This window comes from Apus apus, chromosome 3 (assembly GCF_020740795.1).
Source record: "Apus apus isolate bApuApu2 chromosome 3, bApuApu2.pri.cur, whole genome shotgun sequence".
Classification (NCBI taxonomy): domain Eukaryota; kingdom Metazoa; phylum Chordata; class Aves; order Apodiformes; family Apodidae; genus Apus; species Apus apus.
Genome location: NC_067284.1, coordinates 54107970 through 54176972, shown reverse-complemented (window position 1 = coordinate 54176972; position 69003 = coordinate 54107970). Strand labels below are relative to the sequence as shown.

General features: G+C 42.7%; 1 protein-coding gene across 4 annotated transcripts; it reads right to left on the bottom strand.

Moving 5' to 3' along the window:
- Positions 1-17694: 17694 nt before the first annotated feature.
- PELI1 (pellino E3 ubiquitin protein ligase 1) lies at positions 17695-64350 on the bottom strand. Of its 4 annotated transcripts, XM_051615121.1 has the most exons (8): positions 64109-64187; positions 50342-50506; positions 26517-26661; positions 25243-25372; positions 23549-23650; positions 21342-21539; positions 21023-21211; positions 17695-20151 (listed from the first exon to the last, which is right to left on the bottom strand). In XM_051615121.1, the coding sequence occupies exons 2-8, from the start codon at positions 50394-50396 to the stop codon at positions 19585-19587; spliced, it is 1386 nt and encodes a 461-aa protein (XP_051471081.1). In that variant the 5' UTR covers positions 50397-50506; positions 64109-64187; the 3' UTR covers positions 17695-19584. The 4 variants fall into 4 exon arrangements, with proteins under 4 accessions (XP_051471081.1, XP_051471083.1, XP_051471082.1 ...); XM_051615123.1 differs by lacking the exon at positions 50342-50506 and having other exon boundaries at positions 64109-64350; XM_051615122.1 differs by lacking the exons at positions 50342-50506; positions 64109-64187 and adding an exon at positions 62623-62646.
- Between the last annotated feature and the right edge of the window lie 4653 nt (positions 64351-69003).

The window sequence follows — 69003 nt, the reverse complement described above, 5'->3', positions numbered from 1 at the left end:
GTGAGCGCCCACCGCCGCGGCGCTCCCTCCCATCGCAGAGAGCCCCCCGGTACCCCGTGTCTGGGCCGTGCCATTTGAGAATCCCCGCCAGCGGCTCCTGGCCAAACCGCTGCCGTCTGAGAGACCCCACGGGTACCACGGGGCCAAGGCATCCCCGCTTGAGAATCCTCACGACCACCCCCTGGCTGAACTACTACCCTTTGAGAATCTCCTCGAGCGTCCCACAGCTACGGGCATCCCTCTGCCAGGCGTCAGAGCCCCCTGAAACCGAGGCACCGCCATCCTGGAGTGCAAGGGTCCCACAAACGTACCCCAGCACATGGAGCAGGGTCTTCTCGGAGCCGCGGCAGCCTCGTGGCTTCCTGCCGTGCCGCCAGTGAGCAGGAGGGGAGCAGAGCCGCGGCAGCCGGGCTCTGTGCTGGGGCTGCTCCTGCTCAGGCTTCAGCCACAGCTGCCGCGCTGCACAGCAGCAGCAGCAGCAGGGAAATCATGCCAGGTTGGCCACAGTCACGCTCAGAGACTTTAATCAGGTGTCGTACCTAGCAATCCCTTGGCTGTTAACTTCTTATTCACACGTTCCAGGCTGTAATTCTTCACCAGGCCACAAATGATGCTGAAATACAAGGGTCCCAGTTCAGCAATAACAGCCTCATGTCTGATTGTGCCTTAAACACACCGTAGTCCTGTGGCAGTCAACGAAAGGTATCAAAACACAGGGAGCTCTGATTAATTAACAGCAGTGATTCCATTTGTGTTAATGAGCAGAGGCATGTGAGCACGTGGCTATAAGCCACATAAATGCACAGATGTGGAAATCCATGGGTTCGCACCCTGGCTTGCAGCTTGCTAACGTTTCTGTGTCTGCTCCTGTGCTGACACCAGACAGACTAGTGTCAGCACAGCTGAGCTGAAGATGCTTCCTTGCTCCTCAGTAGTCAGTGTTGACAGACATTTGTTGGGTACAATTTGTTTGGCAGACTCTGGACCAATAAATCCCACATGGCCGGTCACAGGGATCAGGTGCCTGTGAGCCACAGGGACTCTTCAATGGCTTCCTTGAGAGATGTGTCTGACCTAACCGATGTAACCATTTGGCGTGGGACGCTTTGTCAAGTAGCAGGCTCTTCTCTTTAGTTTTTCTAGTCAGAAAACTGCTGACACCTGTAATGACTCCGTGCTGCCAGTTGCTGGTGCAGCAGGCTGGGCTTTTTGCAAGAGGGAATGAGTTGTAGATGCAGAAGAGAGATACACACAAACACACACAAAAGATAAATAAATAGCAGGAAGAAAACTGCGGAGACACTTCATTCCCCAGACAACCCTCCATTAAGGACATTAATTGCTCTGTTCTGGACACTGGCTGTGCACCATTTAATTCCTTCCACCAGCTAGCAACATGGCGAAAGGTTGCACCAGGCTAAAGACAAGCACTAGCACTGCTACCACAGGCTATGAAAGTCTTATCCCAAAGCGTAACTAGATTTGGCACATTTGAAGCACAAACGCACCAGCAAGCAAGTCATTGTGTATCCCACAGCAAGGGCTGTGGTTCCAGGTGTGTGGGTGCTGTGCTCACAGGGCGAATGGCGTGTCTCTGCATCACTGCAAGGCTGTGTTTTGCTAGTGCTTTGTCTCCAGCAGCAGGGCTGACACAGGTAGTCATACCTCAGTATTGCTGCTGGTATCACACATCACTGTTATTTCCAGTGGGACTGCTCTTTTGCCTTGCATTTGCATAGACTTGAGGTCTAAACTGAGTCATGGCTTTTGGATCCAGACGTGGATCCTCCTGGATCACAATTACGTGAGGGATCAGCTGTCCCACCCAGCACACAGCTGTCTTCCTGGGGGGGCTGTGGAGTTCAAGTTGGCTGTTGGCTCTGCAGACCTCAGAACACCTCAGAAAGGAACATCTGAGAGAAGTAGGTGGGAGGATTTCATTAGCATTCACCCTCAGAGGTTAATTTAAATTTATGGCTGCAGTTTTCCTGCTTTCACTGCTTAGTTTAACTTTCTCAGGCCACTGCACATCTGGATGCACATGTGGGTTTTCAGGTTTCCAGGTTTCCAATTGTGAAGTACTGAACAATGCCTCAAGCAAAAAATGAGGATCTTAAGATGCCTACCTTGCAACTGTTTCCCTCTCACTTCCTTCCCTGCATGGCCCCAGCTGCCCTGATGCTACAAAGCCAAGCAAAGTCATCCACAGTCCCCACGAAAGTGCATGAATGTGATGGGGATCAGTCCAGGAGCCTTTCCTGAGATAATCACAGCCCTAGCCTGCACATGTGGCAGCCCTAGTTATGCAACATCACAGTTTATTGAGGGCACGTGGAACACCTTTGACTCTCTCATTTTTGAGAGAGTCGTGTACTCACGTTTGAGTACAGTTTTCCAATAAGCAAAACATTCCAGCTCGGTTTGGAAGTGGTCATTTCATGCCCAGATGGAGGTTTGGGTGTTACTGTTGCTGTTGTTGATTCATGTTAACACCCTAAAGCCAACAACGACTGGAGAGTGAAACCTCGATGCTGTGGATCTCAAGCTTTTTATACCAGAATATTCCTGGCAGTTTTTAAGCTGTCTTCGTGGCTCACAACTCACACAAAACAGAAGTTTTCATTGCAAAGCTTGTTGAAACCACAGCTTAACGTGCTCATGTGGACTGATGTGCTGGCTACTCAGCTTGGCCCTCTGCTGCTCATGTATGCATGACAGCCTGGAAGACACTGGCACAGGCTGAAAATAGCACCGTTTGCTGCTTTGCATTTGAAGGTGCAATGAAATCTGATCTCGTCTTACTCTGCAAGAGGTAGCTGACTGGTTTATACGATGCATTTAAAAAGCAAAAAAAATGTGGCACTACCAGAAAGAAATGCCAGTTTAATATTACTAATACTTTATAACTGTTGGTTTCAGTGTTTGATGTCACAACCACCACTGGTGCACTGTCTTTACATCTGTTATGCTCTTCCTAGACATGCTTTAGAAAACAAAGAAGTACCTTTTAATGCTTAAAAATACCATCCTTGGCTTTTTGAGGTACTGGAATTAATATCAACTCAGTACAGCTCAAACAGGATTTATTGGAAAGTGCAACAGCAAAAGCAGTAAAAAAACTGTGTTAAATATTAAATGCTTGTTAGGAAGCCAATGGGAACTTCCCTCCAGCAAACTGTAAATGTCACTCACAATATTTTCATAGCATCTTTTCCACTATGTAGCAGAAATCTCTTTGTCCCTAACAGCCTCAGCTGTGTTCAGACTGCAGGCACGTTTGACACACTCCTTGTGGGTAAAATGTGGGAGTTTTGTTTTGGTGTTGTTTTTGGTGTTTTTTTTTCTTGGTTGGGGATCACACTGGTTGGAGTCTATCTGTCTTTTAATCCCCAAAATACGACACGGTTGCAATGAAGCGAAAGATCATGAGTATAACATAATATTGATCACTGTGTATAGATCCAAATGACAGAAAGACTGAGTTTGCAGAATTCATTCATGTGGATGAAGTAAATTAAATCAGAGAGGCTTTGGGAGGGACAGATGCCATATTAGCCCTGTCCTCTGTTGTGGTTCTGCCTTGTGTTACTTACTGTTGCCTCAGACTGACATCCTCAGCCCTGTGGGTTGACGACATTCCTGCCTCTCTGCCTCATCATTGCTCCTGGGTGGCTGGGGGTGTCCCCATTGCTTCTGCAAGCACTTGCAAGTGAGATAGAAAGTTTGGGTTTGCCCAGGTGTTGTCCATTGTTTGCTTTCAGTAGTCTGTCTTTCTAGAAAGGGACTGAGAGAGTATCTACATAACCACTTTGTACTGGCAAGGAGACAGATGGGAGGGGAGGGGAAGGGAAGGAGAAGGCAAAAAGAGGGAATCCCCAGCAGAGGAGCAGCTGTGGGTGATTATTAACTACAGGCTCTGCCTGTGAGGGGAAAACCCTTCCCACAGCCTCAGGGGTAAACCAAGTTTCCCCTCTCCAGCCTGAGGTTGAAGGCGAGTGCTACAGCGTGGATACCATTTTCTACACTTCCCTTGGATGCGTCATGGACTGAGACACTGGCTGCAATGTGTCCAGTCCTGGTCTGCATAGTGAGCTGGAGCCAAGTCCAGCTGGGCAGGACCCACCTCAGTGCTCAGCTGCTGAGCTTCAGATCGGGAAGCATCTTCACCCAAGTCAGAGAGACATCCTGCGAGGTGAATCTCAGGAAATCCAGAGCAGCTTTAAAAGGAAATTTTGTATCACTCGCTTAACGTGAAGTGACCTTTCTGTAGAGCTGGATTTACTCCAGTTGACATTTGCCCAGGAGGTACTGAAAACCTCAGGTCTGTGTTTCTCTTTCACCAAAGAGCTACATTCAAATCTACAACGGTTGTGTCAGAGACACAGGGGAAAACCGTACCCTCAAAGTGACCTTTTAGCCATGTGTCCTCCCATGACCTTTAATATTTTCCAGTTGCAGTGAAGAGAGTCTGGTTATCTCCTCACACAGGGAAAGCAGCAAATCGTTTGATTTTCTACCTTAATTGTTTGATTTTCTGCCTTAAGCTCTATTGACATTATCTCCAAATTAAATGTTGTCACTGTTTTGCTGCATTTCTGTTAACAGTAAAGCCCTCTGTTCCTCTTGGGAAGAATAAACTAACACTACATAAGATTTGTGGAGCAGAAGAAAAGGGTGACAGACCTGCAGTTACCTCCTGCTGCTTGCTTTTCTGACTGTCATCTTTTGGCTAAACAGTGGCAGTAACAACACCAGTCCAGCCTGAGATATCTCTCCCCCTGGACTGTAGGAGACTCAGTGAGTGGTTTCTAGTGACTTTGAGAAGAAAGGCTGGTTTAACCCATAACAAACTTCCCCATGGCACACAGCCTGCCTGGTCTCCTGAACTCTTGCATTTGCAGCCTGAACATGCTGACTGTTCTGCAGATAGAAATGGCCATTTCTTTACCAGCAGAGTTTGGTGAGGAAATTGTGAGACCGTTCACTTGATGTGTTGTCTGTCTGTCTATCTCCTGGAGAAAAATTTATGTCCATAAAGTATGCTTTTACAGTAAGTCTTCTGATGGTAAGATTTCAGTTATCTCTGCTTCCTACTGATTGCCAAGGGCCACGTCAGCTTTGCAGGAGAACGTGACTCATTGTTGCCAGTGTATTACAGTGACCTGGTGATATAAAACAACAAGCACCCTTATTTCTGTGCATGTGGGGCATAGTCCTGCAAAGAGTCCCTAGGTAAACAAGCCCAGTCCCCAGTAGTCTTAGCCAGGGACATTTTTCTACCACTGTTTTTTCAGATACATGAATTAAATTGGCATTCTTAAAAAAAACCCAACAGAAATATGACAGGATTTTTTTCTACACTCACTCCAATTCAGGAGTCTTCTGCAGAGTCATCAGGGAAAAGAAACAGGGGAAGAGGTGTGTTTTGTGGTGTAGAAAATAAGCAGTAAAAAAAACAAAGTAGCTCAATGTTTTCCCAGATATGAGAGAGTGCAAGAGACAATAATAGGTAAGGAAATACATATTACTGCTATGAGAGCTCAGGATCAGACCCATGTAGACAAAAGAGACAACTGGCCCACTGCTGTGCTGATGGGCCACCACCTAACATGCTGTATCCTTGTTAGAGGCAAGACACAGGGCAGGATGGGTGCCTGGTCTGACCCTGGGGACAATACCCACATTTTCTTTCAGAGATGAGAATGAGTCAGGAGATTAATACATGTCAGAGCACACAAAGTGTGAGAAGAAGGGACCTGCAGGAAGGAAAAGTGTCTGAATCAGGGTAGTGGAGGTGAATGAATCTGTCTAGGACCATTTCTTAATAGGCTCCATCAAGACACTGTTACAAAATTAGGACAGCCTGTAAAAGTGGGATGACAAATCTCTGCCATTCCTCCTAAATGATACAGTATTTATTCTTCCATGTCTGCAATGGTAACAGAGCTCCTTCTGCCTTTAAGTCATTCCTCTGCACATGCTGCAGATATATCTGCATTTAACCCAGTTTCTTCTTGGTACTGTCAGCCTCCAGTAAAGAGGCTGCATAAAATTAAAAGCTCTTGCTTCTGTATCAGGAGTGAGCACATTTTATCAGATAGCAGCTTATTCTGATGAAGTGGAGTACATTAATACCTGAGTCATCAGGGGCTCTGAGTTTTTTTATGTCAGCTTTCTAGGCTAGCTTTGTTATGTGCAGCACTCCCTTTGAATTCGGCCACTGCCACCCCAACATTACAAAAGGAGGGATTCTAATGGGATGCTTTCAGGGAAGTGTAATGGGAAACAGCCTGGTCCGAGCAGCAACTCCGATATCATCAACCATTGGCTCCAACAGGGCTTTGCTTTTAAATTACATAGTGACATGGGAAATGACTGAAAAACACAACAGAAGATTCTCCTCTTTGGCAACAAGGAATATTTGTGTAAAGACCAGGCATTCCTGATGTATATGGAATTAACCTATAGCATTTACTTACATAATCCACAGGGATTAAGGTGCTTTATCAAGCCCTCCAGCTTTGCTAGGTGTAAGTCTTCTGCTTTTGCAGCCTGTAGACTCTTTGTCTAATCCTGCTGCTCTTTGGGATACTTCTAAGGAATTTCCTCTCTCTCTCTCACTTCTTTTTTCTGTCTGCATCTTACCCTGATCTTTTCACCAGTCTGACCCCATGCCTTTGTACTGCTGCCAAATATTTACTTCTCCTTTGTTGGCATCTCTGTCTCTCTCCACTTCCACTGTTTAGGCTTAAGTACCTACCATCTCTTCAGATTATTTATGTTTGACTTCCTGAACACTGTAACAAAACACAGCCGAAAATCTATTCTCTTCCTTTCCAGACCTCACTGCTTCCAACCATTCTGGTATTCCAGGAGCAGGGAAACATCTTGATGTTTCCAGATTTTAGTGTATTGTGCACAGTCTGGCAGAGGAACAGATGTGCGCCTACATGCAGGCAGACTATACACAACGTGAGAGGAGGTGTTTGACTCTTAGAGGACTCCAGTAACATGCCCACTGGAGTTGCCACTCCACAGCCATGCAGTAAATATCTTTTCACAAAACAAGCAGGGCAATAAGAGCTCTGGTCCTTTATTTCCACCTGTTCCCATGCTAACTCTATTTGGCACAATTATTTCTGAGCTCTCAGCCTGTATTTACTCAGGCAAACTAGAAGCTCTTGTTTCTGAGACTGCTTGTAAGTGTAAACATAAAGTTTCAAAGCAAGTGATGATGTGGAATGAGGAAAAATAAAAAGGTACAGAAAAAGTAGACCAAGTTGGTGACGTCTGAAGAAGGGACCAAGCAAGCAGAGCTTGGATCTTAGGGACATCTAGAGATATGAATTCTAGTGTTACCACAGAGCCCAGTACAGATTTTATTCATAAAATATATATATATAAAATGTATAAAGATCAGAGATAAAGGCCCTGAATTATACACTTTTTTTTTAAGACTTTGCTTTGCTCTAGGTTGCAATGTCCATCAGAAAAGGGTACAGCCACAGGAATCCCAACCAAGTAATGCAGAAGTGGCCAAGCTGACTTGTTGCTCTATTAGGTATCACACACACCCCACTGAGAGGAAAATCACACCTTCATGCATTTTAAAATTCTACAGCTGAGAGGCTGTGTAAGTATCATGAGCACCTAGATTAAATCAAGGAAGCAACACACCGTCCCCTCTCACAGCAGGCTCCCCCAGCCTGAATGGTGCTACAGGCATCGCTGCTTTGGTTCTTCTCTGCCCATCTCTGACCTTGACTGGAAACATCAGGGAGTAAAGCAGATGGGGGGCAGCAAGGATGGTTCTTTTCCTCTAAGAGTATTATTTGGAGGGTTAGATAGCTGTTATTAGGAAAGTGATCTGGGTGGAAAGAATCAACATGCCTTTTAGGCGCATAGTTCGTCTTTGCTTGTCTTACGTTGTTTCTGTCCTAAGCTCATCACAGCTTCAATGTGATTATTATGATTTAATTTAGATCAGATTTATTTCCAGCAACTGCTTTATATTACAGGAGATGGCAGCATTTCCCCAAATTTCCAGAAAGGAAGCGTACCTAGATTTCAGACAATACGTGTCTTTTCTTGTCTCCTGGTGTCTGCATGCCAGAACTGAACAATTGGATTGAAGAAGCTAGAGACAGAAACAGGACCAAAATCACCTCCTTGTGTTTGCTGGGCTTGGCACCTCACTAGAGGGCTGATCAGCTGTTGAGCCACCTCTTCATGAGTCTAGGACCATGTTTCCCTTCCAAATTATATCAGAGTTCAAGATCAAACGAATTGAAACTCCACAATAATTCATTTTTTCACCCTGACAACAACGCTTAACAGAAAATACATCATACTTTGTGGGTAGTGTGTCAGAATCAAAGGGACATTTTTCAGTGCTCGATTTAAGAAATTGTCTGAGCTCCATTAAAAAGCACCTCTGTTAAAAGACCTACAGCATCTGGCTGAATAAACTGTGGTGTGGGCGAGGCCTCAAGTTACTTCATCTGCTGGTGACTGTTCAAAAGAGCCTCAGATATGCTCAGTGGATTCATCCAGCCCTGAAAAGCAAGGAGGAAAGCAATCAGCACATCTCTGTCCTGTCCCTTATTATTCCCTGCTGTGGGAGCCAGAACAGGAATACTTACTGGGGCAGGGGTTTTTGTGATGACCACAGACACACCAAGCTCTTTTTAATACCCTCTTTACATCCTGTGGAAGTATTTCTTATTACCACAAGGCAACTCCCTTGTCTCTACTATGTTTTCATACCTACCTGACTGGTATTAATCAGTCCTAGTGGTCTGTTTCACTAGCACAAGAGAGGTACAAAGATTTCCTCCGCTGGGAGGCTGCTCCTGATGCAAACACAAAAGAACATAGATTTACTCCTACAAAGACTCTGCCTTCAATATCTACGTTTTATCCCGCTTCTGTTCTCACAAAATATGTTAATGGCATCCAGATGCTTATTAACACATTTCATATTAACAACCAGAGACAGGAAATACAGGCCAGATGAGGAAAAGAACAGCTTAAACAATAGTTAAGAGTCATGAGAGGAATTCAGAGCAAGCAGGGCAGAGTAAAATTTACTCTGGAGCCTTCAAGAAACTAATCAGTTGTCAGTGAATAACTTAATAAACTCTGGGTGACAGCAGAGGTCCCACAGAACCAGGGAACCTATTACTTTTATCTAGGGGGACATACAAATGCAGCATTAATTAATCTTAAAGATCCATATGATCCTAAAGCAACAACTACAGGCTTACAGAAACAAGCTGTGTCCAACAAACTCCATTTCTCTCTTTGATAAGGCAGCTGACTTGGCAGCTAGGAAAGGGAAGTCACAGATGTGCCGCATCTTCACTTGAATAGTCCTGGCTCATGTGGCCACCAAAGGAAACAGTCTAGACAATGTTACTATGAGGAGAACAAGACAGTGGGTTGTTTATTCTTAAGGTGTAACATTCATCATGTCCCTTGGTGTGTCCCCGACAGCCACCACCATGGGAACATCTGGCCGAAGAGGCAGGAGGCTGTATTTCTGTGTGTGTACAAAGAAGACCAGGAGATGTGGGGAGAAAGAGTTAATTTCACACAGGAAATCACCATCAGCAAGGAACTGAACCCAATTCCCTATGTTATACTCAAGGTCTTGGTATTCATGATCATTTTTTCCCTACCAGACATGAGCACTACCCACCCCCATGTTCAGCTTTTAATGAAAGGAACACTTAAAATGCTCTTCCACCGACCAACCTACCCAGCCCATGGAGGCTGTTGCAGACTGCTGCTTACATCTGTCCTTCAGAGGAGCCGTTTCATCCTTTTAAAAGCTGCCCTCTTCTTTCCCAGCTCTGGAGAGAAATTTGGCTAACTAGAAATCTTGAGGCCATTACGCTGCAATTCTCCCATCTTCCTGGCTGCATTCTTTATTAATAGCTCCTCATTAAATTTTAATAAGTTGAATATCAGAGGTTTAAGGCTTGTTAGGCACCTTCCTCCCTTTATATTCTTCTAGGTCCTTTTGTTGGACAAGTTCCTTCAGTGTCATGCAGGGGAAGCTGTTGATCAATAACAAATACACCTTTTGCAGAAAGTTGTAACATTTTCATTTCCAGACTCAAGAGCTTAGAATACAAAATCTTTTTCTTTGGGTTATTTTTTTTTGTTAAGCAAACAAAACAAAAAAATCTTTGGTCCCAAGTTGCTCTTCAGTTTATTTGCTTAGAGTGGGAGCTGAGGAGTTCCAGCTTCGTTCGTCAATGACTTTGTTTCACAGGGAATCATAGAATCCTAGAGGTTGGAAGGGACCTCGAAAGATCATCTAGTCCAAGGGAAGAAGGGAGTGATTTGGCTGTGCAAGGCTGTTGGTCTGCGTAGGAGAGATCCTAATGCAGGATCTACCTCCCTGCAGTGAGTGGTGATTTGGGCATGCTCCAGGGGAAGCACAGAAGCCCGTGGCAGGGAGGGAGCCTCTCTGTTATGTTTTTCAGGGTGGAAGTTGCTCTACTCTCATCATAGAGTTGCACAGTCCCTCTCTGGGTGCGGCAGAGACACTGCCAGCAGCACTGACATTTGCTTGCATAGAGTTGTTTTTAGTGTGGAGAATCTCCCCCACTTTGTGGTTAAAACATGAAAGAAGGACCCTGTCGAAGACTGAAATTGCTCTGTGTTCAGGGCACAGGCAACCAAATGCTTCTTGATGGGCAGAAATGTACTGAAACAAGAAGCCATTGGGATATTTTTCCTCACAGGAGAAGGTGGGCAAGAGTCTTTGGAGGGACACAGAGCATGCAGAACATGGGCAGAGACCTTTTCACTTCAATCAGTGAGTTAAGGGCCTTGGGGAGGACATGGCGAAGTTGAAGTTCAGGAAACAGAAGCAAAAACCTCGGCAGTCTGGCAAGTACCACCTATGAAGAAAGCTCTAAAGGCTGCTTGAGCATAGACAAGAAAAGGCTGAGAAGAGACATGCTCACAGCCTCCAACTATGTAAAAGGCTGTTAGAAGAAGAGAGAACAGTATTGTTCTAAAGTTTTCTTTCTAGAAAGCTTCAAGCTCAAGATGAAGAGCTATTTCTCACTATGAGGATAGTTGAACAGAGGAACAGGCTGCCTGGAAAGCTTGTGGTCTCCATTACTGCACATTTTGAAAGGGTGAGATGAATGTTCACAAGCAGAATTTGAGTACAGCTGAATCTGTCGTGGGGGAAAATAAGGTTGGAGAGGCCCTCGCTGGATCCCTGATTACATTATGAAGAGTAAAATTTTGAATGGTGCAAAGAAGTTTACATCTAAAACTCACAAAAACAGAGTTTGATGTGATCTGGGAACCCTTACCAATTTTCTTTTTCCGTGAGAAATTCCAGAGACATTAAGATCTGGTGCTCAAGAGAGCCAGAAATACAGTTTTCGACTAGTTCATCTAACATCTGTACTGAGAAAAATGAAGAGAAAGCTGATCAGAGCTGATCAGGACACTATCATAACGCCAATCAACATGGGTTTTGGGAAGAATATCTCACATCTGGCAAACCTGTTTTCCTCCTCTGAGGTAACAATCTCAGCAGATAAAAGGCAGTTGTAATGGAGTTTTGCAAGACATTTGACTCAGTACGCAGCCACATTGTGGTTAAAAGATTAGCACTCTCCACTACCAGAAAAGCCCACATTAAACGTATTAGCTGACAGCTCCCCGGGGGAGGCTTTCCCATGGGCAGGACCTGGCACTGCTTTGCATTGCCACTCAGGATTTGGAAGCAGACATGAGGTGATTGCTGACAGTATGGACAGAGGATATAAGGACCAGCCAAGTGGCAAACTGGGCTGAAGAACGTAATTTGGAAGCTGCTGCTACTATGCAGAATACCTTGGGTGCAATGCTGTGCTTTTGAGTACCAAGAGCAAAGGTGGATTAAATACCCCCACCCTGGGGACTCCCACAGCTGCTCTTCTCTTCCCCTGCAGTGTCCTGGGGAAGCCAACCTCTGACATCCCACCTTCATACTTTGGTAGTGTGAATTACCCCCCAAACTACAGCCCGAAAGATTGTTTGGGGCCACTAGAGCCCAAGCCTCTTGGGTGATACTATCCAACACAAACTTTTTTTTGCTGCAGAAACAAATTCAGCCTGGCTTTATTAGGTTATATAGATAAAAATACAACAAAAGACGTGCAAAAATGGTCTATAAATATATTAATTGTGGCTTCCACAACATCAAAAATGCTCCACTGTATAAATACTGTGCATTTTGCAATACTGTTTCAAGACAGGGAGGCCAAGGTGTTTTTTTCCTGTAGGGCTATCACGGTCTCTAGCCAAGCCTCTTTTGCAAAGGCACTTGTCCCGGCTCCAGGGATGGCTTTCCCTGGCAGGCAGTTGCCAGGAGCTGCCAAGGAGTGGGACATGAGCACTGATTCATTGATGCCTGAAGGCTCTTGTGCACACCTTCTGCTTCTCCTGCTGAAGAACAGGCAGAGTGAGATTTCTAGATGATAAAGGGTGACGCTGGCAGAAACGCTGAGTAACACTGAAAACACCCAGAGTGACGGTGGAGCTGAGGTCTTCAGCGTCGCTTACCCTGCCTCTCAGGAAAGCTGCTCCGAATCCACCTTTAACACAAGAAAGTGAAAAAGCATTAAATATCCATGCTCCACGCTGTTACACAGCATTTAAAAGACCTTCTGATTGATTTAGCTCCCTCTTTGAAGTGAATTAAGCTAATTAAATGAATGGAGGCCCTGGCAGCTTTGCTCTGCAGAGCCTGGAACTGGCTTATGAGCTGGGCACTGTGACCACAGCCTGTGGGGAAGGGGCAGCAGATGGGAGAGGTGCCTGCATCCCTGAAACCCATCTTGGACCATGTTTATCCTCCAGCAATAGTGGAGGGTGGCACCACAGGTTCATCTTGTGGTGAGACCCATGGACACGTCCCCATTACACAGGGCAACAATCCAAAAGCCAGGTAAGTGAGACCATGACCTCTCAATCCCCTGCAATTTGGAGCCTCTCATTCCCTTTAAAGCCCTGGTTTAGGTGATTGTCCAAGGAAAACTAAAATGGGTAGGCCTGCATCTCAGTGTCATGGAGACTTCTGAAAATGTCAGCCAATGTGCCGACTAGAAACACAGGCCAGAGAGAAAAAAAGAGGCAAGTTAAAAAGCCAGGTTGCCTCAGTGTTCCTCAGGGTGAACAGAACAGATGATGGCATTGCTGGAAGCTGCATTTGCTTTTAATTGTCCTCGTTCCACTGAATAACTAATTCTCTCCTCCTCCCACACTACAGAGAAAAAAAAAAAAGCACCATGGGTTTTTTGGAAAGGATGAGTTGACTCAATTCCTTTCCTACAGCGCATGACAGCAAGCTGCAGTTTTTAGCTTTGCATCCAGGCAAGTTCAGAATATCACTGTATGCATTTGTTTTGTTTCAGATCTTCTGGGATTAGCTAAAAAATATTATTTGGAGTGAAGAGGATATGGAAGCACTAAAGGCTCAGTGTTCATTCAGCTCCTGAATTGCAGCCAACCAAAGGGACTAGCATGGGTAAATCCCATTTGTAAGGTGCTAATGTTTAGAAGTTATTTTAGAGGTATTGGACATCGGAGGTGCTGAGAGTCTGTGAGATTTGAGCATCATCATCAAGGAAAATAAGTCGATTTCCTCAGCCCAGAGATAAAATGCTCATCCTTCATGTGGCTGTTTCCCAGGACCCCATGGAAGCCATCGTTCTTCCCTTATTCTTTACCAGATCACATTTCCAGCATTTTCCAGGACAGACTGAAGGGAAACTATCTAGTCTGAAGAACAGATGACCAAAAAAAAAACACCACCCCAAAACTCATCTTGCAGAGCCTGAGTGCAGCAAACAAGGTTCAGTGCATTTAAAAATATCATATATTTCACTTAAAAAGTGTAACCAGAGAAAACATGACTGAGAAACCATCAGATAAAACAGCTGCAGAGGAAAAGTGAACCTAATTATTGTTTTTTTTAAGCAGAAGCAAATACATGGACAATGAGATATAAATAAGACAACATGGTGAGTTATCAATAAGAATACATATAAGGGAGCTCCCTCCACCACCACTGAGTGATTTAACTGTGTACTGCACTTTCATCTACTGCCTGAAAATGTGAATTATCATTTCCTACGTACCCTCTCTGTGCCATTCATGCTCTGAGCAGGGAATCCCAAGGAGTACGTCATGTCCTGTGCAAGTGCTGTGGATGGGAAACTTTTCAATGAAACCTTTCCACTAGGAAGAGAAAAAAATAGATGATCCTGGTGTGAGTTGTAATTCCAAAGGATTCTATCCTCATTGTACTGCTGAAACAGAGCAGATCTCCTGTAGTGATCTCAGTACAGAGCTGTTATTACCTACATAGACAGGGTAGAGGAAGGAAGTCAGAGTAGATTAATAATTTACTCCTGCCTCAGAGCCATTTAGTGACACTAAATGAGCAAAAATATTCAAAATAAAAACATCACAATCCTGCAGGCATTGCCATATTACAAAGGAGTTGCCTGTGCCAGCAGGAAAGTGTTTCTCTAGTTGATCCATAAGGTCATTTGTGCCCATGCAGAAGATGAGATGTCTCAATCCCCTGCACAGTAGCAGTGGGCCCGCAGCAGGGATGGCAGAACCAAGTTATTTGCTGGTGCCTTTGCTGCTGCCACAAATGCATCCTTGACAGCAGAGCCAGGCAAACACCACAGGCCAGAAAATAGGGCAACACTGGTGCTGGTTCCCATTCCCTCCTTCCAGCCCTGCAAGACAGGCAGTCAGACAGGGACAGAGAACTGGGCACTTGAGCAGCAAAATAAAGAGTGGCAGGGAGTGGGCAGAGCTCCTGACTGACAAAGCTGGCAACTTTGCCCCTAGTTACTCATTTTCCCTCAAGCTCAGTCTCAGGGGACACAGCCCCAGCCAATGCCTTAACTTAATCCCACAGGAGCTCACGCTGGGCAAGGTGAATGGGGTCTGCTTCTGTTAGGTCTCCTGCTTGCTATGGCTGCAGAGAGGATGTTATCTGCCAAGGCTGGAGGGAGGAGGAGGATAGGCAGCAGCTCACAGTGGGAACAAGGCAGAACATAAAGATTCAGGCATTGGGGCTTATGGCTAATGCTGCTCAGGCATGTCCAAAGCCACTGGTCCTGCTGCAGACCTTACAGTCTCCAGAGGCTTCGCTTGGGCTAGCAGCTCTCACAGGGACAACTTAGCTCTGAGGGAATAAAACCACTTTTTATTTTCTGCTCTGTAAATCTGCCACACTTTTGCTTTCAGAAGGGAGACAGGACCAGATGAAGAACCAGTCACACCCAGCCCAGGTGGAGCAGCCAGCTGTGTACTGTACAATAACACCCATCAGTGCTTCCCTGGCTCAGCTCGTGTCGCTGGGTACATTACCATGGGATACCACATCCAAACAGCACAATGTCACACAGTGCTGCTCTCTGCTAAAAAAAAAACCAAAAAAAACCCAACACAACAACCAACCCAGGTCCTGAACTCTTCGCTGCCGTCCTAGAAGCAGCACCTGGGAAGGGGCAGGCTTGCTGCTGCCTGTGCAGAAGCCACACTTGCCACACAGCCCTTGGCACAAGCCACAGGAACCATAGCAGCTCCCACAGAGATACCTTCCCAGATCTTTTTCACAGGATGCATGATAGCCTGTGTACAAGTCATCTCCTACAGCCACAAAAGAGCCTTAGAAGCTGCAGATCTGGGATGGGAACAGCCCTTACATTAAAGCTGAGTACTACAATTAAAAATAGATGAGCTCTGCCAGTGTTTTTACAGAAAAGGAAGCAGGGAGTGCATGAGCCAGGACCAGGACATTTGGTCCAACTCAACAGTAAGCAGGCCTAATTCAGGCTGAAAGATAGCGAGCAGGTAGGTAGCTGTATTCATCACATTAGCTTTACATTGCCAAACTAGAGATGTATTTCTAGAGTCGGGCCTGGAAAGTGTCTCTTCAGGAGGAGATCAAGCATACCACAGCAGAGTTACTATGGGATTTGCAGAGCACTTTTCAGATACAGGACTGCTGGGGTGACTTCATCATGTCTTTAAACCTTTCCAGGTATCAGCCTCATTCTTGCAGGTGTAACAAGCCTGGCACAGATGGGCTTAGAAAACCTCATCCCCAGCCTCCACCACGCACCTCTGAGCCACACGACACACTCATGGTACTGCTTGAACTCAATGGCTGAGTCAGCGAAGGCAACAGAACACTCCATCTGTGCTGGGCTACCCACCACCTTCCCAGGGAAAGCCCCTAGCAACCTCCCCTGTGAACATGCTCCTGCCCACCCTGCTGTGAAACAACACACCAAGGTGCCCCACTTCTGCTTTCGGGAGGAAAAAAAAAGCAGCTTCATTAGCCAGCTGCTGTACCTGTCAAGCTGCTGCCTTCTACCAGTGTTAAACCCACACAGTTCCCTACAGCTGAAAAGCAAATTAGCTCATTAACTCACCTGCATTACACATCACACAAAGAACTGCACAGAACAGAGCAGCCACGCACAAACCAACTTCAGAAAGTTAGCTGCCGATTTCTCTGCACTTCTGCAGATCTTCACAAAACGTTAAGGCTATAAAAGGGCCTACACTTACCTCATTTCCACACGCATTCCTCCATCAGTTCCACATACCTGTGGTGACCTCCCAGGGAATAGTCCTGTCCCACCTGGTTGCATTATCAATGCCTCCTTCCATTTGAAAAAACCTTTGAAAGCAGGTTAAGGCCACAGACCTCTTCTGGGGCGGTTTTGCAGGTACAAAGGGCTGATTTAAGCTGCACACAAATGGAGCCGTAATTGTCTCAAAAGCCCACACAACTTTTGCACTTCTCCAGGTTCCCAAATTTGTTAAGAAGCAAAGGCCCTAAAGTTCAGAGTGCTTCAGGTCAGCTGGTTGAGTCAAAGGGATCATTTTAATCTGACATTAATTTTACAGTTAACTGAGTACAAGATCTTCTATTGAAATTGTTTATTAAAGAGCAGAAGCCCAGGGGGAACTTAAATAGGGAACAGCAGTCAATACTGCTTTGTTAGCTTCCACGTTGTGTGGAAACTGTTCCTCAAACTACTCAACCGCTGCTATCCTACTTTTGACAGTGGGATTTCTGTCTCTCAGGCATTTGAATGCCCATGTTCTGCCCTTTTAAAAATGGAATTAACAAGACCAGCTTGGGTCAAGAAGTGTGCAACAGGCAGAGAGTGTGGGGTAGACTTTGAAGCTTCTTAGAATAAGTCTAACCAGAGGAACAGCTGGGTCTGCTAATACTATACCATCTTGTGTGGTGTTTCTTTTTTAGGGGGGAAGGGTAGAGGGGCAGAAATGTTCAAGAAGTATAATGAAAGCATAATGGATCACCTTAATGGGGTAGAGGCTTAATGATGGTTGTGTGTTGGGCATGACCCTTTGTGACTTACTCAGGAAGAGATCATTTAACTGTGTCTTCCTTGCCTTTGTTAATGTAGGATTAAATATAAAACACAGTCAAAGGTCATATCTGAAAGAAGCCATTCAAATCCATGACCAGGATAACATGCGAAGTCTTTACAGTTGCTTCTTTTTATCTTAACCCACATGTACAGAACAGACACCTTATGTGACATCAGAAGGGTCACCTCCAGCCACCTTTCCGATTGGAAAGGGTTGGAAACAAAGCAACAGACAATCCCAGAATTTCTATTTTTGAGAAGTGTTTACTCACGTAGTTCGAATAAATTAATTTGCAAATAAAAATTAAACTACAGTATAATATAGTTTGAATAAAATGATTAGAACAACTACAATACAGGGGTTTCTTGCTGCATAAGTTTCATTACTTAATGCATATAATCTGGAAAATGTCAAAATCAGTTATATTTTTATGGAAAGGGAGTAACAGCAGTTACTTGTACATGATAGCTAACTGAACTTATAATACAGGTTTCCTGACACATGCATTTCCTGAGTGAACCAAACAATATACATATTTTCTTTTTAAAAATGGAGAAACAATTGACAAAGTAAATAATTAATGACATCTGAGCAACATAGGTCTCTTTTTAAATGAAGATAATTTTAGAACAGCTTCAAAAGAAAAATTAAAGCTATGCTATAAACTACAGAAATTTGCTACTGTCAATTATACAGTACATATTTTGAAAAACAAACAAACAAAAAAGTATGAAGCTGGCCAAAAAAGCTCAACTCAATCCTAAAAAGGTCAGGTTGGGTATCTGCCATGAAGCACGGTGGGTTAGCAGCAAAGCTGGATGTAGTGCACTGGCCTTTTCTGGTGGATACAGAAGGGGAAGGGTAGGGAGGGGAGAGCAGCAAGAGAGACACCAAGAACTAGAGCCCACTGCAGGGTAAGCAGACATCTCACACCAAGGCCTACAAGTCCAGTCCCAGCTCAATCTCTCCCCTAACAGCCTGACAATTGTGTCTCATTGCAAAAGGATGCCAGGACACAGGCACGCATCCCCTGGGCTCCAGGCTTCAACTTTGTTCTGTGTGTGGCCTAGACGAGTATTTGCACCTCACAGCAGGGTCAAAGCAAACACCTGAAGCCAGTGGCTCCCACACACCAGAAGAAAGGTGGGACATGTGACTGACAAGCTGGGCACAAGCTGGGATTGTGGCTGATTCCCACATTGCTCCCCCCACACACATGGGCAAGTCACCCCTCACCCCCTGCCCCAAACAGCAAGGAACAAAATGAGCCTCATCTTTCAGTTTTGTTAATGTTTAACACTGGAAAAACCCTCACAAATGTCACTAATGCTAAATAAAGAGAAGTGTTAGCATGAAGGGAGAAAAAAATCCTTAATCTAGACTAAGTTGCATATTCAAAGTCTGGTAAATATTCTCCTCATAACCAGATCTTAAGTAAAGTCCTAGCAAAGAAACATTTTAAGAAATCCTCCTTAGCTACCTTTCAACATGGTTAAAGCACACCTTTATGCCATCATAATTTGCATTACCTTTGTTTAAAAAGCATTTTAACTATTCTAAGAACTCAGTATTTTAGATTAAAAAAGATTTTTCTACCATTTCCATCTCACATCCTTCTCCATCCAGAACTATCCTACACACCCAATTGCTGGATGTAACACACTATGACCATGCTACTCTCTACACATTCTACGTATTTTTCAATAATAAAGATAAATAGAAAAGCGTTAATATACACGTTATATTTTACAACATTTGCATCCAAGCTGTAAACTAATGTTCTTTGAACTATTTACCCTCCATATACAAAAAGAACGAAACAACTTCCAAACACTGCGGGCATGTGATTCAAAACCATTAAACGGAAGGCATTGAAGTTCATTCTACAACACTTTGTTCACCTCTTCAGAAGTGGTTGTTAACTTAAAAAAAAAAAAAAGCCGGAGTTCTTCCCCTTCTCCCCGTTTCTTCCATTTCCAGACTTTTCTCAATAGAGAGGGATTTAGCTGTTTTAACAAAAATTCTTCATCTTAATGCAAACCAGCAAAGCCCAGAGAATACGAAAAACAGTTGGTTTAAAAAATCAGAATAGCTTAGCTTATCAGTTTATTTCAGTCCTCAGTAACACGTGTGTTAGTCAAGAGGTCCTTGGAAAATGAGTCTGATGTAACCTTGCTCACCAGCCAGCTGATGTGCACAGAACGGACAGGCTGCGTGAAAAGTGTGAGTACCATGAGGAAGAGGAATTTGGGACCAATATGCAGTTGTCTTTTCTGAGCAGACATGTCCACAGGGGCTGAAGGCATGAGTTGGAGGTCCCGCATCCACATAAAATCCTGCTTCACACCCAAGCCAGAGAGGCACGTAGGGGCCGACAGAGCGGCACATGGGACACTCGCGATCCTTGCCGTCTCTCTCCTCTTTGTTTCCCCAGTTGTGGTAGCCGTGGACATGGCCGCAGTTCAGGTACACCCAGGGCTGCTTCTCATCCACCACATCTTTCCTCTTCATGCTGGGAAACGCCAAGGTGTTAAACCCCACGGGACACTGGGGCCTTGCCGCGTTTATTTCCTGCCTTAGCGCCTCCAGGTGCTTGACCGTAGGAGTGCGGGAAAGCCCTTCCGCCGTGCGCCACAGCAGCGTTGCTCCACACAGGTCTATCAGAGAGCCATCCTGGAGCTGGTTCGTTTCGTTCTCGACCTTGTGAGGGGACAAAAAGAGAGGAGTCACCCAGGCCCACCTTGAAGAGTAACATAATGCACTTTCGTAACACAAATCTGCCTGGAAAATCCAGACAAAAAGTTTCAAGCAGGGCCTGACTGTCCTGTACAAGGTACCCATAGAGAGTCCAGTGTCAGCTTCTCTCTTGCCTTTTCTTAAAAAGAAAAAAAACAACCAGACCCAACTTCTTGACAAGTCTTGTTTAGTCCTCCATCACTTTTTCTACTGTTCTCCTCAAACACACCTTTATACATGGCTTTCCTTTCATCCACATATGTCAGCTGTCAGCATTCCTAGCTAAGTGCAGAATCTAAATAAGCGTTCACTTAACATTTGTTTGTGCTAAGAGATCTCAAGTCATACCAACACAAATCATCTCCTGGAAATGCCACCAATGCTTTGGAAAAAAAAAAAAGGAAAATTCAGAATGCCATGGAGGGAACAGATAGCCAGGTATCCAGGCATGTGTCATTACATTTCAGCATTCTATAAAAAAGGAAAAGTGGAAAACCTTAAAAGCATAAACTCAAGAAGGAGAATCAGAAAAGCACTCTTGAAAATGCCTGCATGACTGTGACACTTGCAGAAGAGCATAATAGACTGGCAACTCAATTTAGGAAAGCAGTCTAGATCTCCATCTGAATCCTAGTTTGGAGATAAACTTTATCAGTTATTCAGGTTAAGCAAGACACCTTAATGTATGAACATAGACACATCAGAAGTCAGTGTAGCTAATTACAGAGGTGACATCTACACTGACTGAGGCAGATTCCAGTCTCTATTCATGCCCAAGCTGTACCACCTATGGCTGCACCCATTTTAAACAGGCTGCATTGGTCACCACTCTTACCATTTTTCCCCTCTGCTGAGCAGATCTGGTTTCACGGAGGCTGAACACATTCCCACACACAGATATCTCTCTCCACACCCCTGGCTTGGAGTCTTCTGTAAATCCATTACGGGGATGCATAACAAGAACTCCATTTGTGGTTAGTCCATCCATTTGCCCGTCTGATGTCTTCCACTTTGCAGCTTTCTCCTAAGAGAAATTTAAAGGACATCAATGAAAACTTGTAATTTGGCTGAAGTAGAGCTACGAATTTAAGTAGTTTATGAGTTTAAGAATAATCCTGTGCTGAACTCTGAGAAAAAAGCAAGAGTTCCCTTACCCCAAGGAAGATGTTTTTTGAGGAGTCAAAACCTGCAGCATATATTCTTGCTGTAAAAGGAGGGTTACGTTCACATATGATTCTGCAGGCAAACCTTGATATAGTGCTCTGCACAGACTGTGTATCTGAATTACTCTGACTTCCAGGAACTGTGTCTGTCACAACAAAGTCAATAGGACTCTCCGTTGACCGACCAATCTGGAAAGGGATTAAAAAAAAAAACCACAACAAACACAACAAACCTGTTTAGAAGTTTGCCTTTGGGTCTATGAATATTCAAACTCAAAACATTTGAAAGTGATCAGGAAAAGATCATGACATTCCAGCCTGAAGCATTCCTCTCCACCAATCTAAATTTAGGTTTCTAAAGCATAATCTGAATTGATAAGTTATTCCACCTCCTTGTGATCTTAGTTATTCTGAAGACTGAGTACAGCCAACTAAAGGAAAGGGAAATAAAATGATGTAATCAAGTCAATTCTGAGATGATTTCCCATTGAAGGCCTTCTCATCAGAAAGGTTACACTCAAATCAACTGGACCAGCTACAGCAGTGCCAAAACAGCCAGGAAACAGCAGTTAGCTGGAAGAAAAGTGACATTCTGTCACTTTGCATGCCCAGAATATTCTGAACAATGCCAGCCTAGGTGGAGGTGTAGATGTAGGAAAATTAGATTATGTGAGCTGACTCTCCAGCTTCAGTAGGGCACTGAGAAACAGCAAATCTATTGGGAAAGGCCAGGTAGAAGAAGTCTGTGGCAGGGAGGGTTTACATTAACATGCATAGAACACAACAGGAATGCAATGTCTCACTACAACCAGATTTTTCTAGTAGCTGTGCCTTCTATTCTGATTGCATGAAATAATGGGTTTTGCAGTCCCACAGACCTCTACTGGGTTTGACAGAATTGCATGGGTTTCACTGCTTTTCCAGTCAACTAATCTTGTCCTCTTCCTTTTAAAGCACGAAGAGAAGCTATATTCCTCTCACAAACATCCACGTAGCCAGGTTTAAAGCTCACTTACACACTACTACCCTTCACTAACTTCCAGGGCTCTCAACAGCCTCTTATAAAATAAAATAGCTGGTTATATTAAGACTAATGGCTGGGCAGGATACCCAGAACCCTGGGGTGCATTTTGGTGAAGGCTGGATGAAGAGTTTGCATGAGACTGAAACTGCTTTGTCAGAATGTATTGCTTCTTATGCAGGATAACCCATCAGTACACAGGGATTGCCACTGGCAATTCTAGAGCAGCATACATGCCACAGCTTGCCTGAAGAGAGAACACTTGCACAAACAATAGCTTCTGCTGCAGTCAGTTTGTTACAGCCCTTTTGCTCTATTGCAGGTATTTGCAAGTTGCACAGCAGCTTTCTCCACCACTTAACAACACCCCCCACCTCCTTAGATGCTGCAGTGGTGTCACAGCTAAATGCTGTGACAGCAAAACTCCTTGCCATAAATTAGCAACAACAATAACAAAATCAGTGCAGGAATTAAAAGCACACACAAAAAAACCCCCAAAACAACCCCTTTTTTTTTTTAGAAAAACAGGAAACAATTGTAAGATATGAGTGCACATCACAGCTGCAAATGTGTTTGTGGTTCCTTCTCATACATACAGGAGCAGCAGCAAAGTTGCTCTGAACTGCCAGCACATCTCTCCACATTTTTCATTGCTTTAGACTCATTTCTGGATCTGCTTGAAGCAGTTATGAGTATTTTTCATATTAGTTGTGTCAAAAGCTTTCCTGTATTTTCACATTGTATTTCTTCTACCCTGTCTCCAACTGGCTGATCCCAAATCCCTTTGTAAATGCTAGAAGTAAAGTTCCAAGTGCTTAAAGGGAACAGTGCACTTTATTCTCCTTTTTGCAAAGAGGGACTAGAAGACAGGTTACGTGACCTGCAGGCTGGCAATCCAAGGGCAGAACCATAATCATGTGCATTAGTCACCAAAAAAACCCTTTCACCTCTGACCAAGCCTAAAAGAGATGCACAGATATACAGCCTTCTTCATGTGATGGCCTTGGGAATCAACAGAATCAAAGGTCTCTGAACAGTAAAGTGCAGAAAGGGACATATAAACATTTGGGTCTGAGGGAAAAAGCCTGTTTGAGGTGGTGTCTTGTTAGCAACTACCAAAACAAAAATACATGTGTATATATATAATGTATCTATATATAATATTTACTTCACATACCTGGAACATATCTGTGTTGCTGTCATGTGTATATTCAACTACTACAGTCTGGGCCCGAGACAAAGTGTAAGATATGCTGTGTTGGTCCTTGTTACTTATTGCCTGTGGAAAAAATGCCAAATGTTATTTAACCAGTGAACAATAACTACTGAATACAGCAGCAAAGCAGACAATATATATAACCATGCTCTTGTTCTGCTCAATTAATGCACTAAGGCAGATGGTTGCTAGAGACACAGCTGTAGTTAAACTACAAAAAAACCCAGTCCTGGTCATTAAAAAAGCTGCAGGATTGATTCAGCAACAGACCAGACTGGTCTCTTTACCGCACACTACAACAAAACACATGTCACCAAGAAATATTATTAGTCATGCTTCATGTTAAAGCAACGCTGGCCTTGACACATAAGAACAAAGAAACTGAATGCAAAGGCTAAAACTGAACGTAACACCCCCATGGTGTTCAGCCTGAACAGCAAAGTGATGACAAAAAACTTTGGGACTTCATCCTAAAAACAGGATGCAAGTTCATAATAAAGATCAGTGATGATTAATAAGATACACAGACAAAAACCATAAAAAGCAGTGGTGGTAAACAGGGTAAAATGAAGAAACTAAGCACAGGTTGCAGAAGTTATAGCAAAGTAATCTAGGTTTCTGCTCATTAGACTAGATTTTCATTCTGCATCTATGCAGTAGGAACTGAACAAACGCTCTTCTAAAAGTGCTTCTAAATAGCACTTACTTGAAGACCATAAAGAATTAGTAAAAATGAATGTTCTTTTCACAGATCTCCTACAAATACAGTTTTATTACACTATCTTTGGTTAGCAGAATGCTTTTCATTTCAGAATACCTTATGCCATTCCCTGAATTTAGGAATCAATATTCTTAAGTGTCAAGGTATTTAGGGAGTCAAACACATACTATTGTAGTTGTTCCAGGACCTGATCTCAACACTGGAGATCACTCAAACACCACTAAGCATTCTCATATTCCATTGGTTTTAGTAGAAATGCTTAATTTCTAATTAAACATAATTGTGCATTTACTTGAATTGCCACCATACAGAAGTATTTAGTGGTTATACATTAGCTATAATGCATTAGTTTTGACATGAAATACAATTCCACTCCAGTGCCTAAGCCCTTCCTTTACTGCATCTTAATGGGAACTCCTAACTTGATCACCAGCAGCATAAAATGTGCCCTGCAAAACCCACCTGTCCTTGTCCCTAGGGAACTCCTACCCATTGGAGAGAGTAACAAGTGCACACAGAGCTTTGGCAAAGGATCATTGAAAAGCCAGCTTCACATGAAGCAAAGCTAGCCCTAAAGCATGAATGTGAGCAAAACCAGGAAGGTTAGAACAGATGTCTGTAATGAGCTTGGAAAGAAAACAAACTACAAAGTGTTTTACATGACTAGCCTGTACCCTGAACATTCATGTTACAAAAATAAATGTTTTTCTTTTTGGACAGGGCAAGGATGGGGCACCAGATCTGTTTTGCTGAACGGTTTCTTGCTAACCCTAACAAGCAGCAAAAAACCCTGGATAAACACTAACCACTCTTTTTGCAGCCAGAGCTTCATGCTTTTTACATCATTTCATCTCAATGTAACAGCACTGACTTCACTGAACTCTTTAGACAGCACCAAGAGAAAATAAGACTCAACTAAACAAATTGAGCTTACCTTTGCTGCTTGAGGGGTACAGGCAATATGCACAGTGCTAGGTTTCACCCCATTTGCCTTGGGCCTTTTAAATAAAGCAAACCTACTTTTTCTTCTTCCTCTATCTCCATTTGGGAGAGACCCATTGTACCTATTAAAACGCACAGAAAAAGAACAAAGTCCATCTTCCTGTATTACTTATGTTCTGATGAGATACAGAGCTACAAGAACTTCAATTCTTAATTAGTATGATATTAATAATTACAGATTTCCAATTAATCACATCTATTCAAATCTGAGAATTGATAAACATGATAATGAAACATGCCCACAAAATTACAGCATATACACCTAAAGATTGTAGGGCAAGGAATGCTAGCCAGATTAACTTCAAAGCTACTATCCACGAGCTAAAGACTTGGGTTGCAAACATGAAAACAAGGAAGCTTATATGCCCATCTGTTGCTTTATTTTTAAATTTGGTATTCACACTGTAAATTAAAGATTGTAGATACTCACTGACCCTGGTGGAGAGGGTTTAGAGTCTATTGTTTAGACTTATGTGAGGAAGAAAAGAACAGTTTCCCACACTAGTATTTTAGAGAATTTTTGTTGAAATAAAATAAACTCATAAGAAATAGATACATCATCCTCCAAGACTTCAATTTAATCCATTAGAAAACCCTCAGATCCTCCCTTTGAACGTGTCAAAATAAACAGGCCAGCCAGCAAACTTGCTTTATTAAAACCTTCTGTTTGCACTTTGATATTAGAGTCAGTGATCACGTTCTTGTAAAACTCCTTTCATTTTACTTGAAGTCTTAGGGAACCCCACATTATCACATTAGTCATCTGTCTAGGTACAACCTGGAATCAATTTGGAAAGCCTTGACAAATTGGCTGCCTTTGTCCTGAAATGCTTACCTGGGATGAAAACAAGAGTCAAAAATAAACTTACACCTAACTCAGCTGTTTAGAGCCATACCTCCATGCTCACACAAAAAGTATGCACACTGCAGTGCAGTTTTCCAACACATCACATTAGGTTTAACACCTGGCTGCTGCTGCAAGAGGCAGCTCTCCCTCCACTCTCTCCCTTACATGAGATCAGCTGATCCCAAAGAAAAGCTGATCAACTGATTATTCAGTTGCACACTCCCCAGATGCACTGCAAAAGAGGGAGTTCAAGTGAGAGGTCATGAGATCATCTCTCACAGCAACCTACATTTTATCTGCTTTAAAAGCACACCTTGAAATTCTACAGTTTCACTTCCAACCAAGATGCAAACACTTACCCTAATACAATCAATTCACCATATTTAACTGGTGCTTTTGATGGATGATTTTCTTGATCAGGAGAAAACATGAGCTTAGCTAATGACTTCTTCTCAAATTTCAGGTCTCTGATCAAGAGTTGTGGCACACTTTTTTCATTATTTCCTGTAACAACAAAGATGAAATTAAGTGTTAGAGAAGACTCAAATCCATCACCTACACAAACCTTCACACCTATCCAATAACAGCAGGTACAATATTTCGTGATGTCCATTATTTTGGTTTTGCCTGAAATAATTTTAAAAACATACACATAAAACCACATCAATTAAGGTTGAATGGCCTGACCAGATCACAAAACCACACAGTATGGATAAAGCATCCATAGTTTCTCTTCATGCTAGTTTTTAGTATCCACTTAGCTTCATTTAGTATGTTTGCTTCAACTATAAAGAAGTAGAGCCAGTCAGGGACTAAATGAAAAGAAACCCCCCCCAAAAAAAAAAAACAAACACAAAACAACAAACAACAAAAAAATATATCAAAACAAAGCAAGATCAGTTCATTACTTAGAGAAGCAGAAGTTCTCATGGAAAAGTGTCTGATTCAGAACTTCCCAAGACATTTCTGGATTTGCAAACGAAAATTGGATGACAATTGGATACTGAGCCTATCATACAGATTTGGGGCATGCAGTGTGATCTCTCATGTTTAGAAAGAGACAGAAGTCATACAAACAGCTGTTCAAAGGAAATTTCCTGAGGGAATTCTACATAATTCTTCATGAGAACAGCCTCCTGGAGTGCAATTTTCCTCTGAGGAACACTTCACACTAGCATTTTTACAGCTTCTCATTAGTAATATTTCCAGACAGCTCTGAACTACACAACCCATCCCTGACCTTCCCACAGAGAAAGCCTGCCCAAAAGAGCACTTGCTTGATACAGAATAAAGCTGATGCTAGAGCCTATTTGAGGCTTTCTTAACAGAAACAAGAACATTCTCTTGGTTCATCCAAGTGAGTTTTCACACCAACTAAAAAAAGCTCTCGTTTTTTTAGTACTGCTGGTTAGCATTCTTTCTTCTCTTAAAATACACATTTTGGCCCACAAAATATTGCTTGTATCCTGTCATCAACTTTGATGACAACTACAACGCTGTATCTTCATTTTCTTCTATCTCAACTAGACCATAGATATTAGCACAAAAAAACTGAGTTGTGCATATTTAATCTACCCTCATCTTATGCCCTAATTACAGATAAAAGGATGTGGTGGTGCTTGACACCCTGCTCACATTTGTTCAGCTGATGATGCAAAGATCCCTTTACTGACCTGAACTTTACCCTCTCCCAATCCTCTTTGCTCCTTCACAGAGAAGCTTGACCTCCAGCCCCTCTTCTCAATCTACCAACTTCTTGATCCCCACCTGCAGTCAGCTCACAGTGCTATCTGAAAACTCCGTATGCTCCTTCACCGACTTCTTATGCAGTACCCCATGCATCTGGGAGGGCTTCACACAAACAAAGACATCATACTGCCCTACAATCTTTTGCTGTGATGATTGCAGAACACAACCAAGATGCTAAATAATTTATTTTTTTCCCTTTTAGTTTCTCCTTATTTTCCAAATCTCTCCTCCTTTGCTTTCAAGTCTGGGTACCGTGGATTTCACAGTGCCTGGAATGGTACGTTAGGGCACATCATGTTATCACAACAGCATCCTGACCCTGCTAGATCACAGAATGATAGAATGGTTTGGATTGGAAAGGACCTCAAAGATCATCTAGCTCCAAACCCCCAGCATGGGCAGGGACACCTCCAACTAAACCAGGTTTCTCCAAGCCCCATCCAACCTGGCCTTGAACACTTCCAGGGAGAGGGCATCCACGACTTCCCTGAGCAACCTGTTCCAGCGTCTCACCACCCTCATAGTGAAGAATTTCCTCATAATGTCTAACCTAAATCTCCCCTCTTCCAGTGTAAAGCCATTATGCCTTGTCCTGTTGCTACAAGCCCTTGTAAAAAGTACGTCCCCACTGGGAGCACATTGTAATAAACCTGATCTGCACAACACTACTGGGAAGTCTCTACATCCTGTCTACGTAACAGTCACATCAATATATTTTTGCTGCATAGGAAGCACGTGCACGTTAACTGGGATGGTGAGGGTACTTCCTGTTGTAGGTTTTGCCTTTAAAAAAAAAACAACTTAAAACTGCCCAGGTTTTGCCTTTAAAATTCTAAAAGGAAGATTTTGAAGCAAACTTGTCAAAGAAAATGTGACCTTAAGCTCATATAATGCAAGTAGCCATAACTCAAAGTGGACATTGCCCCATTTGATAAACAGAGCTCCACAACATTGTGTTCACCATTTTCATGTTTGCTATGGCCATATGGGGTCTTCCTTGCCTCCTCCTGGCATCACAACCCTCCTTGGACCATCACACGTGTAATCCTCTAAAGCTACATGCCTTTGAAGACACCACAGGGTGGTGAACTGTCATTAGTACTATCTAGTCCTTTGTGCCAACAGTGGTTCTCCAGCCACATCTCCCTTATGAAGTGTTTTTACTTAAGTGTGCATAAATCTTAAGTCTTTATCTGTATATAGATATAAGGATATAAATATATTCACTATGAAGTATTCCTAACAACTTTAGCATTTCTTCTGTTAATTAAAAATATTCTTGCACTATAACTGTTTATATATTGTCTTCTAAAAACAGCTCCTAATGTTTTAATCTCCTCCCCAAATGTTTAACCTATTTTCTACCCAAGAATTGACCTCCTCAGCAGTCTCTCCCCTGCACTTCAGTCTTCTCCACATACAACTCAATTTGTCTTGGCCACTGCATTTCACATGCAATGTTTCACATTTCTTTGCTGGAATACACAACAGTTTTTCTTTGAATTGGCATTTAACTCTTGAAGAAATACTGCTATGAAATCTATAGCATCGCCCATTCGGAAATAGCACAGGACTAGTAAACACCATGGCAGGGTAAAAGAAAACCAAACCAGATTCGAATAGCATTCACTCAACACTACGGTGTTGGAAAAAAGAGCTAAGCTATTCACTTAGGGAAAGTGGGGATGCAAACATTAAAAATAACTAACTTTTGTCATTAGGGTAAGAGAAGGTTTGGCATGACTTCTCTTTTCTCTCAAGTGAACAATTTCATGGAAAGCTAAAAAAAAATCACATCTCCCAGTCCAAGAGTCAGCTTCTAAGTCTCATTAAAAATAATTACACGTTAACAGTTAAAAGAGACTCTAAAGTGTTGCCTAACAGGAGGCCAGCAACTTCTTATGAGATAACTGAGTAGAAATCATAAAAGGGGCCAATCGTTCCAAGTGACAGACTTCAGGAATTCAAGAGGTTAACTAGAACATCCTAATACAAGGAAAAGTGTCCAACATCTAATGCTCAGCTCCCTCTTTAATACGTTTTTCATTTCACATTTGAGAAAATCCAGCCGAGTTTCTTTTGGGAACTGCACATGATGAAAATCCACTTCTTATTTGACTTAAGGTTCAAGAGTTAGCAATCTATAGCTACCATTAGTAAAACAGCTTTTCCCTACATTTTCAAAGGCATGGCTTGAATGTCTGAACTTATTTTTTTACAGTATGTCTCAGAACCTTTATGAACTGCTCACACCACTTTCACAGCTACTAATACCCAGTAACTTCAACTCAAGCACACACAAAATTCAGAGGCACTAAAGAAACCCACCAATGCTACATAGATGCTGCCTCTCACCCTGTATGATCTGCCTGATGCACTGTACCCAAAAGGAAGGCTCAGATTCATGATATGTTCCCAGATTCATGGTATTCTTCCAGTGAAGTCCCAAAGACTAGTCAAAGTGAAATTTGATGTCTGCCAAGTAAAACTCCAATGTTCTCCCACTAGAGAGCCATCTGATAGGCCATGGGATAACATCCTCACTCCTGAAACAGCAGGCTTACAGATAATTTAAAGCTGCATAAAGCATTAAAAAAAACTTACAGGACGGACTTCTTCAGAGTGGAGGGGAAAGATTCACTGATTTCTATAATGAGCCTTCTCTTGTAGAATAACCTGTGTGATTTTTATTCCTAGAAAAAGACTTCTTAAAAGTGTTGAAAAGGCTAATTATACATGTTAAAAAGGCAACTTGGCCCTATATTGCCAGTATACAACTAAGCACCTGCCTGCTTGATCACAACACATGCAAGTTCGCTCTTTGCGATGATCATTAATTCTGCAGGAGCATCTTCAGCCAGTGATGAAGCATCACACTGAAGCAGGCTCTGAACAACTGACTGCTCCAAAACTACTCCAAGACGCTTCCACACTGATGAGGAATAATGCGTTAGCTGTAAGATCTCACTCCATCCTGCATTCTTTCAAAGTCATAAAACTGGCAGGGCAGTAGCAAATTGTTTCCTCAAGATCTCTACGTCTGCTACAGTGAAGAGACCAAAACCTGGAAACTCCTACCTGAGCATAGTCCTGTATTATATAACATAGTAGATTGTTTAAGTAAAGCAACTTGCACACACTGAAAGAGTTTCAGAAAGCATTACTTGATTGTCTAAGAGGTGAGGAGAACTATTTGTATCTATCACAAAAACATGACGGGTATCAACCAGTTAAAGGCTTTTGGTCTCAAAAATAGGAAACCGGAACAGGAAAAACTCATGAACAAGTAATATATTTTTATTCTTAACACTGGTTCTCCTGAAGCCAGGAGAAAGCTCATGGAGGGCAACATGCACAATACTGTCAAGTGCAACTGTTTTGAGGGTCTGGAAAGAGATGACATCTAAACCAAAAAAGTATTTTAAATTTGTTTTAGGAATGGAAATCCAGTTTCTTACAAGCCTTCTTGTTTAATGTTCACTTGAATTGCAGAAGGCAAAGATTGCTATGGCAGAAAGCAAGCCACAGATTTCTGATTATATTCAATGAGAAGGAAAAGCTGCATTATTTTACCCTCTCCTGCCACATTCAATACTAGTCCCTGAATCTGGAGGCAGACTATTTTTGGGAAAGACCTAGAAAACCATGCTTCAGAGTAAATGAAGGGTTTGAGAGTCTGCCCACTTTTGCTGAACATGTTGGTTTTGAACGATCAGCTTTAGCTCACCAGTCATCCTCAACCATCCAGCTGCCTTTTCTGACCATGAGACTCATATACAACTAGTCTTTGGTGGCTTCTACAGAAAGTCTACAGATCTTTTCTGCACTGAGTCACAGAACCTTGTGAATGAGTTTGCTGTTTAGTACACCAAGTACAGCTTTTGGAATTGCAGCACGAATAGCAGCGTCTTAATGGTTAAAATGGAGCAGGGGGAAGGGAGAACATAAATTCAATGAGCCCAAGCAGAGATTCATTAAACACTCGGCTGCAAGCTAAAAATACTAGAATAAAAGTCTCTTTGTAATAAATTACCATCATTTTCTAAACACAGAGCCAGCATTATAGGCTGCTAGCAACTGTAGTGAGTGCCAGACTAGCCCTTTTTCTAAAATACTGCATAAAAACCCACTTTCACAGTATAAAAAGTCCACTGTCAATGACTATATTAAAATCAAAATATGCTGATTCAGATGCAAAAAAATTATTTTCCTCCATTTTTATAATATTACCTTCTTTATATTCTGTACCTACACATTCTAAGGTTTGGAAAATTTTTGGCTTTTAGAAATAAAGCTTTTAGAAAGAGGAAGCTCATCTACTGGTGTTTTTATTTTTACACAATTGGCTATCTGTAGCCAATTTACTCCATTTACTTTCCTAGTAATTCTTATATTCAGCTTTTCCCTCAGCAATTCTGTTTTAAATGGGGGGGGGGGGGGCGGGGCAGGGGTCAGAGGATATGGACAAAATATAATCCAGCCCTTTTGACATGTACGCAGAGGAAATAAACAAGATGCAACAAAAACCTGATCAGCTTTTAGGGTAAAACAACAACCCAGAGAGGCTGAGGGATCTCCATCCTTTGAGATATTTGAACCTTAGATGCACATGACCCTGAACAACCTCATCTAAGGCAGTCTAGTTTCGCTTTGAGCAGGGGGACTGCACAAGTCATTTTCTTAACCTGAATTATTCTAGGAATACAGTTAATTTTAGGAAGCCCAACATGATTTTATCAATCAACTGAAACACACACCTTTGATCAGTTAGATATAAATTGTGAGCAACTCCATTACCAAACGAAACAGAATCTTATCCTCCTGACATTTACATATTACTGCCTACAGCTTTATTTGGATTTAAAACCCCATACCACTCTTCAAGAAAAGAATCCACATTGGACAACAGTGCAATTACCCAACAAAACACAAGCAGGACCCAAGTCTGCCAACATCCATTTACCCATTTAAGCTCTTTAGCACTCCAGTTTCCACTAGACAATTGTGTAGCTGCAAAATGAGAAAACAAACTTCTACATATGTACAATAATTCAGTGCTGCATTTCCTCTTCTACAGTTATGTCTCGTCCTTTCAAAGGCAAAATCTTTACTTCCAGATGTAAAGGACCAGAATATGAAAATTAAAGTCACTGTGAGACACAAAGGAATAGTAGTCTCTTAAAATGAAGATATTTGCAAGCACGGAAGAAGGAAGAGGCATTAAGTAATGAGAGGAACAAAAAACCAAAAAGTATTCTCAGCAGACTGCCTTCTTGAGTGTAAGTCCCCATCAAGTCCAGGTTGCCAGACTTCACAATTACTGCTGATCTACACTGATATGAGCAACAAGGAATCAGCTCCTTGCATCACTATGTTTCTGAAAGCTGAGACAAAGACTGAGAAATCACTTTCTTCTACATGAGGGTTAAATCACCACTGGGAAGTTATTCTCATTTAACTGTTTTCCTAACAACCTTTTTGGAAGCTTTATTAAAATATTTTTTATCAAAGCAATCACCTGTGTATGAGTATGCAGAAGAGTATGGGTTTATCAGCCATAGTTTTCACACTTCTCCCAGTTTCCAGTTTAGAAACAAGTTCACATTTCCTTCGCACAGACACCTGGAAGTTCACTGGGTTTTCTATTCCACTTTCAAGATTAACCAGATTCTGTCTACAGTTTGCATCCTTCACTACAGATGCACAGGAAGGGTACAGCAATGCAGCTGTTACGCAGTAGCCCTACTTAACCTTTCTAAGGAAGGACAATTAATTTTCTCCTTTCTAGAAAGTTTTTCAGCACCACAAAAGAAAAAAAAGAAAAATCAGTCCAGCCTTTGCTTTTGTATGTCTTACCCTTTCCATCTCCTGCTGTGCCTCAAGAACACCTCTAAAATCTCAGTAGAGGGGTTTTTCATTCTCAAACAGAATGAAAGCCTCTTTTTACCATGGACATCTACCATTAGTAGGCTGGTCATCCTGGAAAGAAGTTATGCAAGAGTCACAGCACACACACAAATCCCACCTTGCCTGTAGAAACTTTCAAAGGAGCACTAACTTGACACACAAGAGGAAACCTACTGCTTTGGACCAAGGCAACAGCTAACTTTTTCCAGTTTAAGAAACAGCAGTTTTAGTCAGGTTGGCATCCACTGTTCCACTTCAAGTTCTGTTTCAGTTTCAGAAGCAAGTCTGAGCAGTTCCCAGCAATTTTAGTAAAGTCAGGAACAGTGCTGTGAGGACAAGCATCTTAGAATCAGAACCATAAAATGGTTAAGATTGGAAGGGAACTTAAAGATCATCAGGTTCCAACCTCCCTGACATGAGCTATGACACTTCACACTAAGCCAGGCTGCATAAGGCCTCAAGCCAACCTGGCCTTAAACACCTTCTGGTACAGGGTAAAGAACAAGGCAAATGTTTAGAACAAGACTTCTATTACAGGCACCTATATGAAAATCTGTACTTTATAATAATACACAAAAGTAGCATTCCTGTTCTGAGATGGAAAAACCCATCTAAAAATAGGGGTCTGATTTCAGTCAGACCTTTGCTAATGTCAATCCTTTTTTCTTTGAACTGCCATCGATGGGACGAGAACATGGCAGGGTGTATTAAACCTGGAAGATTTATGTAACCACTAACGATCCCCTCCAACAGATTGACAAGAGTCAATTCTGAAAATATTCCCATGGAAAAAAAAAAGAACCAGCATTTTTTTCAGTCACAAAAAGTAACAGCTGATCCTCCCCTGAGGAAACCACGATAGCCTCCTACAGGTTATAAATGATGTAATTCAGTCTGCATGTGGGAAGCTGAAAACATTTTGTCTTTTAGTACAAGGTGTCTATTTAAAGCTGTCATTGCAATTTTATCTATAACGTTAATTAGCTGAGAAGAAGCTCTTCACCAATTAAACTGCTACATGTACATGCTCACTACACCCCCCTTACCACCCATGTCAGCTTTTGGATTTAACAGTGGTGAAGCACACAACCTCACATGAGGCAAAGTTTCTCTACTGGTCGCCTCTGCAGCGTGAGAGCCAAATGCTACAGGTTGTACTTTCTCAATCAGCTGAGCTACCTGTGAAAGCTATTCACACAAGCTACTGAAGATTAATTTCCAGCTTTTTTGGCTGTACTTGCACTTTGTTACTCCAAGCTCAGTATGTTTTCTTAAAGAAGGATAGTTTTAATTTCAGATTATCAGATTTTTTATATAAACTGTAATGTATGAAGCCATAAATCAATACAGCAGATAGGACAATGTCATGTTTACTAGCCACAGGTCTATGTATTTGTATCCTACCTGAGTGCCTTGCCAAAGTAGAAGCAGGAAAATAAACTTTGTAGAATACTAGTAAAATGTGGCAAAACTACAGGGAACTTCACAGTCAGGATCCTTTGACATTTATCCTCTTTACTGCCTTCAGACAAATTACACAGTGTTACCTTAAAAAAAAAAAGCAGTCCCAACTTCCATGGCAAGTTGGTGACAGAAGCACAATTTCCATATATAGATTAAGGGTTTATACCAAAACAGAGACATTTTATTTTTAAAAGGGCTGTTAGGCAACTAGATAGAGCTTCTTATGCCCTGATGACCAAGCCCAGGGAGATCTACTGTCTGATGCACCTGAACTAGGATACACGGCCGAGGACTCTGTGCTTGCAGAAAACCACAATGTCTTCTTGTTTTACAAATCTGAATGTTACCATTTTGCTTTTAACGAGCCTCTGACTTCCTGATGAGGCAGTTTATGTACCAAAGTATGAGCTAAATAGGTGTTTGTATTACACTCAAGGCTTTTCACATAGCATAGTATATCTTGCAAAAATAGGAATTACAATTACATTTAAAACCTTGTTTTGCTGTTAGCATAAATATTTAACAACTCTATAAGAAATTCCCCTTGGTATGATTTTCTTAGATAACATGGGCAGTTTCAAGGCATCTTGCTCTGCATCCTGAAAATTAGAAGCAACCAGCACTTAAGAACAAGAAGCATTTATTATATAAAGTCCTTTGAATGTCTCTTCCTATTTTAGGTGGAAGGGCAGCCTGCAGACACACTGCCTGTTCTCGGATTTCCTTTTGACCACATCACTGAACTATCTTTCAATTTCTCACTGAAAAACACGGCAACTGAGGAGGTTTTTAGATGAGAAACTGAAACGATACAACACTAGAAGCAAAAAGCAACGGCATGCAGCACACTTACCAGTATCTTTTTGTCCTTCCAGTACTTCTGCAAAGCAGAGAGAAGAAAACACCCCTTCAGTCTTGTTTAAAAACTAGACAAAATCCACCAACTCCTTTGAAGCCCCAGCAACTGCGAGACTGAGTGCCTGGGCTCCGTGTGCTTTTACTTAAGCTGTGGGTAGCGCCTTCTGACTGAAGAGGGGCTGGCTCTGCCTTCGTCAGCTAGGTAAACACCACCACACCACGCACCATTGGCTGGAGTCAGAGCCTGCATCCTTGCTCACCACTCCATAAATTCATCCATTTCTGGCCCCAAAAAGGAAAGAAGGAAGTGGAGGGTGTGTTGAGAACGATGCTGCAGCCCAATTCCCCGGCAGCTCTGTGGATGAATCTCTGGGAGAAACGCTGATCTATTTCCTTCTCTGCTCCTCTTACATAAGTGTACCCACGCACACTATACCTTCTTTCTCCCTTTCCCCCCTTCCCCCCCTTAAATCGTTTATTAGCCCAGCTAGCTTTCCTCACCTCCCACACAAAAAGTGATTTCTTAATACAATGGGAACCGAACCAGCAGAAACTCTCTGGGCATTGCTATCCCTGTTTTCACCAATGCTATGGAAGCAGACACACAACACACCTGCAGATACCACCTGTGTGCACTGGACTCCCGTGGCCAGCAGTGCTATCACAGCTCATTCCCATAAAATGCACGATTTAGAAAGGCAAATCTGCACGTGCCAGATCAGGTTCTGAGCTCGTTTCCTATTCCACCAACATCAAAATCACTTCATCGAGCCAGTGGGTGGGATCATTCAAATGTCTCAGCCATAAAATGGTGATCAAGCTACTACAGCTTCCAAGTTACCACCTCTTAGAAGTAATCATGCTCCGAGGCTGCTGCAAGCACGATGTGACGCAGTAGCTTAACCTTTACATCTAGTTTTACATCACAGCTGCAGTGGGCCAAGGAGGTGTGCATGTTCACCCTGGCTCAAGCGATGTGCGCTCAGGCTGATGTTTGATATCTTCAAGTTCCCCAGGTGACTATTGCTCTGCTACTCCTCCCTCAGCTTGCCAACTCAATTTTGCAAGCACAACTTCATGGACTGGTTTCTCTGACCTGTCCATGTTTTTAAAAGTTCGTTTACCTGCTCAGCTGTTTTTCAGCTGGATCCCTTTCCCAATTCAGCTCGTGGCCTAGCTGTGCAGTTGCACCAGCAGCAACAAAGGCAGGGAGGGAGATGCATTACTCTGCAGCACTAAGTGCTAAGCACAGTTGAACAAGCTTTTTGTTCAGTGTCAAACACAGTGTAAGTTGCAAATCCACACAAGTCAGCTTCACTGCTGAGAACAAGGTGACGTTAACCTGTTTTCTTTCTCCTTGACCTGTACTCCACAGCCATCCTTTTACTAGGCTGCCCTTTACAGGATCCTGTCACCTCAACTGCAGAACACCTTGCCAGAAGATATTCTGGATAATAAAAGCATACATAGGCTCAAAGACCCTTTTAAAAATGTGCTATCATAGATTACTAAGTACAAAGATATCACTTTGCTCCACAGAAGTGATTGGGGTACAACTGCTGAACACTGAGAAGTGCTTGGAGAAACATGATGATGTGCAGGTGTTCCCTTGTTCCCACTTCTGGCCACCAAAAAGGACATGCTACTGAATACTCATCTGAGATGAGATGGTCATTATTGCAGCCATCAGATTGCTAAACTGGTAAATAGCTTATGGAAAACCCAAAACACAGCACAAAACCCCCAACTATTTTAACCCAAATCATTTTGCTAATCTGTTTGTGGGTTTATTGTATGAACCCACTATACCAATGCAGGTGAAGGGGAAGGAACCTTCTGCATCAATCTCATCAGTAAAGCCATAGACTCATCAAGCCACATCTTGAGATTAAAGATGAATATTCCTCCCTGCTAAAAATCAATAGCCTCTCACTCTACCAGCACAAGAAGCTAGCTTTTCCACTGGTAAACAGCAGAACCTGAAAACAGCACCATTCACTGTAGACCAAGAGTCACCCTATGCCATTTCCCAATCACCTTCAAGTATTTTATACTTCATCCTGACCTATACATGATATGCAGTTTTAATATTTTTTTAATCAGGGCTATGGGTTGGGTTTTTTTTGTGGTGTTGGTTTTGTTTTTATAAGAAAACCCCACACGACCATCAGTAGGGTATTAGCATCACAATACACCGATATGGCAAGAAGAGTACAAAAGGTGCTCTGTATTCAGGCATTTAACTGCAGCGGTAAATTACACTGTTATAACCACTTCCAGGTTGCGTTACATTTCTCACAGAGGCCTTAGCACTTAAGTTGTACCGTTTCAAATGTGTTCAGTCTGGAAAGCAGGATTTAGGACTAATTTGCTTTTAGAGCTCCTTTATTTTCTCATATTACAGATGCCACTCTCAGAATCCAGGTGAATAAGTCTGTGGATTACTTTATGCTGCAGACACATAAGTATGGCATAAGCAACTGCAGGTGGATATGCCTTCTACTGCCCAACCCAGCCTGCCACAGATAATAATTCTTACCTCCACATCCCACCTGCCTTCATATTAGTGACCCACAGTACTCTGGAGGGCAGTCTTCTGCTACCAGTGGAATGTACCACACAGTCCCCTTTTCACAGCTAATCATGCCCCATCTTAAAATGGGGTGTTTTGGGGTTTATTTTGACCCAGCCACATTGCCAGGTGGCTGGCTCTGGACCTCACTCTACAGAGTTTGAACCACTTTGTTTCCCCACCTGTGTTTACTCATAGCCACGCTCTATTAATCTTGTTCTTTTGTTAACATCACCCCTCATTTTTATTAAGAGGAAGGTTTAATGATTTTCACTCCACACAGGAACCATCCTCTGTCTTGAGGACTAAAGCAAATGCCTCAAGTGTATTGTCACTAGACAAGCTATCCAGCTTTCCCTGGAGCAGAGATGTTGCCGACCATGCCAGACTGAAACAATAAAATCTGTAGCCCAAGATATCACTGCTAATTTCATGAAGTGATGAACTGCAGGGGAGGTTCTTTCCTTGGAGTTGTTAAAAAAATAAAAGGCTGTATCGTCATGTTCTTCTATCTGACTCATGAGCAGATGCTGTACAGTTTGATATAATTATGTGATTTCACATGACATTCAAAATGAGCTTTGTAGAGGAATGCATTTCCAGCTCTATCAGCTAAAAAGATAGCTATGTGGGTACAGGCAAAGGACGATGCTATGTCCCTTAGCATGCAGACAGCCAAGAAGCCTGAGCAGCAAACTCTTCATCCTAGACTTTCTCATCAGTAAATCACCGCTGAATTTTGAGATAAACGTTGCTCTGTTGATAATTTAATTTGACAAAACAGGCAGGGAGTGGAGTAAAACCCCCACACAAGGTAAGTGCTTTAAATTGCCACACACAGGGTACAGAGGAAAGGAGACCAAAGGAAACACTAAGAACAGAGAGCAAAAATGTGAAATAACAGGATCTGTAATGGTCCCAAGGGGAAGTATATTTGTATGCTCAATGCTGAAGGCTGAACGTGCTCTAAACACCACCTTAACTCTACTTCCCACAAAGTCAGTAGCTGAACTCTGATCAAAGCCAGTGATACCTAAAAAAGACAAATATTTCATGCACTGTAAAGTGTGCACATTGTTAGAGGGTTCCCAGAAGTCTAACCCCAGGTGCACAGGGTAAAGGAGTTAAAGATTACTGACTTGCCAGCCCCATTAATCTTTCATTGTGTTATGTCACATGTAATCTTTGTGCAAGGAGTTCCCATGTTATACAGTTAATAAAGTCATACTACAGTGTTTTAAGGAGATTATGGGGGGGAAAGCAGCCTGAAGCCAAGAACATGCTAATTAGAGTATACAATAGAAACGTTAATCAAATAATCTGCAGGAAGAGGAGGAGGGAAGGAAATGACCTAATCCCCTGCACTACTGTGTCGTGCCTTGTGGCAAGAAGCAAGAAAATTCTTATAAGGGTCGAGCAAACAAAGGTCCATTGTTCTAGCTACAGCTTTCAGAGAACACTTTGCTGCATCTCAAGTTGCTGTAACATGAAGGGTAGATGGTACTTTATGAACTCCTCCACACAGAACACATCTGGAAGGGGTGGGAGAGGTTAATGAGATTTACAGGACAACTGAGTAGAATAGATCTAAGTAGAACCCCAAGTTCTTAGGGAACAGCAAATTCTCCTTCAAAGATATCTGCCAACTGTAAAATGCCTGTAATCCAACAACCATGGTGATCCTCAGGCAACCATGGAGCCATTTGTTACTGAAGGTGCAGCAGCCTAGCTAAGAGAGGCAACAAAGCATCACACTGCAGAGAGGGATTTCCTGTGACACGAGTCATTCTTTGCCATCAGACAAACCTAACCAGCCTTTCTTACGAGGTCCTATTCCAGCCATAGATCTTTGTGTGCCTGGCCTTCCGATACACCAGGGAAGCCCTTCTATTTAAGGACAGCAGGTTACCACAAATGCACATCCCATCCTGCAGACAAAAAAACAGTTGTCCCTCTGTCTTCAGCTTGATCTGTGATTTAGTAGGCACATATGGCTTATAGGAACGTACCAACTCAGTACTTTTAACTTCCTATAGGGGACAGACCCCATTAAGAATAGCACATGCAAGATTCCTGGTCCTTGCGCTGAGTACATATGAAATAGTTATTTACTATAAGCTGAAGGACTTTCAGGCAGAAATAAAGAAATATCTACAGGACAGCAAGACTACTGACTTTTACCTGCTTATGAGTTTTCAAGAGGCTGAGTCAACTCCTTTCCTCATAATGGACTTCACAGAATCACAAGATAACTCAGGAGGTCTGGTGAGACCTCACTTGAAGTATTGTGTCCAGTTCTGGGCTTCCCAGTTCAAGAGGGACAGGGATTTACTTGAGAGAGTCCAACAGAGAGCTATGAGGATGATTAAGGGACTGGAACACCTGCCTTATGAGGAAAGAGTGAGAGACCTGGGGCTTTTCAGTCTAGAGAGAAGACTGAGGGGGGATCTAATTAATGTCTATTAAGACACGAGGGCTGGGCATCAAGAAGGCAGGGACAACTTCTTTTCACTTGTGCCCTGTGACAGGACGAGGGGGCAATGGATTCAAACTTAAGCACAGGAAGTTCCACCTCAACATGAGGAAGAACTTCTTTCCTGTGAGGGTTACAGAGCACTGGAACAGGCTGCCCAGAGAGGTTATGGAGTCTTGTTCTCTGGAGAATTTCAAGACCTGTCTGGATGCCTGAGTGATCTGCCCTAGTTGTTGTTGCACATTTTTTTTGGTCCTGCTCTGGCAGGGAGCTTGGACTTGATGATCTTCAGAGGTCCCTTCCAACCCCTAATATTCTGTGATTCTGTGATTTAGCACAACCTCCTTCTTAAAGCAGGAGTTGGCTTCCCAGACCTTGAGCTATTCCCACAAGAGACTGGGAGCTGTAAGTATGAAATGGCCTCTGAAGACGTGCATTCCCTCAGGAAATAGGAAAGGCGTACCAAATGCTGGAGAACTGCAGAGGACAAGGAGTCTTTCAGACCAGTCTGGAGCTTCATGTTTGTTCGCAGACATCCTATGACTGTTTGATTCAACATTTGCTTAAAATGAAACAATTGGCAAAAATTACTGCAGAGAGCTTGCTGTAGCCACACCAAAGATTGTTTGGGCTGATTAAATACTTGAAAGGGTAAGACCCACAGCATACCTTGTGTTTTACAACAAGCTTCACAAGAGAAATGTGTCCCAATAAGCAGTTCAGCACTGACACTACAGAACTCTATTCACAACAATCACTGCTCAAGTAAGACTTCTGGGAACTGAGGTGCTGTAAAAACCTGGCTGATCAAGGACACCCTGAAGCACCAGACATGCTGGATTCCTAAAAAACCAAGACAGAAAGAATGATATATAAGGCACCAAAATTTGTTTCCCAAAAGGTAAACTTTATGTTTACCATCTGTTAAGTCAGAAACGCACAGATGCAGTTGCACTAGGCTTCTGTCCAAGACAGTAAACTTGAGTTTCTCAGGTACCTGGAAACAGCTATTGTGAAAGTTGTTGGGTTTTTTTTTTTATGTTCTCTAGGAACGTTTCTAGGTCTTGAAAACTCTGCAAGTTCAATCAACCTAGGCAACACACAAGCACTTCCTCAAAAAACTTTTTAGCTGTCATTCTGTATTCTTTGAACAGTAGAACTCAGATTCACTGAACTTCAGGGGTTATGGTTTCCCTTAAATAAAGAAAGGAAGGCCCAATTTGAATAGTTTTCCTGCTTGCAAAACTTTTTAGGTACCTTCCAGCAGAACTAGCTGAACCTGCGTTACCTGAAGGACTTCATTCCCACAATGCTAGATTGTTTGACCATGGACCTCTTCAGAGAAAGTTAACACAGACGGTCACTAGTATTAACACATCCTCACCTCACTTTCAGTGATGAAAAGCATTTTGGACAGATTAGCAAAAGAAGGACAGAAAAAGTATTCACTTATAGAAATTCAGCTATAATTGTCTGGCTCCCCACACTCACATTCTAGAAATAAAAAAGAAAAATCTTAGGAGGGATAAAGTTTAAAAGCTATTCAGTACAGTTTCTATTCAACTCCCACATCACACAAATGGGTATCTTGAAATAAAGCAAGTACCTTTTCACTTGGAGAGGTTGTGAAGGGCAAAAGACAAGTTTATCTGACAGAGTTCCCCTCTGCTTTATCATAAATTCCTCACCAAACTTATACTCTTTCAACACTCACCATTTTGACTGTAATTCATCTGCAATTCCAGTAAAAAAGTGCTGGATAACCTCCACACTGGTCTCCTCACGTCTGCACGTCAGTGTCCCAAGTCTGTAGTTCATACCTGAATATTTTGTGAGCCACTGCTAATAAATGCACCATCCTACTATATTCCTCCTAACTTTAAACTCTGGACAGTCTTTTCCTGTCTTTGGACAGGAAAACCTGGCCCTTTCTGAACACATCAGCTCCAGTATTTACATATAAAAGCATATATGACCTACATACCTCTGGACAGCTGTCAGAGGTCTGCCTGCTCTCTGCAGGTCAAGTGTCACGTTTATCTAGTATATATAGGATACATTACAGCCCCATACATAAATGTTTCATTTGGCACCTCAGCTTCCTGTATTCCTGACACACAAGCATGTCTTTCAGGAACATTTTAAATAGCAGTTGTATAAGCTCACGTACAGAGCAAAGGTTACTTTTAGGTAACAACCCAAGAGAATAACAATTTATTACTCTGCATATGCAATCCGTTTCTAATAGAATATCTCCAGCTATAGTAAAAGCTTAATGAGCAAGGTGAACCAGCTTTTACACTAATACAACTTCTATTTACACACAAACAAAAAAAACTACCTTTTTGAACAGTTATGTTTCTACATTAATCACCTCCTACAGCCCGCAACTGAAACAGGACGGAGTTCAAATACCTCATCCACCACATGTTAGATCACCTACCTGTTCCCAGTTTGTCAGAAAAAAAATCCATGCTATTCCATTATATACTTTTCCTCTCCTTCATAATCTTATATGATTTAGGATATCTAGAGAGGAGCAATACTTTACTTCCTACTCTTCTAATCCAATTTGGATAAGAGGTTTGCTGCTAACAAAAATAGACAGGGAGTTGCACTTTATGCAGACGCTAACACCTAACAACAAAAAGGTAATTCTCAAAGACTAAATTTTACTCCTTGCCTGAGACAGGAATCCAGTTTCGTGTTCACAGGTACAAGAAACCTGGTAGGTGTTCTTTTCACATACATTTGGCATTACTGTGCCACATATACTATCACCAAAAAAAAAAAAAAGGATAGAATACCATAACTACAAAAACGGAGTTATACTACTTCCATAGGGACCCAAAGGACTTTGGTCTGGCCATATGGTCCAGTTTTAACTAAAAGCTAAGGAAATAGTTCTGTTTAACATTTGACATAGTTAGAAATTTTCAAGGCATCACTGGTTTCAAGTTTTCAATTTGCTATGTATACAGAAAAATGTTACCTTCAAATAGGAGAGCATACCAAGCTGAATATGGCAACTTTTAGCATAGCCTTCAGTTACAAGCAGAACTTTGATGGAAAAATATTTTCAAGCTTGTGGGGTCATGTAAGATACATTTTTGAAAAACATGAGAAGGTATTTTTGTACCAAGATAGTAGCATGTTTGTTTGTTAAAATAACCATGCTCTCCAGAATCTGTATTGCTTTTTGTTCTCTGAGATTATGTCAGAGAGCAAAGAAAAATGAAGGTAAAAATCTAGCATATGAAGACAAAAGTAATTTTAAATTGGTAGAGCACAGGGATACTGAGAGTCACTGTGGCAGAGCACTCTTCCAGCACTAGCCAAAGCATGCACCAATTGCTAGACAGCATTAATATGTTCAGCTGGTAGCTTCATGCATTGCTCTTGCTTTTTCAGTGATGTGAAGTCACCTCTTTAGTTCTAATGAAATCACATTAAAAAGGCAACAATTTGACTTTTAGTAATTTTACCACTGAGGAAAGGACTCCTAAAGAAAAAAGTTATTCCTTGATGCAATGAATTCAACAGACTTTTGTCTGAATGCATACCTTCAAGATTTGGGCTAGAAATTTCTAAGACTCCTAAAATTGAGGTGTGGGGACACACATTCAGAGTAGTTTTCATCATCCAGTGCAAGTTTACTTATTTCCCACAGAAAGTTCTCAAGCAAGATAGCTCAAGAATTCCTTTTCAAAAACCACAGACTTAAAGCTGTAACCTGGCACTAGACTTTGGTTCTCTTTAGACATCAGCTCACATTTCAAAGCTACCTGAAGAAGCCTCCAAACCAAGCGTAGTTGCGCAGTTACAGTTTGGGCTAGATTTGAACTAGCACACTCGTGAAAGAAAATCTACATCTCTCCCCCATCTCTGACCTACAAAGACAGATGCAAAAGTATCTTCACATTTGCAAACTGATTTCTAGCAATTACCTTGATTTTGCACTTTGTATCAGTATGCATGTTGAGGTAAGCTTTAAGCAGTAAAAGATTACTCATTTTCTCTCAAATAAAATTTTTTCTAGTCAGGAAACACCATTGAGTAAATATACAAAAAAGAGCACATAGCCACAAAAAGTCAGTTTTGACAACACCATGACTAAATAATTGCTAAACAGCACCAAACAATTTAGAACACAGTAGTACTTCACATAGTTTTGAAATCAATTTCACATGATCTACAGCATGAACTTTATTTATTAACCAAAGCGACTGGTTAATATATTACAGACTTCTTCCCTTCTGAATCTTGAGAGAACCCTCTAACCCATGGTGTGCACTCCAGATACCCATACAGGCTGCCAATAGCATACTGCCTGGGTATCTCTAAGTGCACCTCTGTGCACCACAGAAACAAAGCCCTGTTCTTCTAGTATAGCAAAGTTAACAATAATAATCTAGTATGGGGAAGCTGTTTCACTTGCCCTTTCTTAGTCAGCTGTTCAGTGCAGACTGATTCATTCCAAGAAATCCGGCTCTTTAGAAGTAATCTTTGCAAGTTTTTAGGGGTAAACTGGCCCTCTCAAAGCTGATGATATTTATGAACATGTCTTAAAATTACAAATAGCTGCTCATATTGGGAACAGTGGTGCCTCATTCACGCACATCCATAAAGGTTTGTAGAAGATCTGCTCATATTCAATTTGCTTCTTCTGATTAGTTACCCTCCTGCTCATGGCATCTGTGGAGCAGAACAATGCCACACAGCTGCAGAGGGTACAGTCATAGGCAACCAAGTCAGCACACGTTAAAAAGTTACTACATAGACTCAGCAGAGATGTCCAACCACATGCAACCTCCTGGACCAATGCAATTTCAAAGTAAACATTACATTTTAGGAAGTCCATTCAAGTAATTAACTATATCACAGACATACTAAATAAACCAAAGAACTACCAATACTGCAAAGTCAACGTAACCAAGTTGACATTAAAACAATCAGAATCAATTTATGAAGTGTCAGGCAAGTGTGACAAAGGCTACAAGTCTATCTGGCTGATCAGCTGAGACAACTAATTGCCAAGTTGCTGCCTTAGCAGCAAGTATTGCTTCGATGCAACTTAGTGGCAAATTATTTATTTTGTATTTCAAAGACAAACTTTCAAGCATGCTCAGTCTCGGCAACACCAGCTGTGGAAGCAATACATATCTCTGTAAATATAAAGAAAAGACTTTCTCTGGCTTTGCAACCACGGTTGTACTTTAACTCTTTAAAACTCTGAAGTGATTCTGTACTTTAGAATTTCACTGATAGAAGTGTGTGAACTCCATGTCCCCAGAATAAACTCTGAACCATACAAATAGTGTGCAGCCGCAAGCTCACCCTCCTCTAGCCTCTCTTTTATAATACTTATTCCTTATCTGCAAACATGACTGCTAGGACAAAAAGATGTGAGATCAGCAGCTCCTAACAGCTCAAGTGCTACCAAAACTTCAGAGCATTACCAAACCAACATAATGAGACTTGTACCAGCTCCAACTTTATTAGTTTCTCAGATGAAGCATTTTTCTTTTAGTAACCACTTTCAAGCTGACTGAAGCTTTTTTCCTGGTTAGAAGAGAAGCATTTATTTTTAATTTCACAAAAAAACCCCAACAACACAACCAATAACCAAACCCGAATTTCATCCCAAGACCCCAAATAAAGACACCAATAAAAAACAGACAAATACAAAAACCCCTATCTTGTAACAAGTGTCTTCACTTTCAAACCAATCTGTGACCAGATATACAGCTATATAATTTCCATCATATTGTAAATCTAATGAAGCTATAACACCTATGTCATATTATAAATAAGAAACAAGAATGATTCACAGTTTAAAGAAAATACTCGAGAAGGATACAACCAAAAGTATAGCCAAAGAGCAGGAGCACAACTGTTTACACAAAGCTTCAGCCTCAAAACCGGCCTGACAAGAACTGTGGGTTAGAGCTCAGTTCCAATGAGCAGCGCCTGTGGAGCAAAGCACCACTCCTGGGAATTACTGCATTTTCTCAGTTTTGCTAGAGAGAGCTATTTTTTACTGCTTCTGGTATTAAAACTAAGCATGTTCCTATTTGCTGGACTAGGATTTGCAGAAGTCCAACCATGAAAGTAACTGTGTTTGTACTTGCCCTAGGTCCTTTGTTTCAGAACGGGAGTCTAACATGAAAGGGTGCAAGTTTAGGAATTACTGGGCATCTTTTTCTATCTAGGCCTGTCTTTTCAAGTCACCCTCCCCCACTCAGCAAAATGAAAAGGCTAATACAACCACAAGAGATATGATTTCCATTCCAGCCTCCTCACGTTACCTACCAATTTTTTATTAACAGATCTGTGTTTCCCAATGTTACAGCATTGTGCTTATTCCTTGACTTTTGATGTAGAAGTCTGCCTAAAACATAAAAATTGGATAAAACAACAACAAAAAAAAAGGCTGCAGTCCCCACTCCCAAAACAATAGCACTATAGTTGCATGCACTGAAATGGCAAGCCTTGTCTTTACCTGCAAAAATAAAAAGGTCCAGAATACAAAAGTTAAGCAAAGATAACACAAGACCTAACCCAAAGGGGCACTGCAATATTGCAGTTGAAACTCCCAGTTAAGTGGCAGCCAACTGAAATAAAAGATTATATGAAAAGCTTCATTGCTAATATCGTAAGTAACATGGAATCCCTTTCTGACCATAAAGGCACACACCTGAAATGGCTCCAGAGTACAGAAGACTGCATCCTTTGACAAAATTTCAGCCTTCCAGGTAATGGCTTGAAAACTCAGCATGCTCCAAAAATGGTTTTTACTACGGTAGAATTGAAGAACCTTTATTTTTTATTTTTTAAATAACAATACTTGCAGCCTATCAGCTTAGCCCAGATTGGAATCCTGCAACAAGATCATCTTCCTTAAGTGTCTTTTTAAAGTGTGCCAAAACCATTAGTTTGAAGGATAATCTAAATAAAGCCATTGTTAAAAAAATAAACCTACATCACACCACAACTAGAACAGCTAAGGAACTGGTCAGGGAGGAAGGATTATTTCCTGGCTCCATAATGTAGCAACAGACTGAGCTCTCTCTCTCTCTCTTTTTTTATTATATTAAGCCTTCACAATGTTTTGCAAAAACAAAACTGAGGTTTGTAGCTCATCTTTTTAACAGGTGATCAACAGTATTGAGCAGCAGGAATTTGTTTCTAGGCACACTGTGGAAAAAAAAAGTATACTTAGCAAGGAAAAGGAAATAAAGTCCAAATTCTGTTTTTGTTCATCTACCAGATCAGCTCACCAAACCTGATACCTGAGCCAAATTATGCAGGTGCAAATAAGGATTCAACCATATTGAAGCCAACTGAATTAATCAGCGTAAGCAAGATCACTATCAGCCTACCTAAGCAAGACTGTACTAGAGCAGACCTGGGCTGAATGTGTAATTTAATTCACCACTCTGATTTTGGATAAGCCCCAGACACTCAGGGTAATTACAGTGCCGTCAGAGACAATGCTAAATGTCAGTTATAGTATTTAAGTTGTATACTGTTTTTGTCTGATGAGATGAAGCACTCAAATGCCAGGTACCTTCCAGCTTCTCAAGCTATCAGCTTCAGCTGTGTTCCAGAACTCTTCAGGAATGGCCCTCTTAATTTGATTTTGTTAAAAATACTTTGACTTATACACAAGTACTTGAACATAGTAAGTCCTCTCTGAACTACCATATTCCATTACATAGAAACTTCCTCCTAAAAGATGAGACTCTAGAGTTGAAAAAACAAAGCTCTAACAGCTACATGACTGCTAAAGATCCAGACCATCCTGTACTAGCTGTTGAGCTTCACCTTGAAATGCACTGGCAGAGTTAAGTAATTTTGAAATAAGAATTCACTCATGATAGAAACTTTTCAGAAAATCCAGAGGTGCAGGGGAATATACAGCTGATTAGAAACTAGAGGAAATACGCAGCATGAATTCAAGTCAGCAAACCCATGTGAAATAAATAATGGGAGTTTTCTGTACTTAAAATGTCTTAGCCTGTTAACTACCCATACTGACTGCTCATAACCAGTTTTATGACTTGAGCACTTTAAACAAAAATAGCAGCCATTGAAGTACTGATATATTTGATTGTGAAAAAAACTTGTTTTGATTAGCTTTTCACATCTATTTACTCCAGTCCTCCCAGATGTAAAATAAAACTGCAAACATTTTCAAAGTTGCATGCCAGAAGTCTTCTCATTATTAACCACTCCCATTGTACTTGAGGTTGTACTCTAAATTTCACTAACATTAATTTGGTATGAAAACTGGTCCAAGCAAGGGAAAGTTGATGCTCTCACAACACTGTATTATTACTTCAGTGCAAGCAATAGAGAGAAGACAGCAGCTGTTGTCCTCAAACCAGAGAGCTGAGGAACAAAAACAAGCCACAGACACATTCACAGACAAATCTACAGAAAGCAAGGCAAGAACTTTCTGCCTACCACATCAGAAAGCTATATAGTCAGTGTAATGACAAAACATAAGACACAGCTCCTGAACCTCTTAGAAAACGCCTGTTGTTAAATTAATTTATCTTGGGTTAGTGAGAAGTCAGCTCATGCACAAGCTCCGGTCAGCAGGACTGAAGAAAAGAAGAGTGCAGGACCACACCACTCTCATCTGGTGAGGAGGGGTGTTGTGTGTGGACAGGCCAGGGGGATGACAAGGAGAAGATATCACTCTTAGCAGGCAGTAAATATCATATCAGTTCAGAGCCTCTGGAAAAAACCTTCAGTAGAAATCCAACGCTAGGTTACATGAAAGTACAATTTAGTACAGCCTAGCAGCTGTGTCTCTTAAACAATTACAGTTTTATAAAAGCTGGGGGTAGTTGCAGCAGAGACGTTGTTCAATGAACAACTTAGAGCATTCTCTCTTCACTTAAAAAAAAGACAATATATAGACAACAAATAACATTACAGACAGTAAAAACAAGACAATATAATGGTTTGTATTGTTCTACACTTGTACTTCTTGCGACTATTCTCAACTGGAATCTTAAAAAGGTAAAGAAAAGGTCCGTTTTGAGGGAATTCTAGAAGTAGTTACTGAATTTTCAAATTTTTCATATAGAGGAGTTTAGGTGCAAGAACAAAAGTTTGCTCTCTTAGGGCAACTGTAGAAGTAAACTCACCGTGTCCAAGAACTGCAAGATTGTAACCGTGCTTCCACTTGGATCTACGATACATAATCAAAAGCCACGCTGGCAGAGGCAAAATGACCTGTTGATGATGGTGGCTGTCAACAACGGGTTCAGATCAGTTAGCTGCTAGTGCAGACAGGACAACATTTTTCAACACTGCGAGAGAAAGTGAGAGTGAGACCATATGGTTAAGCCCCATCCACATTAGCACCAGAGGGCTAGCATCAGCAATGGAGAACTGTCAGCTGGGAGAGGCAGAGGTGGGAAGTCTTACCCATTGCTCACAGCCACTGTAAAGGATGATTTTGTAAAGCTTTATCAGTGGTGGCTCAGCGTCTGTTAGAGTAAGTGATTTTTGAGAAAAGCATGAATAACACCTCTTTGAACACAGCATATTGATCTTGTGTCCAGTCAGTACTCTAGAAGTTACAGAGCAACTCAAACACTCCATTGTTCAAAATTATTGAAGGAATTCAGTTACCAGACAGGTGGTTTCAGCATGCTGCAGATTCACTGAAACTTAAAAACGTGCTCTGGATTTATACAGGATGAGTCTAAGTTTTACATTTACAGAAGACTGACAGTTGCAGGTAAGCATTAGACAAGTATTGTCAGCAGACACCTTGCCTGTTTGCTATTCAGGACCACACAAAATGCAGGGGAAAAAAAAAGAGCTGTCTTTAACTTCAAACTACTTTGTGTAGGGCAAGATGGACCAGATGATCTCCAGAGTTCCATTCCAAAATAAGTTATTCTCTCCATTGACAAACCTGACCACAAGTGCAGAGGCATGAGCTTTGCATGCAAAGACAGAAGCACTGCATCACAGAACTATTATTTATCACCTATTCTCATGACCTGCAGGAATGCCTGCTCTTAGTTATAACCACTCTCATATAGCAGGAGCACATTCTGTGCTTAAACAATTTTAAGGCAGCATAAAATACCACTGCCTGCAAAAGCACCAGTCCTGTCTGCTGCCCTGCATTTAGATGACATGAGGTTTTTGGACAACCATGGTGTCCACAGATTTACGGCCCAATTCGTTCCTCAATTTGATTTACTACATTCCATGCATATACCGGAATGTGGAACAGGACCAGAGAGCTGGGCCCATCTTTCACACAATGGACTTCATGTTAATTTCCAGAAAAAGAGCAAAATTATGTTGTGTTTTTTTTTAATGCATGGACTAATTAATAGCGAGCTGAAAGGAAATGATTTGTTCCTCAGCAGTTCTTAAAAGCTGAGTTTAGTCTTTATAAACAAAGGAACATAAGCCCTCCTTAACTTTCAAGCTCATTTCTGTTTTCTTTATACTCACTCTTCTATTAAACTTATTTGTTGCTTTAGGTAACAAAACCTACATTCATCAGCAGAAGACAGCTTAGCACAGCAGTAATCTTATTAGCATGCATATTGAGTTAATACTAAGCTTATATGAAGGATGTCATAAAATTAAGCTTGAAAACAAGCACAATAACAGCAATATACTAAAAATGTCAAATTCTGAGTGACAAAAGCAGACTTGCAAAACCCTTTATTCTGTCTTCATCTGGTTTAGTCACTTCCTGTGCATAGGACAACCTTTCTATTACAGTTTTTGCTATGCCTGGAGGTCTAGGACTTCGGACAACTGAAGAGACAAAAGGAAGACAAGCACCGTTAACCTACTCAGTTCTGTGACAAGACATGGAACCAATTTCTCTTATGAAGAATGACACCAAGGCAAGAATTATCAAAATACTTCTGGGAGGCAAAAATTAGGCACAGTTTGCTGGCTAACATTCGTGCAAGTTACTTCTATAGCCAGCTTCTATTATAAAACTTGGGATATACTAACATTAACACATCTTAGGGTCCAGTTGCAAAAACTCTTCTAACAATATTTCTTCCATGCTTGCTGGGAAAGCATCTTCTAGCACTGCTTGTCAAAGTTACGCTGCAGAAATTGAACAGGCCACAGCAGAGACTCCAGCACGTGCCAAGTTGCAATGAGAAGACAGAAGGACAGAAACACAGTCTCTGAAAACCGTGGGATACTATCTAAAGATTGTGAAAGCTTAAGTCATGAGCGATGCTTCCAAAGACTAATCACCATCCTTAAGATGGTGTAAAATCTGATCAACTATGGCTGAGGACTAAACAACTGAAATTAGACTTAAAACCATGCTCAATCCTCCAGCATAAAAGTTAGGCTTAACAAAAAGCACTGAGTGCCGTGGTTAAGCCTACAATGAAGATTAACTAGGAATTCCCCCATGCTTCAATTACAGTAATGATTATTAATAGAGAGTGTAGAACTCCTGGGATTTTAAGTCTCTCTGTAGCCAGAGATGCCTCTCTGTTACACTTAGATACACATCTCTGAAAAGCTGAGCAACCCTACTCTAGCAGAAGGTAAAGTTGCAAAGCAGAAATCAAAACTGACTATCATTTTTAAAAGGGAGGTTCAGTAGAAGAAGTAACAGAGGCAGAAGGGGAAAAAAAAACAAGCTTCATTGAGTGCCATACTCTTCCACACCAGCACAATGGAAGGGAATCCTGCTCCACTCTTGAGGGCTGTGAGCCACCTGGCCATAAGCCAATGTTATGTACAGCTACTTGGCCCTGAGGGTTGAAAATCAAAGAAGAACAGCCAAAATATGAGGCTAGCAGACACAGCTGTCAGGCAGAAACCAGCAGACCTGATGACTGCAGTGTTACGAATGCTCCAGCCCATGTCAGTTGGCTGTTTTGCACTACACCCTATTCTTTCCCTCGGTTATTTCCTTCCTCTCTTTGTCTACCTACTATAACTGCTACTTGTGCTGTTTCTCTCCCCTACCTCTGCCCTTGTCTCTTTAGGGTCGAAGGTCTTGCAGGCAGACTTCTACTCACACAGCATACAAACACTGCAAAATTAAACGTGACAGCTTTTTGTATGTTTAGCTGATTGCAACAGTCCTTTCCCATCTCGAGTTTTTTACTAAATTCAAGTTCCTTGAAAGACAGTTGATGGACTCTGTTTATAACACTATCCTTAGTCACAGTGTACCAGCCAGTATTGAAGACAGGACTTCACAAATAATGGAGTATGCTGATTTAGCTTCCATAAATGGAGAGTTTGGCCACTGCAGAAATGTCTGATCTACAGCTCTCACTCATATAAACACACAAAGTCACACAAAGATGAAATCCTTCCCCAAATTCCTGCAGGGAAAAGAAATTTAAATGATAGCAGATTGGATGGAACAGCTCTAAGAAAAATCAATAATGGTAGCTGTAAAATATAAAATTAAAGTAAGTCTGGTTTTGATGTTTTCAGTACACACAGTACATTAAATTTGGCATAAGCCCAACAGAACATGAAGTACTTGTGGACAATGTCTGCCAAGAGCTAGAAATATAGCACTTAGTCTTTAAAGAACAAACAGAGAGACTCAGATCATTTCTACTTCATACATCAGAAAAAAATTAAATCAAGGTGATCTTTCTGAGTGAACATTTGTATTAAATCTAATTGGTGAGCTTTGTGCAATACGGAATTGAGCATATGCTGATTGGCAAAGAATCAGTATTCGTCATTTTATAATGTGTTCCACTTGTGACAAAGGTTATGAACAGATGTTACACCTCCCCATATTCCAAATCACTGTGCTCTCCTCCTCAGCATCAGCCTTGTGTCTCAGATACAACACTTCTCAACATCTGACTAAGTGGAAGCAGAAGAAAGAGATGGGAATGTGTGAACGCAGGGAATGTGTGCTGCACTATCAGTTTTTTCACCCACCTCCACATTTGTTGATACTTCATTAGTTTACATGCCTCAGAGCAGAGCAAGATTTGATTAGTAACTGAATACTAATTTGCATTTCTGTAGCAGCTTCCAAATATTAGAAAATGAAGCATCAACACACCTGTGAGTTCTTAACAAATGAGGACACAAAAAAAAAGGGAGATAAGTCTAACACTCATCTGGGGCTTCGGAGACATCATCCATCATCCCAGGACACTTTCTCCACTACCTCCCATACACCGAACTCCTTTGGAGTTGGACAGATGTGAACAGTAATTCTAGCTTTATTAGGTTTTCTGATATATGTGGGACGGATTACACATCCTTCCCCACATCTCCCAGGGATTCAGAAGAGACACACCACTCCTGTCTTTAAAACCAGTATGAGGTACTTCTCCCTGTGACTGGTCTCTCTTGGTTTAAGGTAAAGGCTAACTCTTCCCTCATCTTTTGAATTAGGCACCTATCTCTGCTCCTGTTTAGACACTGTCAGCTCAGAATCATAGAATGGTCTGGGTTGGAAGGGACCTTTCCTGTAGTGCCGTCAGGTACTGGAAAGCTGCTCTGAGCCCTCCCCAGAGCCTCCTCTTCTCCAGGCTGAACGACCTCAACCCTCTCAAGCTTGTCTTCATAGGAGAGGTGATGCAGGCCTCTGATCATCTTTGTGGCCCTCCTCTGGACTTGCTCCTTCTTGTGGTTAGGGGCTCCAGAACTGGACACAGTACTCCAGGTGGGGATTCATGAGAGTGGAGCAGAGGGGAAGAATCACCTCCCTTGACCTGTTGGCCATGCTTCTTTTGATGCTGTCCAGGACATGACTGGCTTTCTGGGCTGTAAGCACACATGGCTGGCTCATGTTGAGCTTCTCATCAACCAGCACCCACAAGTCCTTCTCCTTAGGGCTGCTCTTAACCCATCCTCCTCCCAGGCTGGATCCAGGTGCAGATTCTTGCACTTGGCCTTGCTGAACTTCATGAGGTTGGCATGGGCTCACCTTTCAAGACTGTCATGGTCCCTTTGGATGGCTTCCCTTCCCTCCAGCGTGTCAACTGCACCATATGGCTTGCTGTCATTGGCAAACTTTCTGAGGGTACTGTCAATCACATCATCCATGTAGTGGAAAAAGACTTCTAACAGCACTGGTCCCTGAGGAATGTCACTCGTCACTGGTCTCCACTGGGACATTAAGCTGTTGACCACAATTGTTTGTGTGCAACTTAAATGAGCTCCTCAAAATTACAGCAAGTGAAAGATTGCAACAAAAATGCTTGTAACACCTTCCCTCTAGAGCAAGGAGTTTCCCTTGCTAACGACGCATATCTCAGAACAGTGAAATATGAATAGCTGTTTCAACGAGGAAAAAAAGTATAGTGTATATATACTGGCATAGAACTCCAAAAGCAGTTGCTACATCTAAGGCCCAGGTGCCTTACAAGTGGTTTTTAAGCCCCCACATTTTACTATAGCACCCTGGCCTTTCTCAGCCAACAGCCAGAGAGGTACAAGGACCAACTTTCTGTTCACACCTGCTGCTAAGAAAGCCTCAAAACTAATACACTAGTCCCAGTACTGACTAAAAACACACACGCAAGAAAAAAAATATGGATAAAAATAAAAGCTATTCATGCATTTATCTGTTCGCATGATCAAGCTGAGTTCCTCAACTTCAGCAGGTGGCCAACCACCTCAATAATGTATCATGTCTTTCAAAAAAAGAAAAAAACCCAGCTGCCACCCTCACCATGGTACACTGCAGCCCTCTGTAACAAACCTGAGTCGTTTACAGAAACGTAAACCAACAGGCTGCAACAACAGGGAAAGCTCTACTGGAATGATATCTCACATCCACCACATACAGCACAAAATTAATGCTAAAACAATTGATGTGGGCTATCAGCAGCATAGCAATTACCTTATTAAAAGGAAAAAAAAAAAGAGAAGAACAAAGATCCAGTATGATGGATCCATCTACCACAGGAATCAAGAGGAGATGACTTGGCTGTGAAAAGTCATCTAAGCACAAAGGGGTGATCAAATGTCTTCAGACTAATATGCTTTACAATATAATTTGCCTTAAACTTGGTCTGCTAATCTCAGGATATGAAGTGCACAGTTATATAGATATACATACTTTATATATAAACATATATAATGGTTTAACTCTGAGAGGTGCAGGGACAGATTGGATGAGAAAAGCAGTCCTTATCTAATCATCACAATCTGCCTCGATCTTATCACACGAGAACAAGCACAAACAAAACACCTAAGAGCCTATTTTTGGGCCTGCTGCTTCTCTGCACTACCCATCTGAAAAACTGAAAAAAATGTGTAAATTTTTTTCCCTATCAAGCAGCAGTTTTTACTGATTACCCCCGTAAATTTCAGGGCATTTGAGCTGGATCTCTACCAGCCCTTTGCTGAAGGTTCACTACACAAAATAGCACACACAAATAGCAGGTGCTTGAGTTGGGCATATCCGTGATGACATGTTTTACAGTTAGACTATTTTCTTCTCCCCTCTAACTATTCAACTTCTGATCAACACTACTAATGTTAAAAAAATTTTAACATTACAATGCCAATTAAACAGAACCTGTATCTAATACAAGAACAAGCCGGAAGCATTTTGTGGGTAATAATAGAGATAGTCTTTACACGTGGCTTTAATTCCTTCTTTTAAAGCAGAAAGAGGACAAAAGCATGAAGTCACTTGAAGATAGCAAATCTTTCACAAGCATGCAGTATTCCTCCTTCTCTCCAGCCCAAGTTTACCTGCTACATCTGGGTTGGCCATTCAAGCCTAGGTTGTGTCCTAGGGCCAAGGTCAGGTCACCCAACAGTCAAGCACCAAAGACAGATTACAGAAGAGCCTATCTAGTTTAAGAAAGCCATGGATGGACAGCCACTTGTGGGCATAACACTTTTTTCTAGAGTTTCTTTTTCAGCATTCGTAAATCTGAAACTGAATTACCATCAAGGTTTGATCATGAACATGGAAATAACAATATTGAATGAGCAGTCAGTAACTCCAGTGTCCCACACAAACAGTCTATTACTCTGGTTTCCTATACACAAGGTATTCTCCCAGTTTCTATCAGAAGATTTTTTTTACACCTCTAGTAGTATGTTACATTTTCTTTCCTAAATTCAAAACGGAGAGCTTGCCCAGCAGAAAGGAGCCAGATCCATGAGGAAGCAGATACCCTACCTGTGACATTAGCAAAGGGTTGAGGCCCCTGCACTCTCTTTCCCTGTAAAACAGAAGTTCAAAGCAAGCCTCTGCTAGCCTTGAAATACAGCAGCCATCTAAATGCCTATTTGCATTTATTTTCTTCCATGTTGAGCATTCTTGAGAGAATTTTAAGTGGCTCAGGGAAAAAAGCAAACCAAAGCCAAACAAAGAAAAAAATGTATTAGTGGGAAATGGCAGAACTGACTTATTTTTAGAATTAGCAGCTTATCCCAAGAGGTGCATTACAGCAGGAAAAATGAGCAACAAGTTCTTTAAAAAGAAGTGAATTGCTTTATAGTAAGCCTCCATATGTGATGCATTTTGGATTTTTTCCCCTAACTTCATACCAAATAAATAGTTCAGCTACATGATGGGACAAAAGAACCATTACTTATTTTCTCAGTTGAACCTTGTGTTAAAACACGATTAAAGCAATATTTATTCTTTTAAAAATACTGCACTGAACTACAGCTGCTTCAGATAAGTGGAAACTACATCAAGGTGGCATCAGACAAAATCTCAGTATGCATATTAACATTTAAAGAGGAGTCTTGAGATTTCTTAGCAGGAGTTCAGGGACCACTTGTGATTCAATATGAAATATTTGTCTGAAGAACCTACAGATAAAGTACTCAAGTTGTACGATTTTAAAAACAAGTCTTTACTATTTAATACTGCTTAACTACTGAAAGCAGAAGGAACTGTGGGAGAGCGGGCACTTTGGGGCAGATCTGTAACCATGAGAGAGGCATGGTCTTAACAGAAGAAAAGGAAGTCCAAACACATGTAACCTAAGTCTAATTTTGCTAGTAGTCTATTGTTGTCTTACAGCATCCCAATGGACTGCATGCTTAAGGAGGCAATATGTGCAGGCTGCACAGGCACGTTAGTTCCCACACCTAAAGCCCATGCTTCCACCTTGGTGCTTTGTTTGCTGCCCCAGCCATTGCAGATCACATCTTGGGCAAAAAACCTGGACAGAAATATTTCAAGCTAGATGTAACACAGAGATGCAAGTTTGGCTGCCCTGACCCAAAGAACAATTAAGACATTTGTCTTGTTGAACCATACAAGGGGTTACCATCCTGGAGGCCAAGCTGGCAGAAGGGAGGAAGAAATTAACTCAACAGCTGCTATTTCCCAGTTGCTTGCTACTCCATTCAGACAAACTGTCAGACAATTAAGCAGAAGCACTGAAGAGGCAAGCTGGCCAGGGTGAGACACTCAAATCAGATCACTAAGTTTGGTCTCACTATGCCTCCAGAAACTCTTGCAGGCCCTGAGCTCCAGCAATGCCAATGGCAAATCTTAACATACTTCTTAACAGAAAACAAATGAGTCCCTTTAAATTTTATCTGTGTCCCCAGCCCTGCCCATGAGGCAAGGAAAATCCCAGCTCAGGAAAGAGTACTTCAGGTGTTAGTAATGAAGTCCAAAGGGTTATACAGTTGAAGAAATTATTGTATACTTGAAATACAAGCAGGTAAGTGCATCCAGGCACACAAGTCGATTTGCAACGGAAGCAGAAATTCAACAATGGTGGTCTACTTAAAAACAACTTGGACTAGGCAAGGTTTTGTGCTATGTTTTTTGGTTTTCTGTTTTTTAAGGGTTTTGGCTGGAGTTTTTTCAATCACCTTTCTACATCCTAGCTCAAATAATCTATCCCCCAAAGAATCTCATCTGACCAACTTGCTCCAATTCCATATGCTGCAAGCATCTAAAAAGACTATCCTAATAATAATTTTATAATATTCTGTAGATCACTTCTGATTGAAGTCTATTTAACTTCAGCTTTTTCCTGCCTTCCTTGTTGTTAATTTCTGTGCTATGCTATAGACTCACCTACAATGCAGAGTCTCAGCCACTGCAGCAAATGTTAAGACCCAACAATGGAAACCCAGGATTTAGTGACAAAATCTTCTCTGCCAAAATGACCATGTTTATTCTCCCGAGTACCAAATTTGTAAGCTAACAGGCTGACAAAAGCATTCCTTCAGCAAAAGCTTGCCTACATCTGGGATGCTGATTAACTTTTGTCAATTAGATGGTACAATTGCTTCCACCAACACACACATGCCCACCCTATCTAGTATAGCCAGACCAGCACCACTGTCTCAAATATCTCTGTACTATTAAAAAACTTCTCCCAAAAGAACTGCTTTTCCCCCTTTAAAAAATAAACTTAGTCAATTAATCTGCTGCAAACAGGGTCAGCACAAAAAAACATCTGGTTTACATAGCTGTGTAGCCAACATGAAGGGAGATTAAGAGTATTTCAAGCCAGCATGACACATATCCATAGTCTTCTACAACATACTGCAGTGGTGAACAAGGAAAGTACTGCAATGTGTGAATCCAACAAAACCTCTTCCCAACAGAAATATAATTACAGGGCCAGAGTAAGGAATTTTGACTGCTCCTACTCTGAACAGTGCCATATACCTTCAATTCGAACAGTATAATTATAGGACACTCCCAATCCTGAAACGACAGCCAGAAACGCACTGCAAAGTTTAGTCTACTCCACTCTGGAGTACAGGAGAATCGAGCACAAAATTCAGCATTTATCTAAGTATGTACCACGGGTGGCAGTCAAGTCATTATGATTAGCATGGATTAAAACACAAGGTCAGCAGATTAACTTTTACTACCTGTTTGCCAACTGAACTGTGCTCCGGCATAGCAAGGACAGGAGGATACCATCAATCTTTAACCAAACGCTTCCACCCAGGTGCTGTGTCCAGCCTGAATCAAACAAGCTGCTGACTAGTTCACAAAACGTCACCTTCACAGCATTTGCACCTAGCATGCCAGCCAGGAGACATTGATGGAGCAAGGCTGGAATTGACAACCACCGATCTTCAGCACAGGGTGCCAGCAGAGGACAACTGAATTTTCCAGTCAACTATTTTATATCCATTTGTGACTACAGGGTTATTCCAGAAAGGTCATTTTGAGCAGTCAGCAACATTTGGTGCTCCCAGTCATATGACAAAGGTCAGCAAAAGAAGTGCCTGGCATAGAGTTCACCTAAGTAGCCAATAAGCTGTGCACTCAGTCGTGCAAAGCATCAAAGCACCTCCTCTCACTTGAAGCAAGATCTCTTTCAAATCAATATAAAGGATACTTGGAAATTAACATATAGGGCAAATATGCTAATTTTTCTGCAAATCAAGTAATTGTCAATAGTTTTTACTGCTTTTAGGAGAAAGCAGCAACAGGCTAAAGCTTGCTTTCTTGGTAGTTTAAGGATGCTTTCTAGCATGCCAAGGAACTTTCTTCTTTTCTAACCTGGAAAGCAGGGGTTTTTTTAATGTATCAGTTCCAACATTTTAAACCAAAACCACAGTCACTTATGACTATTAAGTGCCACAACCACTGCAAAACATTAAGGCCATAAAGAACACACCATTATGCTACCCTATTGCTCCAGCCCACCTCCAGCTTCCCTCTACAGAACCCACAACAACACAGGGAGAGAGAAATCCATCCTAGGAGCTGCCCATGGCCTCCTGGGAGACACAGCCACCTCAACTTTGCCCAACGGGCAGGACTGGCACCTCACGGGATCAGAACAAAATTGCTATTTTACATTCTTCCCCATGAATCTTTCCATCCAGGTAGACTAACTGGAACTGACTGGGGATGCAATGTTAATTTCAGAAGAACAGAGAGTTTAAAGTAGGAGTATGAGATTTTTGGGTTCATTCTGTTAACCAGTAGATTGAAAGGTATCAGAAACTAGATCAGATGGCAACATGCTTACTTTTTTTTCCACTGAAACTTTCTCAGCAGTATTTAGTGGCACTGGACCTACTTCCTGCACCATCTCTTTGCTGTCACTTCCTTTGACAGCTTGTCAGCATACCCGTGAATCTGGAGATTAAGGAATGAATGTCTGGGAAGGAAAAGAGCTGGACTTTTTCCTCTTGATGCCACCTACAGTCAAAACTTTTGCAATCTAACCAGCAAGGTGCACAGCGACCAGCTAGCAACAAGTACCTCCAATTACTGGCATCCTGCAGGAATTCCTCATCAGCTGCGTAATTTTGCTTAAAAGCATGCACTTAAAGGTGACTTTGATTTCTCATGAAACACCCTCATTCTTCCTTTTTTAGCTCAGGACATGGATTAGCATCTACAAACAGCTTCAGGTTTTCTGCTTTCCTGTATTCCTGAGTTCCTGCCTGAGAAGAGATTTTATATTAGAATATACTTGTAATTAGTTCCTTCCAAATGAATAAGAGCTTTAAATACCACAGGCTCCAAACAGATGATGCTCTATTTTGCATCTACAAACACACGGTCTCCAGCTATAAATCCTGAAGTGAAAGGACCCTGTTTCCCCTGCCTAATTTCTTCAAAGAAACCAGCACTGATACCAAAATACAAAACGGTGGTAGCAGACGAACTATCCAAGTTCTGCTTTGACTGAAATACTAGTGGTTACTCAAAATGTTAATTTCCAAGATGATCACTAGCAGGGTGTCCCGCTGTGTTGAGAAACACATTTCAGTGTTTTGCAAGAGTGGAAACATTCATTAGGCACACGACACAAGACTATACTCAACATAACCTAAGTGCTCCTACAAGTTTAACTCATTTGAAAAAGGAGACGATTAAGCTTAAGGTACCCACTAGGTGCCTACATACAACTAAAGAGCATTCCTAAAGCATCCTGCCCGCCCATTCATAGGGCTTCAAAAGGAGTTAGGACACTTCTCTTGTTCGGCACTAAAAAGGTCTGATTTCCTAACTACGAGTGCTCGATTTTCTACAAACTGGGCTTTTTTTGCCCCGGGGAGCTGGGGAGGGGGAAAGAGGGCAGGGGAGAGGAGAGGTGGAAGTGTCCCGTGCACTACATCACGAATTCCTAAGATCACCGGCCTAAAAGATTAAAAAGCCACAGGGGCAGCACAACAACAATACGTGCAAAAGAAAATCTGAGTAGCCCGTCCAGCTGAAGCTTTCATCTCCCCTGACCTACTGGTGCCTTTTGGCACAAAAAAAAAAGCGACGGAAGATGCATCATCAACAGGTCATCTGGCTGCTCCTTTTTTTTTTTCTTTAAAAAAAAACACCAAACCCACCACAAACACCGAAGAAGAAAAAAAAAAAACCACCACCAACGAAAAGCTGCTGAACAGAAACCGGAAACAGCCTTTTTTTCCCCCCAGCTTCCCCCCCCCCACCCCCGCCCCTCTCCCACGTTCAAAATGGAAAGAAAAAAAAAACAAAACCAACAAACAACAAACCAACCCATCGTCTTTCAGCTCGGTCTGGTTGAAATGCTTTGTAATCCCACCGGCCAAGCAGCGCGTTTTCAAGGCAGGGGAGTCCCAGCAAAAACAAACGGGTGGCCTTTAAAGGCGAAGGCCAGACCCAGCAGCGTTCCCAGCCCGGCTGCTTTCTGCCGGCATCTCTGCTAGAAGCTGCATTTCGCAGCGGGTGGAAAGAGCTGCAGTTTCTGGGGGGGGGTCGTGAAATCAAAAACAAAAAAAGAGAGGGGGGAGGGGGGGGAAGCAAAAAGCTTATCGCATGAAAATAGAATAACTGCTTTAAAAAAAAAATAAATCTCGTTTTCCCTTTTAAGAAGCATTCGGTTGAAAACACAACTACTGGCTGCTGCTCCTCTCCCCTGCCTTTTAAAGACCTTCTCCGTGGCTGTTACAGGCGGAGATGCCCCCCTGCCATTATCTCTTGTGAAACCGCATGATTTGACTACGTGGAAATAAAAAAAAAAATTTAAAAAAAAAAGGAATGAAAAGAAAAACCCGACGAAAGTTGCCCCGGATCTCAGGCTGATACGAGAGAGAGAAACCTTGCAATTCCTTCCACGCACCATCCCCCCCGCCAAAAAAAAAAAAAAAAAAAAAAAAAAAAGGTTAAAATTAAAAAGACACAACTTATCTACCGGCTAGCTGGGCTCCTCCCGAGTAAAACAAATTCCGAAGAGTTAAACGAAAAAAAATAACCAACCAACCAACTAAAAGAAAACACGCAAAGCAAGCTTTCTCACCGAGACTTCGCAGGTTACCAGCAGCAAAACCAAACCCCCCTTTGTTTTGCTTTCAGCCGCGCTCATTCAGCGCCCGGGCTGCGATCGATGGAGCCCGGGCTTCGGGGGGGACCCTTTCCTCCCCGGAAAATAATAAATAAATAAAAATAATAATTTTAAAAAATCACAACACCACACAGAAATGACTACAAAAAAAAAAAAAAAAGCCCACTCCCCTCCCCAACAAAACCTCGCAGTCCAAACACCGAGCGACTTTTTTTTTTTTTATTTCCGCCCCCCCTAATTTTTTTTTTTTGGTGATGTTTTTTTTCCCCAGGGCAGGGCAGCCCGGCAGCCGCTCCATGACAAAGAGCTTCCCCAGCACATCCAGCCCCGGCTCGGCCAACTCCGGGGTGGCTGGGAAGGGGACAAAAAAAAAAAAAGACAACCCCAAACGAAATAAAACCCCACAAAAAAACCCAACACCCCAAACCAACCAACACCCCAACAAACTCCCCAAACCCCGGGGGAAAAAAAAAAAAAAAACACAACAAAACGAAACAATAAAAAAACCAATCCGCAAACAAACAACAGACCCAGAGAATGATTTTTAAAGCAGCAACAAAAAGGCAGCGCAGCACAATGAGCGCCGGGGAAAGGGGGGCGAGGGGGAGAAGCAGCCCCAGCCCCAGCGCCCCCCCCCCCCGCCTCCCCTATCGCGATAGCGGCGACAGGCGCGATGCTCACCTCCGGGCAGGAGGACGCGGGCGGGAGCGGCACGGTCGCGGCTCCCCGAGGCGGCGGAGGGAGGCCAGAAGCGGGGAGCAAAGGGGCAGCCCCCGCCTTCTCGCCCCCGTCTCCTCCTCACGGCCGCACGGCGGGCGACAGGGGAAGAGGCCTCGGCAGCGCTTCCCCCCCGGCCCCGCGGGCTCCGGCGGGCCGGCGCAGCGAGCGACAGAGCGGCGAGCGGCGGCGGCGGCGGCTGCCGGGGAAGAAGAAGCAGCCGATGAGCGCCGGCCCCGCCGCCTCCCGCCCCGCCCGCCCCGCAGCCCCCGCCTCCCGCCCCGCCCGCCCTCTGGGGCCCCGCCCCGCGGCACGACGGGAGTTGTAGTGCCCGCCCCGGCGGGGGTGCGGGGCCGGGGTGCGTGTGTCTGTGTCTGTGTCTGTGTCTGTGTCTGTGTGTCCGTGTGTACCTACGTGTGCACGCACACGTGTGTATGCACAGCGTGGGGTCACAGGCCCGTTTGGGCTGGAAGGGACCTTAAAGACCACCCAGTTCCAACCCCCCTGCACGGGCAGGGACACCCCCCGCTAGACCGGGTTGCTCAGAGCCCCGTCCAACCTGGCCTTGAACGCTTCCAGGGAGGGGGCATCCTCAAAGTCTCTGGGCAACTTGAGACTACCCTCATACCCTCACAGTGAAGAACTTCTTCCTGATATCTAACCTAAATCCACCCTCTTCCAGTTTAAAGCCACTGAGCCTTGTCCCATTGCTACACGCCCAGCTTTCCTGGGGCCCCTTCAGGTACTGGAAGGCCACTATAAGGTCTCCCTGGAGCCGTCCCTTCTCCAGGCTGAACAGCCCCAACTCTCTCTGACTACCTTCCTAGCAGAGGTGCTCCAGCCCTCGGATCATCTTCATGGCCTTTTCTGGACTCACTCCAGCATCTCCATGTCCTTATATTGGCAGCCTCAGAAACTGGACAAAGTACTCCAGATGGCATCTCACCAGAATGTGTATACACATACATAGGTATATGTAAGTATGTACATAGGTGTGTATTTATATCTCTATGTACGTGCACACATTCAGGTGTATCTATAACCATAAATGAGCATTTGTGTATGCATAACACATGTACGTATGTATGCATGTATCGTATCTATGGTGGGGTGCCACCATTTGCAGGGGGGAGTCAATGAGGTTCCTGCCATCAGTGAGCCCAGCTCCAACAAGCAACACCCAAAATGCCACCTCCCACCCCCAAGTGCAGCTCAGCTGTGCCGGGAGCTGGGTCCTGGGCTGCACCAAAAGAAGTGAGGAAAAACTAAGCAAGTTCTTAAGGTAAACAGGGGCTTTTGCTGCCACGTGACTCGGAAAACACCACAGTCCTGCCCCAGCATAATGCACAAAGTCGACACAGATGCTTTCCTTGCCATCACACCCAGAGCTCCTGAAGAATTCGAAAGGGTTAGGAATAATTAGTGGCACCGGGCTGTGTAAGCACAGCTCTGCTAGTTGTTAACCTGAGTTTCATTGGTGCTGGTATTTATAAAGAGAGATTAAGAGATGTTACTTGCAGCTCCCAGATTATAAGAACGAAAGGGTCAGGGCGATCATCTCTTCTGACCTCTGTCACGTAACTTGGGGCATCACAGAAATAGCTTTAGCCTCAAAGGCAGTATTTCTTGCAAAGAAGCGTTGACACCTGAAATAAAAACTGCCCTGATGATAAACCCATCCCCACCTTTGGCAACTGCTGCGAACAAAGCCTGGTGTTAAAGCAGAGCTCTCTGCTGAGCGTTTATTGGTTTTCCTTTGGATTTGCTGTAACTTTGTTTTCTACACTGCGAAGCGCATTATCTCTTCTTTGTTTCCAGCCTAGGTCTTTGCAGGCCTCTGACTGAGGCATCGTCTAATCTCCTCTTTGCTGATCTACCAGTACCAGCATCCCCTAATCCTCTGCTATGGGAAAAAGTCTTTTGCTGGCCCTCGAGCAGGAGTGCACCTCTCATCTCCCCATAGCTGCTGGAGGTGTCACTTCCCACACGACCCGGCCAGGAGCGAGTAAGGAGCACATGCGCAGGCACATGGGAGATGGGCGGATTGTGACAGCAGCTTGGAAGCGTAGGTGGAGAAAGCTCCTGGCACAAACCTCAGCACTGAAAACCTGCTGAGTCTCACCTGGGAAGAAGTCATGTCTCTCCTCCCAGGGACCAGGCACTACATTCACTGGGGTGGGGGGCGAAAGCTGGGGGAGATGGGATGCGGAGGAAGCTGAGGAATAGGTGGAAAGCTGCCACAGTCATGGCCCAGCATCACGTTGGGATGAGCCGAGCACTGCCTGGCCCCTGTGTGCTGCCTTACGTGCTGGGAGCATTGCGTGTACTGAATCACTTGCCACACATGTGATGTAACATGACAGTGTTAATAGATCTCATTATTATCCAATTTACAAGGGGAAACTGAGGTGTGGACTGCTGAATATTATGCCTGGGGCATACCAGAGCTAGATTGCAGGAGACCTCACGCTGCAATCCCATGCTCGCTTTACTAAGCCTTATAGGAATTAGGTGCAGCTGCCAGAAGCACCCAAGAAGGAGCCTGAAGAAAGCATGAGGGGAGAGGATGAGCTTGGCATTCATGGTTCAGAGCCTTTCCCCTAGCATTCGTGTCCTGCCACAGCAAATAGTCCCTCTTGCCATGTTGAATGGGATCCCGTTTGGCTCCCAAGAGCTGCTCTGGGTTGCTCTCACCCGCTGCGCTTTTCTGTAGCAGCTGATGGGTTTTGTCATTTTGACCCTTGGGAAGCTCTTTCCTGATTTTACCTAGCTGTGCCACCCTCCCACAAAATCCAAAGCACAGATGAGGGATTTCCAGTATCCCAGCATCCCTGCCACAATCTCTTCCCTGCTGCCTTGGGGACGAGTACTGGGTGCCAGCGGTACCAGAGCCAAACTTGTCCCTGTCCCGGTAAACCATCTGCAGCAGGACCAGGCCTTGTGTCCCATTGCTGACCCTCTTTTATTTAACTCTAAATTAGCACCTTCGTGATGAAAAGCCTTTGATGGACTTCTGTTTCATTTGTTAGCCCAATCCATTCTTAAATCTGTGCAAGCATTTATCCTTTGCACAACCCCCCACTTCAGCGCCGATTGCAGTTTCCTTCCCGACCTCTACGCTGCCTCTGGGTTCAGTTCTTTCTCAAAGACAGTTCAGAGGAAGCTTAAAAGACAAATCAGCTTTACAAAGCATTCCTCTTGTAGGAGGACTATTTTCAGAAAGCTTTTCTTTCCCCATTTGAGAAAAAATAATAAATAAATGAGGAAACAGCTGAATTTGGTGGCTTCTTTTGGTATTTCCTTACACTTAACACATGTCCCTTGCAATGGAAAAAAGAACAACCATCACTTGAAGCTGACAGTCCTCTGCAACATGCCCAGAGGTCTGGAGAAACTGGTGCTAAAAACTGGACTTCATAACTCAGCTACTTGCCAGCAGCAAGCCCAGGGGCTGGTTTTCTCTCTGATTCTGCCACGTCCCCTTGTCCCATAAACTTGTACCATTCCATGGTGAGACAGCAGGGAGCTGAAACATAAAAGACTTGGTCTTTTGGGGGAGCCAAGCTGGCCTGAGGTGACCCAGCACCACGCATAATTGCTTGAAGAAGGGAGGGTGGGTATGTAGAGCATCTCCTCTGCTGATCCATCTCTTTTCAGACTATATTTTCCCTCCTGGCGCTGAAACTTGGAGCTGCCTCTCAAAGAAGCAGAGCTCTGAAATAATCTTTGATATTTAAACAACTATTTTCTGTTTTCTGACAGCCACACACTGTTCCAGTGTTCATGTTGAACAGCCTTTCTGAGTCATATGCAAAATAAAATGACACATGGTCCCCTCTAATGTTCCCATCAGAGCACGTATGGTCCTGTGATCTCTCTGAAGCAATGATGAAATGGTAAAGGCTCTTGGCTGGGTTTCTGTGCTGCTCTAAACTTCTATTGCCTCAAAAAACAGGGCTCATCCCCACTGCACTGCACCTGTCAAGTGAGAGTGTCTTGGCTGGGCTCATGGCCACACTGCTAAACCCTACATCCTCAAAAATATGTGGCCTGTCCAAAACTCCTCCTCTGGCTTCAGTGCATCTCCTGGCTGTGCCTAGTTTATCTGCTAGACCTGGACTGCCAAGTTCATCCTTCCAGGATCCTTTGCCAAGTCTTCCCCAAAACCTCAGAGATGACTCTTGTTCCTGATGGGAGAACCTCTGTCCTCAAGGGACATGCTCTAAACCAGCTGCCTCCCCAGGCTGTGAAACAGAGGTTAGCATCGCCTTTCCCACCCAGCCCGTAAGATTCAGAGGGATTCACATCTACAGATGGCAAAGAAACTTCATGGGGGACCAAATCTGCTCGGACCAGGTGTGATGACAGAGCACTGCGTGTCTGCTGGTGCCACAGCGTGCTGCTACGTGTGCCTGCATGGGTAATCACTGTGGCTCAGTGCCACAAGATGTGATTAAGTCATTAGTCAGACTTCAGTCACGTGAAAATATTTAAGATTACAAGTCAACGCTAAATTTCTTCTTGGAAGGGTTAAGCAGATCAATATTTAGTGCTGGTTGACAGGAGGTCAGAGTATGTCAAACTTAAGACATGATGCCATAACCCAGAGTGCAGCCATCATGATTCACACATCATAATTTGTGCATCATAAGCACATCATCAGATTTGGGGTTCTTTGAAAGGAGCATCTTCATTCCTCCAGCTTATTACAAACTCAACCTTTGGTCCATTAAGGACTCGACATTAAATTATGGTAGAAAAAAACAATCCACCCCAAGCCTCGCAGCTGATCCCTCCTTCTCCATGCCCAGCAGTGGGGATGAGTGCTTGCTCCTGCTTGGGGCTTAGGTGCTGTGCAG

Coding starts and splice junctions, on each gene's coding strand:
- PELI1 (XM_051615121.1), bottom strand. CDS start 50,396: ATGTATCGTAGATCCAAGTGGAAGCACGGTTACAATCTTGCAGTTCTT. Junction 23,651..25,242: donor GTACCCCTCAAGCAGCAAAG/GTAAGCTCAATT, acceptor TTTTTTCCACAG/GCAATAAGTAACAAGGACCA. Junction 20,152..21,022: donor CTCAGCAGAGGGGAAAAATG/GTAAGAGTGGTG, acceptor TCCCCTCACAAG/GTCGAGAACGAAACGAACCA.